The following is a 59,208-nucleotide window of genomic DNA, read 5'->3' on the forward strand; positions in this document are numbered from 1 at the left end:
ATTTCCGAGGTGCACCTTTAAGAGAGCCTGGGTCAAATCTATGGTCGACAAATATTTAAAAGGCTCTAGATGGCTCAAAATTCTGTTATGGTATGGAAAGAATATGCATCTCTTTTTGTACACTCGTTCAGCTTCCTAGCGTCTAAACATAATCGCATATCTTCACTATCTCGTTTTTTAACCGGCACTATTGGTAAAGCCCAATCTGAATTGGAGGGTTCAATAATGTTATCTCGTACCATATTGTCCAAAGCCTTATGAATCTTCCTCAGTATTTCAGGACTCCAAGGATAGGGATTCTTTCGAACCGAATCCGTTGTCTGAAACTCCTCCTTCAGTTCTATACGGTGTTCAATTAGATCCGTCTTTCCAAAGTTACCCGGACTGGCTACTAAGAACAACTTCTTGACTTCCTCTAATTGCTCGATTTGTTCCTCGCTTAACGTTTCTTCTTCTTCATCCAGTGAGTCACTGCATCCATCCTCGGTCGCGTCCACGAATTGGTGCTCAACTTAGGAGCAAACACCACTGGTATGATTTTGTTTTGTCATTGAATGTTATTGGAATGTCTACACACCCTTCTAATTCCTGCCCTGCAGCTGTCTTTAAATTCATCTCCCTGGGTCTAATTTTAAATTTTAAATCTTTAACTAGCTCTGTTTCCTCCTATCCCTAAACTCTTTTTGCTGCTCCGCTGTCTAGCAATCCTATTACTGAAATAACCAGCTTTTCGACCTTCGCAAATGGTCTAGGGTCATTACTGAGGGTTACGATCATTGTTGCCATCTCGGCATCCTCTTCCTCCTCTTCTATTTCTCCCCGTACCTGCGAATAGCCAAGCTGCATAAGTACTTCCGTTGGATCACCTCTGGTGTTTACGTAAGGCCTTGCGGAGTGTGATTCACGACTGACTCGCCTCACTGAGCAGTCTTGTGAGCGTTTTTTGATTCACAAAAGAGGCAATCTTTGTTGCATAACCGAGGAATCCGCATCGTTCGGAAAACTCGTTTTGTTTCTTGACACATTCCGTGTAACTATGTCCATATTCGTGACAATTGAAACAGACACTCCTTTTCACAGGAATGTATCCTCCAACAATCCGCTGTAAAGCACTAGTCCCACTAGGTCCTGGAACTGGCTCATTACAGGCACGCGAACTGTTCGCATTCGTTTCGCAGAGCTCTCTTTCTCTCTAGCTGGCTGCGCGGAGCATCGTGGGATTGCTGGCGAATATTCAGCTCATGGTCTAGCTCATCAACAGATAAATGGTACTGCGACATCAAATGGCTCATCTCCTTCTTGATAACAAAATCCAAGGAAAATTTCTCAACGATAATTTCAAAAGGAATGAAGTTTGTTCAAGCGAATCAAGAAAAAATCAAATTTTAAAAATACTATTCAAATTACGCTAAAATAAACCGAACGTTTCGCATGGTGTTTTCACTCAACTCTTCCGAAATGCACTTCACCGGTATTAAAAAATGTTTCGGAATTTTTAAAAAAAATACTCCGACTGAAAAAAAAACTTTAATCGATCTCTCTCGTTGTTGGTAGCTTTTCTTACTACCACTGACCTCCAAGATCCCTTCAAAAATACAGTTATCAATAAATTCCGTTCTTTTTAATGAATATCAGTGTGACTGAAGTCAAAATTTGCTTGAGATTTCTGGACGTTTTCCCAGAGACTTCTCCAAAGACGCGTTATCTACTCTTCAAGTGTTTTCTTGCTCAATTAGCCTAAACTATTTTAGTTGGGCGCCAAAGTGAAACTTGCGTATCGCTACTACCCAGCAAATATGAGACTCCCTCTCTCAACGCCTCAGGGTCAGCATATGCTCGTGGCCAATCGCGGTCAAGAAAACACCTGATGTTTATCCTCAAGCAAACACAACTTTTATTTCTCTTTTCGTCTACAATTTTATTCTTTTGCTCCCACTTTCTTACTGTCTATCTCCTACCTTAGCACTTCTCTCTTCTTCGGTTTTCTTCGGGGCCCCTTTTCTACTCCAGTCGTTGTCACTGCCACTCCACCACCGTACTCCACTGCTTTACTCCATTGATTCTGCGGTTCCACACGGTGTCCAACGGCTACGACACGTCGCTCGCTACCGGTCGTCTACGCGGACTCGAGTGTTTTATGATCTCGAGCTTCGACGAGGGGTTCTGTTCGTTGGCTATACCCGGTTTCTCGCGTAAGTATTCGACGTCGGACACGATAGGGCTTTCTGGGTTCACAAGGGTTTTTCAACAAACAGCACAGCTTCAAAGTAAAAACCACGGGGTCCTGCGAACACAATGGGGGATGTCAAAATGGCGGATTGACATTGGGGGACGGTCGATGCTTCACATTGGTTAATTTAGGGAACGGTCAATTGCCTGCAAGTCTGGATTCCCCGGTTAACTATCCACTTTCTTAATTCTGCTTTTCTACACACTTCACTCTTTTAATTTTCTACACTACTTCACTTCTCTTTACTTTTACTCTTCTGGCTTGATTTGATTTGACTCTCCTCTTCGATAGTTACCGGGCAATTGAACTCCGGTGTTGGCAGTTATTGACCTTATCCCCACGACCGTTGACCCTATGGTTCGCCAATGAATTCCGCCCAAATCCTCTATTATCGCCACCTCCAATGGCCGCCTGTTTGCTGACTCCGGCACCTGGTGGTGGTTGACGGAAATTGTGGCGAGTTTTCTTGGCTACGTTCTGGCCTTCTGGCGGTGATCAACTTTTGGACACTTCACAGATCCTTTCTTGACATACACAGATATAATAAACGCAAACTATACGCGACAATCTCACAAATTTTGGACGGACACAAATATACTGATTACAAGAGCACGAAAAATAGGCATATTTCGAAAAAAATTCTTGATTCAATAAAGAGGTGAATCTTGTTAAGTGGGATTTATAACATAAGTATCGAATCACATGAAATAATGTTTTGAAACAATTTCCTCACAAGATGGCGGCTGTGCAGTATTTTCTCCCATGCATTTTTTGGAAGGGGTCCACGGCCGGAAACCTATCTCCCGTAATTTTTTACCTAGAGCCAAAGACTGTTTCTAATTCATTATGTCAGTAGCAAGCGACATACGTAGGATTTTTTCGATATTTTGATTTTACGCGAAATGGCGCACTTTTGAGCGAAAAAAACGTCGAAAATGTCATAAAAATTGGCACAAAATTGCTAATTAAAAAAAAATTAAGCAAATTGAAAATAATATCCTACGTACGTCGCTGGAGAAATCAATTTGTATATACTGTGAAAATTTCACAGCGATCAAAAATCATTTGTTTGAGTTATATTTCTTGCTAGTTAAAAAAAGTGGTTTCGAGAAAATCGCGGTTTAAGTTTTCATACATAATACATAAGATACATATGCATTAGAGGCATTGCGGCAGAATTGAAAATTTGAACATTTATTTATTGTTTTCGTCTTCTATGTTTTGGGACAGGCCCGTTCGCACGGGGGGAAGGGGTTTGGGGGTTCAACACAATCCTTACTAAAGCAGTACTTAACGGTTGCCCCGGATGGATGAGGATTACGAGATACAAGCGGTTTAAGTTTAGTCGGTTGTTAAGCTACTACTACAAACCAATCCGAATCCGGACCATGGCGATAGTCCTTTCATGGTTTGACCCCAATTAAAACACTATCAAAACACCATGCAGTGGGGGTGAAATTAGACCATGACCATGGGGGTATTGTGGGCTTTCCGTTTGCTCGGGATTCAACGCACAGTGGTCGGAAATGCAAAAACGTCACTAGAGGCCAAATTATTGAATATATTCATAGGGTATCTTTGGAGGAATTGTTCGTAAGAATATTCCCCACAACCTGATAAAAATTAAATTGAGGCATGGTTTACTATGATTGAAACAGAAAAAATAACTTTTTTTACTGACGATGTAGAAAGTTGGTGTCTTCGACAAAGTTTTAGGAATGCTCATAATGAAGAATTTTGTTGAACAACTTGAGCTTGTAGGACTTAATGTTATCGATTTTCAAAGCGTTTTCTAAGGCAAACCCTTAAATTTAGCTATTTAATATAGCTTTTTACGCTGTGACATTTCATGCAAACGATGTTCCAGACAAATGTTGAGGTATAAATACCACATAATATAGTTGAAGACTGCATGTAAAAATTAAATTATTGTTGAAGACTGCATATAAAAATATTGTTGAACACTGCATATAAAAATTTTACCTGAAATCGGCGGCGCCGCACACACCTCTTGTAAAAATACTCATTCGTTTTTGAGTTATTGAAGAATTTTAATTTTTTGCCTTTCTCAATAGAAAGGTATTGCAATTGCTCTGAAAACCGACTTTTTAACGGAGGCCCGGAGGGCCGAGTGACATATACCATTCGATTCAGTTCGTCGAGTTCGGCAAATGTCTGTGTGTGTGTATGTATGTGTGTATGTATGTATGTGTGTGTATGTGCGTATGTGTGTGTGTGTGTATGACCAAAAATGTCACTCGTTTTTCTCAGAGATGGCTGAACCGATTTTGACAAACTTAGTCTCAAATGAAAGGTGCAACGTTCCCATAGGCTGCTATTGAATTTCTAATGGATCTGATTCCGGTTCCGGAATTACAGGGTGATGAGTACGAACACGCAGAAAATGTCGATTTTAATAAATTCTGCAATGAATGTATAAAGGTGAATTTTTTTCCAAAATATGACCACAACTGCTTCGATTTGTAGTATTAGGTCACTAACATCCATTCAAAGTCTATTTGGTCACATTGGCCACCATCATCGGTTCCGGAAGCCCCGGCGGAAGTATCTAAATTCAGAATAACAGTCACATAGGTTTCTCGGAGATGGCTAGACCGATTCGACTAAGCTTGGCCTCAAATGAAAGGTATTGCGTCCCCGTAAATGGCTATTTAATTTCATCCCGATCCGACTTCCGGTTCCGGAGTTACAGGTTGTGGCGTGCGATCACATAGCAAATTGTGATTCAAACCGATACTCCGATGGAAGCAAAAAAGGTAAAAATTTCGCTAAAATGTCTCTCAAACAACTTAAATTTGCTGTTCTAGGTCACCGACGGCCAACCAAACTTTCGTTGACTACATTGACCACCATAGACGGTTCCGGAAGTGCCCGGGAAAAGCGGCCATCTTTCAAAATTTACGAACTCACATCAGTTTCCCGAAAATGGATGGGCCGATTTTCACAAACTTAGTCCCAAATGATAGCTATAATAGATATAATCCCCATAGATGTCAATAAAATTTCGCACGGATCGCTTATATGGGTCCGGAAATATAGACTAAATCGTCCGGTCACATATGAAATTCCCATATAAGCCGGAACTCAAATTTTTTTTTCAAAGGGGGGACCTCATGAAATTTCAGAAATCGAATTCGTATTTTTGATGCCAAACATCTTTAAAATGCATGAAACGTCGAGATTTTATGTTATCAAGAATTTTTTTTTTTTTTTAAATCGACTTTTTGGGACTTTGCCGATTTTGCACCTTTTTGCCTTTCTCAATAGAAAGGTTTTGCAATTGCTCTGAAAACCGACTTTTTAACGGAGGCCCGGAGGGCCGAGTGACATATACCATTCGATTCAGTTCGTCGAGTTCGGCAAATGTCTGTGTGTGTATGTATGTGTGTGTATGTGCGTCTGTGTGTGTGTACGCGAACACAATCTCACTCACTTTTCTCAGAGATGGATGAACCTATTTTTACAAACTTAGTCCCAAATGAAAGGTGCAACGTTCCCATAGGCTGCTATTGAATTTCTAATGGATCCGACTTCCGGTTCCGGAATTACAGGGTGATGAGTACGATCACGCAGAAAATGCCGATTTTAAGAAATTCTGCAATGAATGTATAATGGTGAAAATTTTTCCAAAATGTGACCACAACTGCTTCGATTTGTAGTACTAGGTCATTAACAGCCATTCAAAGTCTCTTTGGTCACATTGGCCACCATCATCGGTTCCGGAAGCCCCGGCGGAAGTATCCAAATTCAGACTAACAGTCACATCGGTTTCTCGGAGATGGCTAGACCGAATCAACCAAACTTAGTCTCAAATGAAAGATGTTGCGTCCCCGTAAATGGCTATTAAATTTTATCCCCAACCGACTTCCGATTCCGGAGTTACTGGTTGTGGCGTGCGATCACATAGCAAATTGTGATTCAAACCGATACTCCGATGGAAGCAAAAAAGGTAAAAATTTCGCTAAAATGTCTCTCAAATAACTTAACTTTGCAGTTCTAGGTCACCGACGGCCAAATAAACTTTCGTTGACTACATTGACCACCATAGACGGTTCCGGAAGTGCCCGGGAAAAGCGGCCATCTTTCAAAATTTACGAACTCACATCAGTTTCCCTGAAATGGTTGGGCCGATTTTCACAAACTTAGTCCCAAATGATAGCTATAGTTTATAAAATTTCGTACGGATCGCTTATATGGGTCCGGAAATATAGACTAAATCGTCCGGTCACATATGAAATTCCCATATAAGCCGGAACTCAAATTTTTTTTCCAAAGGGGGGACCCCATGAAATTTCAGAAATCGAATTCGTATTTTTGATGCCAAACATCTTTAAAATGCATGAAACGTCGAGATTTTATGTTATCTCGAAAAAAAATTTACTTGGGTATTTTTACTTACAGTCTTCAACAATATTATGTGGTTTTAATGCCCCCATATTTGTCTAGAGCACGGTTTGCACGAAAAGTCACAGTGGAAAAAATATTTAAAAAAAACTAAATTTGAGGGTGTTGCCATAGAAAACGCTTTACAAATCGATAACATTAAATCCTACAAGTTCAACTAGTTCAACAAAATTATTTATTACGAGCATTTCAAAAACTTTGTCGAATACACCAACTTTCTACCTCGTCAGCATAAAAAGTTCATTTTTTTTTAATTTGATCGTAGTAAGCCATGCCTAATTTTAATTTTTATCAGGTTGTGGGGAATATTCTTACGTACAATTCGTCCAAAGATACCTTGTGAATATATTCGATGGTTTGGCCTCTAGTGAATTAAGTTCGCGGTTTTGGGGTTTCCGACCACTATGCAGCGGTGTCTTTTGATGACTTCTTCTCGATAACAAACATTTACCCAATTTGTTGAGCAGAGTGGTTTGGTTCACAAGACTAGCTCCATGCTTCTGAAAAAATCTTCAAAGTTTGAGGGTTTCTGTACGTTTCTTTCAAAAAAAAGGTTAAAAATCAAATACCCCCTTGAGAATTTTCTGCGCACTTGTGTGAATTAATTTCGCGTTTTTGGGGTTTCCGACCACTATTCAGCGGTGTCTTTTGATGACTTCTTCTCGATAATAAACATTTACCCAATTTGTTGCGCAGAGTCGTTTGGTTCACAGGACTAGGTCCAGGATTTTCTGCGCACTGGCCTGATATCATTTTTAATATCCTAAAGCACACTTTAGACTAATACAGAGAAAATCGATTCTGGTGACTCGTTGTGCTTTCGTCGTACGTCTTTCTTTTGTTCAAAAGTTGAAGTTTGAGCCTCACTTAATCCATGAAATGGTTCGACTTTTGAGCCATTCACATCTTCTCTTGCTTTTCGTCTCCATCTATTACGTAGCCATTTAGCTCTCGTCTTAAGGATCTGTTTAGCTGCTAATTTCATGATACTTCAGTGAGTCATTCAGTCCTTAGCCTTATCACGATCTACTCGGATAGTCTTCGGTGATGAACTCACCCTACTCCGACGGAGATTTTCCCGATGGAGGAATTTAACCCGACACCAATACCCGCTTTGTTGTGCTATTTTGCTCCAAACTTTATTGAGATCTACTCGGATATTATCCGACGGTGAAACTACCCTACTCCGACTGAGTTCCCCGGCAACGAAATTTCTCTCGATTCCGATGTATGTTTCGTGAGCCAGTTAGCTCCCAGTCAAATTGGAATCCACCCCACTATGTATTCCTCGGCGGTGGATTTATCCCGATCCTGATGCTTGTTTGAGTGAACCATTTAGCTCACCGCTTAGTCCTGATCTACTCAATCAAATCCCCGGCGGTGGACCTAGCCTATTCAACGGGCCAGCCAGTAGGTGCTGAGGTCCGTCCAGCGATTTCGGGTGGAGCGTAGCTTGCGGTTCCCTGGTGCCCCAATGACCCGCTGCAGGCTATTAGGGTTCGCAGTACCGACCCTTTTTGGCGAGAACCGGTACTACGGTACTGAAGCCCTCAGTACCGGTAGTACCGGTAAAGTGCCGGTACTCGAATATTTTTTAAAAAATTCGAAAAAAGCTTCAAACTGAAATTGAATGCTCAAACTGATGATCTTATTCTCAGATGATTGATTTGCGCTGATCAAAAAACATGTTTATTGTTTTTTATTGCTTCGGAATGGCAAGACTCATTTCACAGAAGATATTTTTCGTATAGGGCACCTTCTTTTATTTCGAAATCTGGGCCACTTTGAAATCAATAACTGCTAAGTGGTGCGACTTTCGTCGACTTGAACAGATGGTAAATGTATGAAACCCTATTAACAACAGTAATCGCATTTCCTCTCTTGCTTTTCTGAAAATTGGTTTTGACCTCTATGTCGTTTGCCTACTATTCTCTAATGCATATCAAGGCTCCTTGCTTTCCTGTAAACTATGGAGTTTTGCTGAATTTTCAGATCACCAATAATTAAAAATCGCCCCATTTGAAGCAGTTTACCAAGTCTAAAACTGTTAGCTACTAAATCGCTGTTCGTTCTTTTATAGATAAGTGAATAATGGAAACCAATCAGAATATCGCTAATAAAACTTTAACTTATAGAATAATTATGATGATGGCCCCACCTCATTCCCACACAATTATATTAATTTTCGTTCTAGATAAATCTCAACGATTTATCTAGAACGAAAATTAATATAATTAAACGTTATTTTGAACCAGATCCCCCTGCAGAGTTAACATATTTGTCATAAAAATTGTATAGTACCGAAAATACCGGTACTGGCTTTTGTTCAGTACCGGTATTGCGGTACCAGAATGGGTCGGTATTCCCGGGATTTTCGGTACCGGTATTACTGGTACCACAACTCTACAGGCTATTCGACGCGGTCTACTCGATCTAGTCCCTGGTAGTGGATCTAGCTTACTCATGAGCTACCCGATAGAATGTCGAGGTCGATCCAGTGATTCCGCTTGAACCTGGCGTCCAGTTCGCTAGAGCCCCGATGACCCGAGCCCGCTGCTGCGTTGCATACTACTCAACTGGTCCCCAGCGGTGGATTTAATCTGCCTCGGTGTAGAGTTTCCCAGCAACGGAATTTTTCTCGAACCCGATTTGTTGTTTCTGTTTGGCGGCGCTGCTTTGTTTGTCCCTACACCACTTCCTCTTCAGCTCGGAGAGTATACTCGACACTACTCTGTTGACCGAATCACAGATATGCTCATCGTGGCACATCTCTTCGACAATATTCTCTGCTGTCACGCCGTTCATACCCCTTCGCACTTCTTCGAACCTAGAGCATTCGAAGACCACGTGTTCTGGCGTCTGGTGTCGATGCAGGTACTTCCAGAAGCATCCGTACCCGGACAAAAACTGCGTCAAATGGAAGTTTATCTCGTCATGATTCGTATACAGACACCGACACATTTGTGATGAGTCGGTCGGTCTATCTACCTTTCTCCGCGTTGTCCCACTCTTGCTCCCACTTAGCCAACGAGTGCGCTCTGACCAGTCTCCTTGTATCTCGTGTACCGTCATTGGGGCTACTTTACGCCACGGGAGCTACTTTACGCCAAAATTAAAGAATAATACTTGAGCTTCTAGTTCAAATTTAACGTTATATTTTGACAAAAGCAAAACATAGTATTATTCGCTGGATCAACGCAAATATAAAAATTAAAAATACGCGCTCGTGACTCGAACAGCCATTAGGCGAAACGTGCTTGTCAACTTCGTGCGCTTTGAGTTCAACGCAGCAGCCTAGGACGGTACGGCATATCTCAGTGTTAAGGATGAGACATCCGCCAGGAAACATCTTGTGTTGCATCTTGCTCCTCCGATGTTAATTGTTCTCACAGCCTTTACGCATACATAGTCAACATGGCGGTTGTAATTTACCCGATCATCGACTTTCACACCCAGGTGTTTCAGCGCACGCATCGATGGAATTGAGTGTCCGCCGACGCTGATCACGACACCTTTTTCGGATACTGACGAGCACTATCTCCGTCTTGAAGTGAACCAACTGCAACTTAACATCAACCATGCAGGTTTCTACGATGCCTGTTGTGAGTGATCAAGCCCGCACGCGCCCTTTAGGAAAAGAGTAACATGACAACGACCTGACATTGGCAGAAGAAATCCGGGAGCTCTAACACACGCGTTTTGCTTAGTGCTAAATTCTATCTATTTTTTATCCTAAACCTAATTCTAATATATATGGCTACGCCTTAAACACGAATCGTACAACTAAAAAGCTTATTTGGGTAACTATGACGAGCTTAAATCTTCGTTTATAAATACTTATAATTAATTTATAAATTGGCTAACCTAAAAGTGTGAATCACAGATTCGTCAAGGAGAGGTTTTTGCTAACAGTATTAGTTATCTGTAAGACTAACTGCACCGGAGCGTGGGTAAAAGCGATTTGCTAACCGCCATCATAACACGACTCCGCACCGGCGGTTGGTAAACAGGTTGGGAAATGGAAACTTATCGTTTCGGTTAATAACGTGTGCGTAAATTTGGTAACTGCTTCCAACACACGCCAACGTTGCTATTCGCAGAAAGGAAGAAACACAAAGGAAAATGTAAAAAATAGGGTCCCGCTATAAATGTTACGTAGAAGTGTTCTGTGAGAATTTTGGTTCGACTCGTGGAAGATTTTCATTTTAACTAAAATTATGGATTGAGCTAATAAAATAAAATATAATTATTTGCTGTGAGACAAAAAATTAATTGATTGAATTAAATAACATTTATTTAAAGTTTACTGAAATTAAAACACAATTATTTAAATTAAAAGTTTATTGTTGTTTTAATGAAAATATATTTTCAAACCTCGATTCACACCAATTATTTTGTCGTTTGATGAAATGAACAGTATTTGTTTGAATTCAATAGCACTTGATTATGCTGTATATTTCCTGCGTGGAAGTAAAAATGAGTGTATCGAAGCAGCTTGGATTGCCTGGGAGATGTAGAATTATAATTTATTTATTTATTTATTTTCGTCAAGCATATGTAGACTACATAGAATGGTTTTACAATATTTACTTATATACTATACATTATTTCTACGGTTTAGTTTGGATTTGATTTGTTTTATAGACATGGAAAGGTCAATTATTACACAATTTTCATTATAATGACGCATCATTCTATTGATGGGGCTATTTTTAGCATAGTTTGTTCTAAAAGATTGTTCTTGGAATAAATTACGAGTTCTTAGTTGTCGGCTACGTACATAAAATGTTATTTGCGAAAGTAATGATGCGGATTGTACACGTTGAGAAATAATGTCGTTGATAAAGCAAAGCATGGCAAATTCGCGGCGTTCTTTGAGTGTTTGTATATTAATGAGCATGCAACGTGCTTTATACGATGGAAGAGGAAATGTCGTCCAGTTTAGTTTACGAAGTGCGTACAAAATAAATTGTTTTTGGACTGATTCGATGCGTTCTTCGTACAGGACAGTGTATGGGTTCCATACTATGCTGCAATATTCCAAAATTGGCCTGACATATGTATTGTATAATGATTTTATTGTGTAAGGGTCTTCAAAATTGTAGGTGCAACGATTAACAAAGCCCAGCATACTATTTGCTTTATTTATTATTGTATTATAATGTTCCACAAATGTGAGCTTGGAGTCTAAGATTACTCCTAAATCTCGTACAATTTTGCATTTTTCTACAAGTTGGTTGCCTAAGTGTATGTCTATGGGAACATTTGAAATTTTTCTGCTGAAGGTTATTGAGTTGCATTTCTTTACATTACGTTGGAGTAGACTTTTGCTACACCACATGTTTAATATATTGATTTGGCTTTGGAATGTTTCAGTGTCTTTGACATTTCTTATTTCCATGAAAAGTTTCATGTCATCTGCATATATAAGCACTTTAAGATGTTTGAGTATAAAGGTAATGTCATTTACGTACAAAATAAAAAGAAGAGGGCCTAAGTGGGAACCCTGGGGTACGCCAGAGGTCACAGAAATTGGTTCCGAGAGTATATTCTGAAAGCGAACTGTTTGTTGACGTTTCGTTAAATATGATTCGAACCATTTCAATAGTTTATTTTCTATGCCATATTTTTGCAGTTTGAAGAGTAATAAAGGTATGTCAATAGGGTCGAATGCTTCACTAAAGTCTGTGTAGAGTGTTTCCACATGGTTGCCATTGTCCATTGCATTTACAGTAAATGTTACAAATTCTAAAAGGTTTGATGTTGTTGAGCGGCCTTTATAAAAGCCATGCTGCTTGCTTGTTATTTGATTTTTGATTTGCTGAAATATTTTGTCATTTACTAGTTTTTCGAATAATTTTGGAATGCATGATATAATGGCAATCCCACGATGGTTTCGGATGTCCGATTTAGTGCCTGATTTAAAAATTGGCACTAAAAAGGATGATTTCCACATTTTTGGGAATGTTCCATTTTTCAGTGACATGTTGAAAATATGTAGTAATGGTAGAGTGACTTCTTCTGCTAGATTTTTTAAAAATATTGGTGCTATTCCGTCCGGTCCAGGTCCTTTTGATGCGTCTAAGTTTCTTAGTGCTGTGGTAATTTCGTGTTCAGATAGTTCGTGGACGGAAATGTCATTTGAAAATTCAGGTATAAATGTAAAGAAGTCGCGGTCGCGGTCTGTTTCGGAATATGAAGTATAGACTTCTTGAAAGAATTTTCCAAATAAATTGCAAATTTCAGTATTGTTATTTCCTACATGTCCGTCAAAATGCATTTGCGATGGAAAGTTACTACTTTTCAATTTCGTTTTCACGTAATTGAAGAAATTCTTTGGACAGGTCTTGAGTTCAGTCTCGATTTTACGATTATATTCTTCATGTGCAGTGTTAATGGTTATGTCGAGTTGGGAACAAATATCCAGATAGTTTTGCCGATTTGTAATGCTATGTTCTTACTTGTACATTTTATGTGCCTTTTGCTTTCTATTTATTAACTTTTTCAGATGTTGGTTGAACCATACAGGCTGCTGACCGCCATGAGTTTTTCTTCTTCTTTTTACTGGTACTGTTCCAGAGATTAAACTCGTTACAATTAAATAGAATTTAGTCACTGCTTCGTTGACATTTCCTTCTATACTCAATACAGTTTGACAATTTATTCTACATAGTCTACGTTTGACTTCTTCGAAGTCGGTTTTATGGTATTCCGGCACTTCCTCATACTCCAAGTCGTTCGGAGAAGAGTTTTGATGAAAGAAAATTGAATATTCGATTGCTGTGTGAATTTTTGTCAAAGAAGTATTGAAGTGTTTCATTTTCCCCTACGACTGGGAGTAGGATAGATTCGTTTTCAATGTCTACGATGAAGTTGGCGTTACGTTGATTAAAGTCGCCATAAATATGCAGTTTTACTTCAGGTTCCATGTTTGACATGATAGATTCTACAGTTTGAAAAAATAGTTCAAATGATTTTTTGTGAGCATTTTCAGGTGGAAAGTACACAGAGGAGAATATGTGCACTTCTCCTGATATTACTGCTTTTGCCCATATATGTTCAAATTCTATATGTTTCATGGTTTCTATTTCTTCTGAAGGAAAGTCTGCGTTTATGGCTATAATGACTCCTCCTCCAGACTTTTTATTACAAAGAGATAAATTACGATCATGCCGAAATACATTAAATTGATTTCCAAAAATTTCTTCACCTCTTACGCTTTCATCCCAGCTACTTTCTGCTCCAAGAATTATATTAAAAGAAGATGAAATTAGTTTTTGTTGGATTTCTTTCATTTTGGCTGGGCTTTTCATTCGATTAAAATTTTGGCAATAGACTAAAATTTCAGTCGAATTCTGTTGTGGATGTGTAAGGTGTCCCAGGATCCGATTGATGGATCAAATCAAAACACCAAAAATCTGCACGGAATGTATCAGGAAACGCGGCGTGATTTGTCGTTCAATAGATATGACCACAATTCATTCCACAATATTTTCAATTTGCAATAGTGAAGCTTGTATCGCTCTTAAACGAATGGAACTGGACATATTGTCGAACCAGCAGAATCTACCAATAATGAAACCATTCGTCCTAAGCGCAAAGATGCTGGCAAGAAAAAGGATTTTATTCGTTCTGAAGCTTGCCAATGCCGAAAGATTTTTAGCTGTGGAGGCCAATGCGAAGGCTAATGACGGTATCTAACGAAATCTCCAAGCTTTCGATTATTTCGATCGATTTTAGCAGATAAACTAATATTGCCAATAAATATTATGTTGATGATGACGGTCCCACCTCATACCCCCACAAAGGTGTGAGCTGAACGATTTATCTAAAAGATAATTAATAATTTGATCCATAACAAAACCAGTTAACAAAAAGAAACGGACTGGTTCAATTTGCAGACATAGCTTTCCTTCAAAAGAACGTAACCAGATACATTTCGAATATTCCGCCAACAACTAGGGTCCATCAAGAAAATTTCCATTCCGGGAAGATACTTGATAGAATCGGGAATTGAACCCAATAGCTTCCATTTCCGATAATTCTCTGTAAGACTCCTCCCGCCAGACCAAGACATCGGTACTACCACCTGGTAAGGTGAGCAGTGACGAGCCTAGTGGCAGTGCAGAGTCCGGTCGAGTTATATCATCCACATCAGACCCCTTTATTGAAAGTTTCCTACCATTAACCCAAGGCAATCAAGGGATACTCCTATCCGAGAACATCCTTGATTGATCAGGAATTGAACCCGATATCTAGTAGTTATCAGAAGGAGTCATCAAGCCCCATACTCAACGAGCTAACTCCGTTATTACCACTATCGCAGCAATAACCGAACTTAACTCTATTGTCGAGCAAAGTCAACACAACTCCATCATCAAATCAGACCCTGATCACAACAAAAGTCTAAAAGCTTCGATTCAACCCGATGAGCTTTTAGTGCTGGTCACCATGTTCGATTTCAAGTTAGTCTCTATCTGCTTGGCGCGCGCGTGGCTCAGACTTTTGTAGACATCTCATTATTTTTTAATAACTTTAATAAACAAGTAACAAAAATCCATCATCATCATAGCGAATATAATAACTTAGTGTGACTAAATGCAAATAATAGAAGAGAAAAAAAAATACAATCTTCGTGGTATTACATAGTTATTCAAATAACTCAAAAATATAAAAATTCAAAAAATCTGTCTACAAAGCAGATTTTACGTGTGAAATACATAGTGTTTTGAACTCCGCTAATGTTGCTGCACGTTTAATATGCCTAGGCATCGAATTGAAAAAACTTATTCCTTTGTACAACAAGGAGTTCTGTGATCTACTAAATAAAAAGTTTGGTGTTCTTGGATCCGACGCGTTTCTAGTGTTGTACCTATGCACATCACTTCCTCTTTCAATTCGATCACACAAATATCGAGGCAGCATTCCATTAATAATTTTAAAAATGAACACCATTGTTAAGTAATAAATTCTTTGCTTCACAGAGAGCCATTGTAATGCGCTTAGCATGAAACTAGAGGAAGTGTATCTGTTACATTTTAAAATTAATCGCATGATTCTATTTTGCAATCGCTGTAACCTCAATATTTGTGTTTGATTGGCAAGAAACAAAATGGATGGGCAGAAGTCAATATGTGGTGAAACAATAGATTTATATAATAAAATTTTACTATTAATTGTTAAATCATTTTTCAGACGACACAATATACCATACTTTTTAGCAATCTTTTTGATGACATTGTCGATGTAAGACTTAAAGGTTAACTTGTCATCAATGATTATTCCAAGATATTTTAATTCACTAACGCGATCAATAGTCTCACCATTTATTTCAACGTTAACGTCAGGCCTAGTATTAGCCGAAGAGATGATCATATATTTAGTTTTAGCAACATTTAACTTTAATTGTTTAAATTTTAACCAACGAGCAAGGGAATGCAAATCTTCGTTCAAATGCGCCACGGCTTCATCTATATCCTTAGCTGCAATGAACAGAACAGTGTCGTCAGCAAACAAATTTAAGTCACAAAATCGTAAAACTCGCCTCATGTCATTTATATACATAATAAATAAAATAGGACCTAAGACACTACCTTGCGGCACTCCAAGAGGATTGCCGAGAGGACTAGATACAAAATCGTTAAAACTAGTTTTCTGAGTTCTATCACATAAATAGTTTTCAAACCACTTATGCGCTATCCCTCCGATACCAAATCGCTCTAAAGTTTTCAAAAGTAATGGTCTCGAAATTGTCTCAAAAGCGCGTTTCAGATCCAAAAATACAGCAAAAATAGTCTCTTTAACCTCGATTTTCTCTTTCCATTTTGCTAACACTAGATTCAAAGCGGTTTCGCAAGAGTGTCCCTCTCGGTATCCCGATTGCTCCGGAATTAGCAAATTATTATTATTCAAATAACTCATCAGCTGGCCCTTAACAACAAGTTCTAAAATTTTCTCTAATGTGTGCAACATGTTAATGGGGCGGTACTCTTCGGCTTTATCCGTTCCAGTAACTTTGGGAATAGGAATCACAAGTGATTCCTTCCAAACTGTCGGCACGTGCCCAGTTTGTAGCGATTCATTTACAAGGTCCAGCAGATCGTGTCCGATGACATGAAAGCAATCCTGTATCACTTTTGCATTGACATTATCGATACCAGCCGATTTTCCCAAAGAAAAACAAATATCTTTCAATTGTTCAAAAGTGATTGGGTGAAATCCATCAAATCTACAGTTAATATTAATCGGCTGTGTTATTTCCGCAGGTTCACTGACCAGCTCAATACTTTGATTGATCAGTTGCACACTGTTAACGAAATAACTGTTCAATTTTTCAGCTATTATTTGCTCAGATTGTTCTTCTACCCCGTTAAAAGTTATGGACTGCGAGGAACTAGGTTTAGGTTTAATTAAATTCTTTAGGATTTTCCATAACTCTTTGCTGTTGTTTTGATGTTGATCGATCTTCCTTTGAATGTACTCACATTTGGTCTTTTTCAAAGCTCGTGAATAAATATTTCGCGCGTGTGTGTACCCATTCCAAAGACGTTCACTATTAGTTCTGCAAAATTTCTTGTACTTTTTATCCCTTTTACGTTTCAGGCGCAAAAGATCTAAAGAGTACCAGCTGTTCGAGTTATTTAAATTAATATACTTTTGAGAAACTAAACTATTTGTACACTCTTTTAACACATTAGTTAGAACAGCTGCCTTGTTATCCAAATTTCCATTCAATTCCGTAAAATCCAGGCTTCTCGAAACCAGTTGAGACATGGCTTGTTTCGAATATCTTTTCCAGCACTTAATTTTAACTTTATCCTCCTCACGGTTTGGTTCACTCTCCAGCAAAATTGAAATTGTCTCATGATCTGAAATTTTACAATCGGCCTCTACATACGAATGAACCCCATCAAAATTGGAATACACGTGATCTATCAATGTTCTACTGTGCCTGGAAATTCTTGTAAACTCACTAACCGTTTGCTTGAAATTGAAAAACTCAGCCAACTGCTTCAACTGATTCGAATTTTGATCGTTGAGCCAATCAATATTGAAATCGCCCGAAATTACATTAAGTTTGCTTAAATCAACGAAATTCTCCCACCAGTTTTCTAAAATTTCTAAAGATCGTCGATCGCTAGAACTAGGAGAATGGTATACTACTGCAAAGTTTCCCATCTGCATGCCTCTTTCAACTGATATACCCAAGAACCAATTATTATCAACTGCTTCGTTTAACCGAACGTTGAATTTAATCGATTCTTTGGCGTAAATAGCAACTCCACCGGTATGCCTGGAATGAGATAGGCAAAAAGCAACTTTATAACCCGGAATGCTATACTGATCAAATGCATCAGCATTAACAATATGTGTTTCTGATAGAAAAACCAACAATGGACGCTTGTTTTCTACAAGATGTCGCATTGCAACAAAGTTTGTAGACAACCCAGCTATATTTAAACATAATATTTCAGACAGCCTCCCGTTTGTTAGTTGCTATTCACTCAACAAAACGTTGCTTTTTTTCGATTCTAGCAGTCTCCGATATACTGAACACTGCTTACTAAATGCCGCATGGTTTACGTCCAAATTCATTTTGCGTTCACTATTCTTTTTTATACAATTTACACATTTAAAATCAGTTGACGAGCATTCAGATGTTCTATGTGCTCCATTACATCTGGAGCATGTTTCTTTATTAACGCATCCCGTACTCTTATGACCAAATTCTCCACAGTTGAAGCAGCGCAGCACGTTAAAGGCCTCTAAAACAGAACACCTATCCCAACCAATGTTCACCGTACGGGCTGACATCAGGCCGCTATAAGTGTTCTTATCAACTTCAATTATAACATTGTATTTGTTATACTTGAAGCGTGGATTTTCAAAATTGGCAACAACTTTAACATAATCGACCGGAATGCCCTCATTCTGATTCTTTAATAAGTCAACGAAAACTTCCTCAGAGTATCGATCACTCATCCCCATTATTTTCAACTTCGGTTTACCGGGTATCGGTATAACAGCATTATACTTTTCACCCAGATTGCTTACAATGTTTTCTTTCACCGATTCAATATTATCCCGAGTTGCACACTCCACAATAATCGAGCCATCTTTACCGTTTTTAAAGTTGCTAATTTTGTGCACCTTTGGATCTAATTTATTTTTTAATTCATTCCTCGTGTCGTCACTCGATTGCAACGGCTCGACTGGTTTAATCACAATGACCGGGCGAGCCTTACGTTTCGTTTGACTTCTAGTTCTAATTTTATTCGTCCCAGTAGCTCCCGACAAAACATTCGCGTAAGTAATTCTACTATTTTTATCAAAAACCTCGTCATTATTTCCATCATCGTCTATTTCAATTAACATCGGTTCATCTTCTTTATTCGTCAAAATTTTTCGTTTTCTACTGGGATTCCCGTCAGATTCAGAATGAACCTTCCTATTACTAAAATTCCTCTTTCTGTTCATTCCAACTAATTCAATTTCACGCTTAACATTTTCATTTAAACAACTTTTCAAATCTTCCAACTTTTTGGCAACACTGTTTTCCAAGCTAGCCAATTTACTCTCGAGAGAGTTGTTGAAAGACCTGATCAGTTTTTCTATTCCGTTTTCTACTGCGATGTTTATCTGTGCATCGATGTTTTTTCGGGCATCAGTGAGAGACTCAAAAATGGAAGCGAATTGTTCCATCTTCTTATTCAACTCAATGGATATCGAACTAACATCCTGCACACCAGAAGACTGATCTGATAAACACTTCGCACACTTGTAGCAAAGACTTGCATTATCAGCCACCCAATTTACCATGGCCTTTGTTAGCCCGGAACATTTTTGATGATATTTATCACCGCAAAAAAGACATACAACCAGGCCTTCGGCGAGACTCACCGTGCTCGTACACTTTGCACACAGGCCGCTCATTATAGACAAATTAAACTACAGCTGGAGAAGCGGGACAATACCAAAGAACAATATAACACTGCGTCTTCCACTGCGGGCAAGCTTATAAAGCCAGCCGCAGCGAAATGAAATCTGAAAATCACAGAGCAATAATAGTCTGTATGACTACACACTATACTTATCTGAATGATATTTCGATTAGCAATAGGCGCCCACAAAGTTTTCAACGAAAAGTAGAGTATTTCACACGATTTAACCGATTGATGTTTACGCACTCTTTCACACAAGTTACCATATTCACTTTCACAAAAGCATTATGAGTGGGAACACACCAAGAAATAGCGTTTGTTACTGTAGAATCAACGGATGCTATGTTTGTTTCTGTCGATGTTATCGAAGCAATATTATCATATTAGAATATTAGCAAACCAAAGGAATGCGATGAAAATATTCATGATGGCTATGGTTCCAGTGGATGTGGTAGCGATAAGGTGGCTTTTAAATTGATGTTCTGGTCTAGGCAAATGAATTGATTCCAGCCCGTGAAAATCGCTGTGAACAAATGGTGGTGATTGTGGGAACTGTGGAAACTAAGATTCAAGAAGAAAGACAACGCGTGAATTTTTCTCGCGCAAAAGTCATTAAATCAGGTCCAAAATTTTATTCAAACTGTGGATACATAGATGTGGATTTGATGACCAATTTGGTAAGCAGCAAACGTCACGTTCAAAAATGTTCGAACGTTCGACTGTTTAAGGCTCAAGAAACCTTTTTTTAAGCATGTGTAAAAATTGGGTAGTATGTGTCGATCAGTCGATTTATTGGATTATCATGATTCAAATTATGTAAAATAGTTGGTGGAAAAACAATCCTGGTGCTTTTGAAAAAGTGTTTTTCATTACGCAGTGTTGTGTGGCGTGTCCCAGCACAATGTGGTTGTGTGACAAAAAATCACAGCCACTTTTTCAAAAGCACCATACCGCTCCGTTAATTGTTTTTCCATCAACTATTTTGCACAATTTGAATCGCGATGATCTAAAGAATCGACTGATATTCTTCTTTCAGAGTTTTGAAAGTGTTTTGTATTGATAAACCGGTGACAAAGCTGAACGCAATTTCTCCTACGCATACTACCAAGCGTTCAATTCTTATATATGCTCAAAAAAGGTTTCTTGAATCTTAATCTACCTATGATTATGACCTGTGGCAGGCCATGGCACGCACCGGAGAATCCTTTGGCTCGGACTAAGCACGGGCAAACAGACCTAATCATTCGAAGACTGATTTGCGAAATACATCGAAGATATTCAAAAGAGCACATCTGAACATTACATTACATTACGCTATTGCGAATCTTTTCACCCATGTGCCACCGGACCGTGCATTAAATTACGCGCCCATCTAATTTGCATCCGTGAGAGTGAGAAAACGTTTCGACGTTTATTTTGTTTCGGTCGCACTCCAATGTTTCGCTATATCAACAACTCGACGAAATACTAGATTATCTCGAGATAGACAATACCTACTGTCGCTTCAGCTCATCGCATCGTAAAAAACGATGCTAATGCATTCGACAGACGAAGCTCTAATAGAATTGCTTGACTTAAAAGTTGGAGACACAAGAAATCACCATATGAAACTCTGGCTAGGAATTTTACACTACCCCGCAGAACCGTTATTTGAAAGCAAGATTCCGTGTTGTCATTTGCCATACTGATAAATTGGAATCACATTTATAATTTTAAACAATAAGTGATTATTTGATTCCATCTTTGGAATTACCATATCGATGACAAAATGTTGAATTCAGTTGATACACTATCAACTTGTCACAAATTCGTGTGTACCAATTTGATCCAGGGTACACACTTAATGTTTATTTCTTAAAGTAGATGTAGTTGTAGTTGTAATTATAGTATTCCAGCTTTAGTGATACAACCGATTCTAATTAGAATTGGTTGTGCTATTGGCGCCGGAATACTACATAGTTAAGCTAAGCCGGAATGTTGGCTGGTTCTAATTCGTATTACGGCTTCAGTGACACATTCTGGTTAGAATCGGTTGTATCACTGGAGCCGGAATATGGATTAAAACCAACCAGAATTCCGGCTCATTTCCAATTGAACTTTACGGGGTGTACGCAAAGTCCGTATACCGATTACTGGAAGTCTGTTGACCGATAATAGCGCCGGCTAGCGGCTAGTTGTTGCTTGCTGATGTCATTTGAAAATGATAGTTATATTTTTTACTCATGCTATGGATGACATTTTACTCATACAATGGATGTCATTCATTAATAGCAAAAGTACAATTACTTTTGGGATGGGTCAAAATACACTTTGAGTGGAAATTCCGGAAAAACTATTGTTGACTCAGCGCAGTTCACAGCATTCACGAAAGATAGTTGTCAATACTCTTTTTGTTCACGAGCACTAGATGTGTTGTTGTTGTGAATGTTGATAAATGCCTTTTATGCATAAAGCTCCGATCTACATGTGGACCGTGCCATTTGAGCCAACCGCTACTGATTCCTGATTCTAGTTTTAAGTCAGACGAGATGTAATGACTATATCAACGTGCTCCGTGTATCAACCTCGGAAAACAACGCAGTTTACTTCAGCAAATTAATATCATTATTGAAGCCACGCATCAAATGCTACAACTTCATTATTTTTGTTTAACTGTATATTGTTCTGTCCAAGTTGTACAGTAATGTTTCCATTTCGAGTGGGTACAGTCCAGCGTACCATGTATTCCTGAATAAGCCCACTATTCTGCGATTCAAAATCGCCTTTGAACATTCTTAAAACGCAGATATATTTACCCAACTATACTATCTGCAATATTACCATAGATGACAGACATTTGGGGTACAAAATTTATGTAAAAATCTGCCTGTAAACATCTATTATCTGGGGTATGGAAGTATTCTCACATAGATTAACGCGCAAATTTTCTCCCATCCGAATATATTTGACTGTAGCGTCCGAAGGACGTATGCTAGATGGCTTCCGCATAATTTAGTAAAACCCAGCTTTCTCTGGCTTTTTAATATAGTATTATCTCCTCTTCAAAGGTTTCGAAATACATAAAATACGAAAGGGTCTTCGAAACCGATCGTTCGTATAAACTGGTTCCGCAAAACAATCGTTGAATGGCCGAAAAACTCCTTCCACCGCAAGTCTGTTTGTAATATCTAGGATGAGATCCTTTTCATTGCACTCCTGATTCGTATCCGTCGTAGTATGTGCTTCAGACAATAACTGGCGGACAAACATTAGTTCATAGGAATCGTCGTCCGTCCCGAACCCATCAAATTTCTCAGAATTGTTATTACACAGAAAATTTTAGCATATTTGTACAAAAAATGTCTTATTGAATTCAATTATACAATGTTTATTGTTTCAAACGGAAAATTAATGGTACGAACATTTTTTGCATTGAAACAATAATTAACTATTAATCTCAATAAACACAGTTTGAATAATTTTGCTATAAAATATTTTTTGAAAAAGAGAACGATATTTGTTACTGAAACGATTTTATTAAATTCAATAAATAAATGTACCTCTATCAATATTTTTTACGGAATTAAATCCATATAATTAAAAAAAAAAAAAACGAATTTTTATTGCATGATTGCAAAAAATGTAACGTAACTATAATAACAACTACCGGTGTGAAAACAGATTATTATTTTGGCAACCTATTTACGACCGGTGCGAAAACGGGTGTCTAAATATATTATCGTTTAGCGTAATCAAAATATACACGCATTTGCTTACGCACCGGTGCTGATAGTCTAAAGGTACGAATAATGAACTCAATTAACTATTAACTTTTGTGCGGAACTTATTATATAAATTATATACAGAAATCGGAATATCATCCTACCGCTCGTTTGGGGAAAGCACTAAATGCAAGTTACAAATTAGTTTCGTCTGGACCTAACTTCTCGATACGATTTTATAGCTCACCGTTGAATAAAAAAGAGTTAATGAAACAGAACCGTCTTCTGAAAATCGCAGCGCAACACCTGTCTTTGCCGTCAACATTTCTTCTTACTCGAGAGTCTCGCCCGTTACAATAAGGTGCAATGAAGAGAAGTACAATGGATTTATAACCTGATGCACAAGCCTGTTAACAATAGCGGAACATGAAATTAGATTCATAAATACAGACGCGGCGAATTTTCAGTACGTATTGACCAGTGATTATAGATACTAAAGTTTTATTGGGCGGATCTCCGATTAAGGGGAGCATCTGGTGTAAAGTGCTCAAAACGAAAGTTATTTTGTTTTACGATTTTGAAGGCAAGGCAACAATGGATCTTTTGTGTAATGCTAGGATCGTTTTATACATGCATTGTGTAGGGAAAACAAATATTTTCAGTCGCACAGAGTCACACATACGAGCGTTCCAAAAGTAGACGTCCAACCATTTCCAAGTTGAGGAGTGCCGTGGCGAACACGATAACTCTTGATAAAATTGTCCGATACGGGACATTCAATAAGTTTTGAAAAGCTTAGACTTGCAGTTAGTCGATGAACCACAAAAGATAGAAAAAAAGAGTTTTGGAAAATGGCTTCATGAAAACCGAATAATCGCATATTTTAATGTAAAGATCGCTCATTTTTCTTCAAAATAATAGGGAGAATTTTTTTTCAGTTGTCTATGGTTCATCGACAGGCTACACATTATAGGCATCCTCATAAAAAATCAAGTCAATTCGTTGATTAGTTTTTGAGTTATCGTGTACGCTAATTTAAAAAACGCGGTTTCGAGAAAAACACTATTAAATGGTGTCCCACATCAAATTGCATCACGGAAAAAACGCTGTAAAAATGACCCATTGGGTATTTTGTTTTGAAAATTTGGGAAGAAGTAGTTTAGAGTGTATCTTTTACACTGTATTTTTATTGCAGTCAGTGTTTCGAAATTTGTTGCCGATAGAATGGAATCTGCGCGTGTCATAGCAAATTCGCGCTTGGAATGCATGGCTGTTTAAATCAAAAGAAGTTCAACGTGGCCACCGAGATTGCAAGAGACCTTTCTAGAGGTTCCATACTAACAATTAAGCGGATAAAAAAGAAATCGATTATTTTTGTCCTCTACTCCAGACGCCCCCTTAACTATTCATTTTTACGATAGTGTTTACACAACTAGATCCGTTTGTATCCTCTCTTTCTGCTACTATTGGCCGAAGGCTGATAGCACCCAGACGCCGTCGATCTAAGTACCAAATGTCATCAATAGATTTAGACTCGTGTGGAGGCAAGATATAGGAACTACTGAGAACTATGTTATGTCATCGTTTGACGACCCCTCCATCAAGGGGTTCCCCTAGTCAAATTAAATAAGTTGAATAATTTGAAATAATTGATTACTTATTCCTGAAATTGCATAACAATATATTTTCAAGTTCATGTTTTGGTTTAGCCGCACTGGTGATTCTTTTCTGTATGATGTATGCAAAAAGTTTGGTTTGATTGTGGAAGTGTATCGGCAAAACATGGCAATAATGTGAACCCTTGTATTTAATATTATCCTATTATAACATTAGGCCTATCCTAGTGTTTGACGAGTGATTTTAAAGTGAAATAATCGTAAAATGGTTCTCCAGTTAAAATAAAGGTATGTATCAGTGCAATGTTTAATATATTTGTGCCGGAATAACGAGATATGAGGCCGTAAATTCTGGCTCGTAAGTGTTTATTTTGCTAAGCACCGTTGCATCCTGTATCGATTCACTACGTGAGTGAGGCGGATTAGCAGATATTTCAATAAGGTGATTTTGTTTTAATCAAAAGTTGGATTTAGAGGATAGTTCTAGATACATATGTGCTCAACAAATAAAGAATATAACTGTTGAAAAGCTGAACTGGTGAAAGGTGAAACCGGGAAGATTTTAACTAAAGGCTGGATTTTTCGGGAACTATGACTAAAACGAACTACTCGCGTTACTAGTTGTAAAAGGAATGACACCTTCAGTGCCATCAATGTTTTCTACTTACATTTTTAGGTTGGTATTGCGCAGTTGAGTTTCGATTTGAAATATTTATACAAATTAGAACTATTTACATTCAATCTAGTTGTAATTTACAAAGTTCTTACATATTATCTAGTTCAATTTCAATAATTCGAAATAAACATATAAGTTTAATCAATGTACATTTCAGAACTGATCAACCAATCAAAATATTAAATTCATTTATCCATATTTATATAATGGGTCTTCAACCCGTTTTCGAGGACGCTTTGAGCGCCTTGGATAGCCTCCCGGCAAGTTCGCCGTTGAAGCATCTCTTTTTCTTTTCCTGACCTTTGCCAGTTCGTGCCGAATCCCCGAAACATCTCCTTTTCCGAGCCGCTTCCAGCTCCCAATAAATCGTTTTCTTCGAAGTCGTTATCACGCCTTCCTTCGCTTAAGCCCGGCATCATGAAGACATTTGGTCTGACTTCCAGACTTCGTTCGTTGTATCTCCTAATCTGATCCCGGTGAGCTTTTATTTCCGCGTTCCCAAGTAGCACCTGGAAGGTATTTAACGAAATTTGTTTTAAAAAGGTTGTTTTTATCCATCTGTTTGGTATATTATTATGGTGATTTTTATGCGTTAATTAACGTAAAAATTGTAAAATAAAATATATTGTCATCTGTCACATATGCAATTACACCACTCAGATCATAACCTGAAGCATAGGTCATAACCATCAATTCTTTTCTCGGCTCATATTGGCTATTTGTGAAACCTTTGCTATATTGTTTATTCCAAATAACGTTTCCATCATTTTTCAATAAATTGTATAAGCAATACAATTTGGAAGAAGTATTAGACACAATTTTGTTATAATTTATGTTTTGTTAAATAGAATTTCAACTCATTCAAACTTTTGGGCATTTTTGCTCTTTGTATTGATAATATTTTGCCTTGGGTAAGAATTAGCCCTTCAGTTTTAAAAAGGTATCCAAAATCATTAAATTCTGATACAAAAATTATGTCTCTATCTAAATAAGCCTTCTTATTTGTATTTGCAATTTATTCCCTAGTCAATTTTTTCTCAAATTTCTTGTTGAACGTCAGAAAATTGTTCTTAGAAACATCTGAAAATTTACCCTTGACATTTCCAATGAAATTATCACCATTTGGTGTAATTGCTTGCTCATTAATCATCCTTGCATTAGAAAAGTTTGCCTCCACTGAGGAAAGAAAATATCCATCCAGTTTCTTCCAAATAATGGTAGAAAATCGTAATCAGGGTCCAAAATTAAAATTTTCTGATCTTGTTTATAACCATTTAGCTGTACAAAAATATTTGTTTCACCCATTATTTTTAGTTTGGACCCATTAACTACTAAAAGTTGTTCATCGCATTTGCTCAATGATTTGTCAAAACGCTTTTAATCCACCTAACAGTGTGATGAGACATTTCTTATAACTCTTATCACTCTCTTCGGATATTATATCGTTTGAGAAGATTTAGAACTTCATGCTTCGCGATGTTTTTGATAACACATACTACATGGGATAGTGGCAGGACTCAGAGAATTGCTCAAATCAGCATAGGACAACATCAGTGCTAGAAATCTCAAACCAAATCAATGGGAAAGCGAAAAAATGGCCCTAAAAATAGACATACCAACGAATTATCGTTAATGCTCTGTTAATAAAATATCTAAATTGTGGTGGGAAAACTGAATTTTCCTAAAGGGGTTATATATTGTACTGAGCCAAAAAAATCTATTTTTTTTTAATCGATTTGAAATTTATATTTCACTCAAATTTCCAACGCGACTGAGAACTAAGAAATCAACGCTTTTTCTTGAAAAGGGCGATACTAGCAGGGACACCATTCAAAGAAAATCAACAGTGAATATTTCCAGACTTGGTTTTATTTCCTATTTAAGAACTATTGTGTTTTTTACATTCTAGATTGCATGATTCAGTGATCGAAACCCAAAACTTCATAAAGTATTTGAAATTATTAAATTAAAATTTGTTTTTGCTATTGAAATTGACAAAATGATAGTATCTAGGGTGACCATATGGGGCGAGTAAAAAACCAGGACAGTCGAAAGAGGACTCCCTCCCTCCGTTACCTATCAATCGACTGTGCCTTCTCCACAGGTTTTCGGCAGTTACAAAGATCTTGGGTCGGGCAGGCAGAGCTTCGGCAGTAAAAAAGTTCTGTGGGTCTGAGAGGAACAGCTCTACCAGACAGTTTTTCGTGGGAATTCGATCGGCGTGCTTTTTAGGATTTACACACACACGCGAAGTTCTTGCTACCCCTCCACCAGCGAAAGTTTTATGCTGTTGTTGGAGAAATCGGAAAATTCTGAATTGAGCAAATGAGACGAATTATTATGAGATCGTCTGTGCAGGAACAGGCGAGGAGTTTTCAGCACTTAATACACGTCATTGAAGCAAAGCAGAAACATCAACGGTCCCAAGTAGCCATGCCCATGCGCGAAGCCATGTAAATCACTTAGTCTGCTTTCACTCGGTTTATCGTTTTCGTCGATGCTGTCCTCTTGATGTTGTATGGGTTTTCACGATTACCAAACGATTCAATCGTTTGTGGGACCAACGGGTCACGATCGTGTATCCGCATTTTTTGTCGTTTACTTTATTGTCGGTGGTGCTGGCTGTTGATTGGTAAGAAGCATCACACTGATCGGACACGCTGTGTGTAGATTCTGTTGTTCCAGCATTCGTTGGTGGCTGAGTTGCAACTCCGGTTGTTGGTGATTTAGTTAATGTTGTTGGGTTTGCTCGCAGATGATGCTGTTTCATTAGAGGCTTTCGCACATGGCTTGGCACGTAGGGATCTGTCCTTCATATGTGCTCAGCGTGATTTGAGATGTGCTTGCACTTTTTATTTCGTATTGAATGTTCAGGTATGAACTAATAGGTTACGTAACTCGCATTCTCATGATACGAACACCATTGGATATACATGGAAAAAAGTTTCTCCAGGTTTCAAACTTTCACCGTTACGTACTTCGACATCAATAGTGAATTTATTAGTTTACGCGGGGATAGATCGTGCAGACGCACACCGGTCTTATCATCGTCAATCTAAACGGGTATCTTGATTCTAACATTGTCATGTGCAACGACGTGTTGCATGTTGTGTTTCATAGCCAAACTTTTCGCCATGGCCAAAGTTTTAAATGCTATCAGTACCGCATTACGAGTATGCGCCTTTATTAATTGTTCCACTTCCCGAACACAAGGGCGGATTGGACAAACGATCACTGTATTGTATCGAAGATTGTTCAAATTTTACTGCTGAGTTTCAATCATTTTCAAATAAACGATCGATATCGCATCAATGAAAGTAACGGTGCATTATTTTCCACACTGGCTTGGGACAACTGTTATTTTTCGATTGCTTTGCTGGTGCGGTACATATAGACATCAGACTGTATGTAGAAACGTTCGTTTGATTCACTGTCTTCTTAACAAGCAGCGCACAATAAGGTTATTCCACGACAGTTATTGTTGTTTTGCCATTTTCCTTTTTATGAAATGGATTTCCAGTAAAACGAAAAACTGCCACTTGCAAGAGAGCTCTAAAAGAAGCAGAATCGCCAAAACTTCGATGTGTCTTCTTAGAGCTAGGTACTAAATGAAATTGTTCGGATCCCGGAATCATTATTTCATCGACATTGACAGCGGCCACAATTTGGTCCACAACTGGAATCGGTTCGATGGCCAAATGTTGCAAACAGACTACAGCTCATTCATATGGTACGTACATACGAAAGCCTCTTTCTCTTTTCGATTTCCACGTAAAAAAGTAAGTTGGAAAAAGAAATAACGAGATATTATGGAGAGATTAAAAAAGGCATCGGATGGTACAATTGAGAGATTCGAGTGTTTTAAGTTTTGTTTGTCGTACTCTGGAGCAGAGTGAATAAAGCGAAAACTCAATAATTTGAAATATAACGGGTGCTCAATAAAAAATGAGAATGATTTCAATACCTTTCTGTAATTAAAGAAAAGAGCGTACATTCTTTTCTCTTCAAGAGAATTGCTCTCTGCACTCCCTATAAATGGGAGACATGTTTCTTTTCGCTCGGGTGCTGTCAGTTCAATCGAAGATGGCGTCGAAACAGCAAGTACTCCGCGAGTGTGTTGTGCGGTTTTACGAAACACTTGGCCATCTTGGAAAAAAGTTTACGGTACACCACTTTCGAGACGAAAACGTGCCCGTGAGTACAGTTTACCAGATCCTGGCATCCCTGGGCGTGGAGCGGAAGGCCGGTAGCGGCAGCCCGCGAAGATAATGACGAAGAAGAAGGAAGCGTTGAAGAAGCTGTTCGACAACAAGGACGAAACGAGTTTGCGTGATGCCGGCCTTGATTCACCGAGCTCTCAAGATGGAGGACATCATCTGTCGGAAGAAGACTCTGTCACCGATGACACGGGCGAGCAGATAGCGATCGTGAAATCGCAGTGCCGGTGGATGACGAACAACTACCGCGAGACGTCGTTCGTGCTGCTCTCGAACACCCACATTCCAGGAAATGACAGCTACTATTCCAGTGACAAGTCATATACCCTTAAGTAAAATACAAGTTTAAGCATAAATTTAAAAGAAATGTAATGCTGTATGTAATGTATGGCGATATCGGACAGAAGGATTTCAAAACCGTGGTTCAAGCCGAGCGGTCTGGCCATTAATCAACAGGTGTACCAGAAGGGGTGTCTTGAGAAAATTCTTCTGCTGTTCTTAAATGAGCATCATACAGTTGGGAAGTACGTCTTCTGGCCGGACAAGACGTCTTCCCATTACGCCAAGAAGACGCTGAGCAGAAAAAGATATCTTACGTGCCGAAAGAGAGAAACCCGACTAACTTGCCCCAGTGCCGTCCCATTGGGGTTTTTTTCGGCTCTCTCAGTGCTTTAGTGTATAAAAATAATTGGCGAGTCAAGGATACGAAGCAGTTGACCACCAGGATCCGGAATTGTATCAATGAAGGAGGATGTCAGGTCCGTCCAGTGCTCTTGTGATTGCATCGCGACTAAGTTACGTCGTACTGCTGACCAGGGCCCCTTCTCCAATATTCATTCACGTTTTTTGAAGAATAAACATTATGTTTTTAATAAAAAAATCTGAATTCGTTAAAGATTTTTGTTTTTGTTTTTCAACTACATGACTCTTATTTTTATTGAACACCTGTTATTAGGCTTACAGGAGAAAAACCAGGACAAGTCAAGCTTTTGCCTCGACCTCCCAGGACACCAGGACAGTCAGTGAAAAACCAGGACATGTCCTGGGAAACCAGGACGTATGGTCACCCTATAGTATCGCCCCTTTGGCGATTGTTTACTTTTTCGGTCCCACCTATCAGCATTGAAGTATCGCCCTTACGGTTTTTTACAATAACTACCGTTCTACACCACCGATTTCGTCCGTGTTTTTTCAATAGCGGTCATTGTTACTATTTACAGCTGGTATCAGCTTGATAATCCTAAAAAAATACGAAAATAACAGTTTCGCCTCTAAACTGCTAGCAAAAAAGTATCGCCCTGTTTGTTTGCATGGAGCGTGGAGTGCGAAACTTTAAATAAACAAACAAAAATACAGTTTCGCCCGTTGTATTTTTGCTGTAGTTTAAGAAAGCAATATCGTAGAATCAAAATTTTTAGGTTAATTTGTTGCGTTTCAAAGCCCTCATTCGCATGTATGAAAAAAGCCTTATATTTACATTTGTAAGTATCGCCCTTTTCAAAAAAAAAGCGTTGAAATGAAATCGCTGCTCCTGATATCACGCTATTTCCGAAGTGCATGCGTGCATAGTTCCAAATTTTACTTCGACATCGACTTTTTCTAAAGGTGACTTCCCAGTAGTATCCTTGATTTAAATTATTATCGCTAATCCTAATGCCAAAGAATAAATAAAAACCTCTAGAAAACGAACCGTTTGGGAAAATCATCATCATTACTGGAATTTTCATTTTCACGAATCTTTTCGATAACCTTCCGTCACTTGCGTTAATGCACTGGGTGCACAGTGCTCTGAAAATCTAGCAAAATCGTCTTAGGGCACCAGCGGGTCTAATTCAGAGCTATCTGCGCGGCGAGTTAAATCTGTAAAGAATACTAAAAATTAATTTCCATTCCATAATTTTCAGTTCAGCAATTCGAGAGATCGTGCTCACCGCAAGCCATGAAAAATAGACTACGTTGTGGTCACTATTTATTAAAAAATCACGGTTAAATAAAAAATTAAACTATTAAAAAATTTCAAATAGTTTATAATTTTCACAAACTTATTAGGAAAAATTGTTTAATAAGCTTTCGTAATATTGTGTAGGAAAAAAGCTGAAAATTTCAATATTTTCTCCATCTGCAACATATAAACCCTTAAGTATACCAATTAATCATAATGTCCAAACTGCATCATTCGGAAACCGTAATTTTTGAAGTTTTTTAAATTATGCAGAATTAATTTTTCAGAAAATAGTAACAGAGTTCGTGTCTTTAGCGAATTTGTGGAGACTTTATTGTAGTCGTGCATATTAACCTGAGAAAATTCACCATAAATACTTCTTGGACGATATACCGTCAAAATTATTTTATCAAATGATGCGCTGTTTAACGTTTGTAAAACTCATCGAAGATACTAAACCTCCGAAATTGGCGGTTTCAAAATGATGCTATCTTGACCTTAAATTACTGTTTTTAAATATTTGACCTATACATATAATTGGTCACACAACAAAAATCAAATGCTCATCAAAATCGATCTAAACCTGCTAGAGTCGAATGGAAATCGTCATTTTTCATAAATTTCTCTCTACATTCGGAAAGTGTTATCCTCGTTATTAATCATATTACGTTTTCGTCTCAATTCGACGCATTCCCAAAATAAAAACCTGTTTTAATCCACCTAGTGGTGCAATTGTGCTTGTCTCATTTGTCCAGACTACGATTCCATGGCTGGTTATGTTCAATACAATGGTGGAAATGAATATTACATGTTCATGTGATACTGAAACATCGCTTGAAACCAGCGGCGAATCATGGAGAAAGATCCGGGAGGTCCAGGTCCTGCCGAAAATTTTCAACTTGTTAAGAAATTTTAAACTAGTTTTAATTTTAAAGTAGCAACCCCTCACTGCATACTCCCTCCGGGCCGGTATGATTGACGATTTTTAGAGTGATTGCATAACCTTTCTACTTCAACCGGACGCGGAATGCTATAAAAGCGAAAATGTTGTCAATTTTTAAATGTAATTAGTTTAAGCAACCACCATTGGGGCCAAGGGGCTTGTTGGTGAAGGTAATAAACATAAACATATGAGAAAGGCAAAAATGTACCAAAGTCCAAAAAAGTCAATTTTTGTCAAACATCTCAATGTTTCAAGCATTTTAAAGTCATTTGGCATCAAAAATACAAATTTGATTTTAAAATTTTCATTTCAGTTTATATGGGAATTTGCTGTGTGATTGCACTCTTCAACTCGTAACTCCGGAACCGAAAGTTCAATAAATAGAAAATTCAATAGCAGCCGATAAGAAGGTTGTACCTTTCATTTGAGACTAACTTTGTGCAAATCGGTCCAGCCATCTCTGAGAAACAGAGGTCACATTTTTTCCACATACACATATACATACACACAGACATTTTCCGATCTCGACGAACTCAGTCGATTGGTATATGACACTTGGCCCTCCGGGTCGGGATTAGATTGACGAATTTTAGAGTGAATGATAAAGGCAAAAACATTTTTAGCAAATGTTGAAAGTTATGCATTTTTTTGGTGAGCAGTTCTATGTTTCATAGACATTAAAGTTATTTTGTTTTACAATTTTGAAGGCAAGGCAACAATAGATGTTTTGTGTTATGCTAGGATCGTTTTATACATGCATTGTGTAGGGAAAACAAATATTTTCAGTCGCACAGAGTCACACATACGAGCGTTCCAAAAGTAGACGTCCAACCATTTCCAAGTCGAGGAGTGCCGTGGCGAACACGATAACTCTTGATAAAATTGTCCGATACGGGACATTCAATAAGTTTTGTAAAGCTTAGACTTGCAGTTAGTCGATGAACCACAAATGATAGAAAAAAAGAGTTTTGGAAAATGGCTTCATGAAAACCGAATAATCGCATATTTTAATGTAAAGATCGCTCATTTTTCTTCAAAATAATAGGGAGAATTTTTTTTTCAGTTGTCTATGGTTCATCGACAGGCTACACATTATAGGCATCCTCATAAAAAATCAAGTCAATTCGTTGATTAGTTTTTGAGTTATCGTGTACGCTAATTTAAAAAACGCGGTTTCGAGAAAAACACTATTAAATGGTGTCCCACATCAAATTGCATCACGGAAAAAACGCTGTAAAAATGACCCATTGGGTATTTTGTTTTGAAAATTTGGGAAGAAGTAGTTTAGAGTGTATCTTTTGCACTGTATTTTTATTGCAGTCAGTGTTTCGAAATTTGTTGCCGATAGAATGGAATCTGCGCGTGTCATAGCAAATTCGCGCTTGGAATGCATGGCTGTTTAAATCAAAAGAAGTTCAACGTGGCTACCGAGATTGCAAGAGACCTTTCTAGAGGTTCTATACTAACAATTAAGCGGATAAAAAAGAAATCGATTATTTTTGTCCTCTACTCCAGACGCCCCCTTAATTATTCATTTTTACGATAGTGTTTACACAACTAGATCCGTTTGTATCCTCTCTTTCTGCTACTATTGGCCGAAGGCTGATAGCACCCAGACGCCGTCGATCTAAGTACCAAATGTCATCAATAGATTTAGACTCGTGTGGAGGCAAGATATAGGAACTACTGAGAACTATGTTATGTCATCGTTTGACGACCCCTCCAACAAGGGGTTCCCTTAGTAAAATTAAAATAAGTTGAATAACTTGAAATAATTGATTACTTATTCCTGAAATTGCATAACAATATATTTTCAAGTTCATGTTTTGGTTTAGCCGCACTGGTGATTCTTTTCTGTATAATGTATGCAAAAAGTTTGGTTTGATTGAGGAAGTGTATCGGCAACACATGGCAATAATGTGAACCCTTGTATTTAATATTATCCTATTATAACATTAGGCCTATCCTAGTGTTTGACGAGTGATTTTAAAGTGAAATAATCGTAAAATGGTTCTCCAGTTAAAATAAAGGTATGTATCAGTGCAATGTTTAATATATTTGTGCCGGAATAACGAGATATGAGGCCGTAAATTCTGGCTCGTAAGTGTTTATTTTGCTAAGCACCGTTGCATCCTGTTTCGGTTCACTACGTGAGTGAGGCGGCTTAGCAGATATTTCAATAAGGTGATTTTGTTTTAATCAAAAGTTGGATTTAGATGATAGTTCTAGATACATATGCGCTCAACAAATAAAGAATATAACTGTTGAAAAGCTGAACTGGTGAAAGGTGGAACCGGGAAAATTTTAACTAAAGGCTGGATTTTTCGGGAACTATGACTAAAACGAACTACTCGCGTTACTAGTTGTAAAAGGAATGACACCTTCAGTGCCATCAATGTTTTCTATTTACATTTTTAGGTTGGTATTGCGCAGTTGAGTTTCGATTTCAAATATTTATACAAATTAGAACTATTTACATTCAATCTAGTTGTAATTTACAAAGTTCTTACATATTATCTAGTTTAATTTCAATAATTCGAAATAAACATATAAGTTTAATCAACGTACATTTCAGAACTGATCAACCAATCAAAATATTAAATTCATTTATCCATATTTAAATAATGGGTCTTCAACCCGTTTTCGAGGTCGCTTTGAGCGCCTTGGATAGCCTCCCGGCAAGTTCGCCGTTGAAGCATCTCTTTTTCTTTTCCTGACCTTTGCCAGTTCGTGCCGAATCCCCGAAACATCTCCTTTTCCGAGCCGCTTCCAGCTCCCAATAAATCGTTTTCTTCGAAGTCGTTATCACGCCTTCCTTCGCTTAAGTCCGGCATCATGAAGACATTTGGTCTGACTTCCAGACTTCGTTCGTTGTATCTCCTAATCTGATCTCGGCGGGCTTTTATTTTCGCGTTTCCAAGTAGCACCTGGAAGGTATTTAACGAAATTTGTTTTAAAAAGGTTATTTTTATCCATCTGTTCGGTATATTATTATGGTGATTTTTGTGCGTTAATTAACGTAAAAATTGTAAAATAAAATATATTGTCATCTGTCACATATGCAATTACACCACTCAGATCATAACTTGAAACATAGGTCATAACCATCAATTCTTTTCTCGGCTCATGTTGGCTATTTGTGAAACCTTTGCTATATTGTTTATTCCAAATAACGTTTCCATCATTTTTCAATAAATTGTATTAGCAATACAATTTGGAAGAAGTATTAGACACAATTTTGTTATAATTTATGTTTTGTTAAATAGAATTTCAACTCATTCAAACTTTTGGGCTTTTTCGCTCTTTGTATTGATAAGATTTTGTCTTGGGTAAGAATTAGCCCTTCAGTTTTAAAAAGGTATCCAAAATCATTTCTGATACAAAAATGATGTCTTTATCTAAATAAGCCTTCTTATTTGCATTTGCAATTTATTCCATAGTCATTTTTTTCTCAAATTTCTTGTTGAACGTCAGAAAATTGTTCTTAGAAACATCTGAAAATTTACCCTTGACATTTCCAATTAAATTATCACCATTTGGTGTAATTACTTGCTCATTAATCATCCTTGCAGTAGAAAAAGTTTGCCTCCACTGAGGAAAGAAAATATCCATCCAGTTTCTTCCAAATAATGGTAGAAAATCGTAATCAGGGTCCAAAATTAAAATTTTCTGATCTTGTTTATAACCATTTAGCTGTACAAAAACATTTGTTTCACCCATTATTTTTAGTTTGGACCCATTAACTACTAAAAGTTGTTCATCGCATTTGCTCAATGATTTGTCAAAACGCTTTTAATCCACCTAACAGTGTGATGAGACATTTATTATAACTTTTATCACTCTCTTCGGATATTATATCGTTTGAGAACATTTAGAAGTTGATGCTTCGCGATGTTTTTGGTAACACATACTACATGGGATAGTGACAGGACTCAGAGAATCGCTCAAATCAGCATAGGACAACATCAGTGCTAGAAATCTCAAACCAAATCAATGGGAAAGCGAAAAAATGGCCCTAAAAATAGACATACCAACGAATTATTCTTAATGCTCTGTTAATAAAATATCTAAATTGTGGTGGGAAAATTGAATTTTCCTAAAGGGGTTATATATTGTACTGAGCCAAAAAAATCGAAATTTTTTTTTTGAATCGATTTGAAATTTATACTTTACTCAAATTTCCAACGCAACTGAGAACTAAGAAATCAACGCTTTTTCTTGAAAAGGGCGATACTAGCAGGGACACCATTCAAAGAAAATCAACAGTGAATATTTCCAGACTTGGTTTTATTTCCTATTTAAGAACTATTGTGTTTTTTACATTCTAGATTGCATGATTCAGTGATCGAAACCCAAAACTTCATAAAGTATTTGAAATTATTAAATTAAAATTTGTTTTTGCTATTGAAATTGACAAAATGATAGTATCGCCCCTTTGGCGATTGTTTACTTTTTCGGTCCCATCTATCAGAATTGAAGTATCGCCCTTACGTTTTTTACAATAACTACCGTTCTACACCACCGATTTCGTCCGTGTTTTTTCAATAGCGATCATTGTTACTATTTACAGCTGGTATCAGCTTGATAATCCTAAAAAAATACGAAAATAACAGTTTCGCCTCTAAACTGCTAGCAAAAAAAGTATCGCCCTGTTTGTTTGCATGGAGCGTGGAGTGCGAAACTTTAAATAAACAAACAAAAATACAGTTTCGCCCGTTGTATTTTTGCTGTAGTTTAAGAAAGCAATATCGTAGAATCAAAATTTTTAGGTTAATTTGTTTTGTTCCAAAGCCCTCATTCGCATGTATGGAAAAAGCCTTATATTTACATTTGTAAGTATAGCCCTTTTCAAAAAAAACGCTGAAATGAAATCGTTGCTCCTGATATCACGCTATTTCCGAAGTGCATGCGTGCATAGTTCCAAATTTTACTTCGACATCGACTTTTTCTAAAGGTGACTTCCCAGTAGTATCCTTGATTTAAATTATTATCGCTAATCCTAATGCCAAAGAACAAATAAAAACCTCTAGAAAACGAACCGTTTGGAGAAATCATCATCATTACTGGAATTTTCATTTTCGCGAATCTTTTCGATAACCTTCCGTCACTTGCGTTAATGCACTGGGTGCACAGTGCTCTGAAAATCTAGCGAAATCGTCTTAGGGCACCAGCGGGTCTAATTCAGAGCTATCTGCGCAGCGAGTTAAATCTGTAAAGAATACTAAAAATTAATTTCCATTCCATAATTTTCAGTTCAGCAATTCGAGAGATCGTGCTCACCGCAAGCCATGAAAAATAGACTACGTTGTGGTCACTATTTATTAAAAAATCACGGTTAAATAAAAAATTAAACTATTAAAAAAATTCAAATAGTTTATAATTTTCACAAACTTATTAGGAAAAATTGTTTAATAAGCTTTCGTTATATTGTGTAGGAAAAAAGCTGAAAATTTCAATATTTTCTCTATCTTCAACATATAAACCCTTAAGTATACCAATCAATCATAATGTCCAAACTGCATCATTCGGAAACCGTAATTTTTGAAGTTTTTTAAATTATGCAGAATTAATTTTTCAGAAAATAGTAACAGAGTTCGTGTCTTTAGCGAATCTGTTGAGACTTTATTGTAGTCATGAATATTAACCTGAGAAAATTCACCATAAATACTTCTTGGACGATATACCGTCAAAATTATTTTATCAAATGATGCGCTGCTTAACGTTTGTGGCCGCCGGTGGCCACTGGTTTTGTATGACGGGAGCAGGGTGGATATTTTTTACAGATTTGCCTTACCGGACTCGGTCAAACGTAAGCTATTTCGTTTTCTTTCGCACAAATATCGCACAGAAAAGACACTAAGTTTCACTACCTTTATTTGTTTTGCGTTACACCTTCAGGCACATACCTACATGTTCACATACGGTCGAATTTTCCACTTAATTTTAATCACTAATTTTTTTTGATAGGAATAGACTTCTGACTGAATTTTCTCGGCCGCCGAACCCGGTCAGGTGGTTCTCAACTATCGACTAACTTTTCTCAAGACTGCACGACGCACCCGCGTTCCGCGTGCTAACCACAATTGACTTAACACGACTGACCGACACGCGCACGCCTGCTATCCGTGCGGTCACTAACTGGCCTCATCACGACTGACCTCTTAACTCGGGTTTAAAAGACTTTTTAACAACGCGGGTTTAGATCACTTTCGCGCATCTCTGAGAGAAATGCACGAAGTTTTTTGAAAGCATTTCTAAAGCTCTCTCTAGAACTGTCGGTCGCTGGCCGATTCAATTAAAAACAATGGACTGCTCCATAAGGTGATGCCATGCCCCTGCTGCAGTAGGGTCGCGGCGTAAGCAAACAATTTTGTTGTTATTAAACATTGCCTTCGCGTATACAAGGCGCAGCGTTAATGAAACTTACTTAGCTTAAGGCTAATTCTTTATGATGCAACTTAACTCATGGAATCGAGCATCCAAGAGATTGGCAAATGATGATTGAATATTACCGGGATTGAAACCGGAGGAAATTAGGGACTCTGCATGCCCCCTTACTTATTGAGCTTGATGTTGCCTCGGAGAGACGCATCATCAAGACAATTGCGCGGGTTACCTTTAAATGAGGTAAAAAGTCTTTTGTACCTTAATTCCTAAGATTGCCAATACAAAAATTATATTTGTTGTTACTTTTGTTAAAACCAAATATTTGCAATTTTCTATCATTATTTGACATTTTCTTAACATCCTAACTTTACGGTGGTCCCAGTGTGCACATCTTCCTGCTTCCAAACGTTACATCCACTCTCGGCTCCTCGACTCGGTTGCGTAGTGGTTCTCGGAATTCAGATTTCGGGCCCCTCGTGCGGCAGGATATTTCCAATTGGTTGAGAAGTGACATCCTTCTTTGTCCGCAGATTGTTGTCTTCTTGGGCCATGGTTGCTTGCTCATACATATTGTTTCGATTCTGTCTTCTCCGTTCACGTTGTTAATTTTTGTTATCGATTCCTCGCTCCTCGATTCTGGTTAGAATTTATTTGTTGTACCACCCCTCGATCGATTACATTGATATCGACGTCCTTTACGTATTTGTCTACATTGGTTTCTCCCTCAACGTTTGGCTTATCTGGGAGATTTGTCTGCTTGCTTGCTACCTTCAGGCCATATTGGTTGTGGGCTACTGAGGCGCTATTTTCAATCACACAGACCGGGTTTGACTGTTCCGACTGTGGCTTTAATCTTTGGTTTAGGCTGATCCAGGTTTAGCCTTCGTTGCCAATACTCCACTCTCAGCTTCATTGAATTTCTCGTTAATAATGGGCTGTCCTGCGTGTTTCGTATTTTGACCATTCTTCCACCTCCGAGATCCCCTCCATCTTCTTCCCGTCACCACCTGCAACCGTCCTTTCCAAATCCATCCTTGTCGAACGCGTTGGGTAGTGCTCGTGACTACCATCTCCATGGGGCACACACTACTCTGGACTTCTGCTTCCACTTCATGCAAAATCTCCTATGTTTAATATTTTTTTTTTTCATTATATGTTATTTGCTTCTTTGTTGTACGGTTTTGATAATTTGACTGCTATAGATTATTATTGTATTAAAAATATAAACAAACTAATTTTTTTGTGTTATCTTCATTCTCAACCTGTAATTTACTATATCTATTTAATTATTTCAATTTGTGTTTGTTTTCAATCATTTGCTTTAATCTTTAAAATTTGTCATATGTGAAATTACTTTTGTTTATAGTTTATTTTAAAATGAAAACCGACTCGATTGGCAATCTTCCTAATCTTCTAATTTTTTTTTGTCGGTGATTCTTTGCAAAAGAAAAAGAGTGTTAGTGGTTAGTATGTTTCCCCCAATTCCTTCTTTTTCCCCAGATGTGTTTTTTTTGTTCGAGATCTTTTGCTACTTTGCTCGTTTTAATAATTACGAGTTCTTTTGCCTGTTGTGCTCGGTTTTTAGTATTTTTTTTTGTAATATTGTTTTAGGCTCGAGATGGATAATATATTTTTTGTGTGTTCCTCGAGTTGTGTTTTTTTTTGTAATTGTGTTTTTTTCATAATAATTTTTTTTCATAATGCATTTTTTTTCTTTAAATTTTTTTTCCAAAAATGTTTTGTGTCGACAACATTTGTCGACGCGAGGTAAGTATTTTTGCGGGAATACTTCGTTATCTTCCTTCCTGTCTATTGTGGCTATTGTGTATGTTGCTTCGACATCTCCCCCTATCCAATTGAGGTTGACCCAGAAGGGTACCTGTAAATAAAGACTTAAATTCCCGAAAGGATACATGGTATTTGTAACCATGCGGTTATGAACGAAAAGTATACTGAAATCTTACTTACCATGATCAACTACATCCATCCTAGAGAGTACCTGAAAATTACAATTGCCAAGGTGGACTGATGCGCAACTTGTGAAACCAACTCAAAATTCTCCTAATAATATTTAGAAAGATAGAAAAAAATAACGCACTTTGGCAGATTTGCAACTCTTGTGAAATTTAAAATGAAATTCTTCTGCAGTGTCTGTCTCTACTGCAACTTGTTGATAACTTTCTTGTTTTGGCATGTTTGCCCTTTTCATAAAATATTTCCCATTATGTTTGTCATTTATTTCTAGTGTCATTTAAATGAAACAAGTATATTTATATGTATTTGCAACTATTGTATAAATACTTAGATAATATAAATATGTACACACGTTTGTCCAACTATGTACATTTTGCTTAACGGGATTGAATTTCCATAAGGTGTGGGCTATTGGGGAATTTTTCACTTTCCATCGGTGGAAAAGCCCTTTTTCTAGATGGCTCGAGTATGTAGCCTCTGATGATTTCACAGTTCGGTCATTACCCCGTAACTGATTACTTTCGCTTTCGCCCTCAGCTAAGCTATACTGGTTGTCGTTATCGTTTTCTCCGGTTTGCTCCTTAAAACCGGAGTCTACGGAATTTTCGTCATTGACATAATTCCCATAATTATACCCAAAGTAGTTATTTTCCCTCAACGGGCTTTTATCAATGCCATTGACATGTTGAACTTCCGTAATATTTTCTGATCCGCATTGTGGGATCACACTATTTATGCATCTTTCTTCGTTGTGTTCTTGATCATCCTCAGAATTTTTTCCCGTACATGTAACATAATTATTGTCGTTCTCCTCTTCTAAGTCAACAATATTTTTCGTTTTACTACTTTTCTCATCATCATGAGTTTCAACATTACTATTCGTGATCGCTTGCTCTGTTTGGCACGCTTCCTCAACTATAATTGTACTTTCATGCGTTATCATTGTGGGCGTTTTATTATCCCTTACTTCCATTTGACCTTCCTTATCTGTCAAATTTATTTCTTCTAATTCGTCATTATGCACTTTCTCCAAATCTGTGGTAGTGCAAACTTTTTCTTGCTGATGCAATAACTCATTTTCATCCGGTAACATCGGAACTGGATTATTACCGTTTTCCGTCATGGTGAAAGACCGTTCGAGGTCGTAATATCTTCTATCATGATGTATTAAATTATTATTTGCGCTTTCTTTATTGTTTATAACGCAATTCACACTTACTTCGTTACTTTGGTCTCCATAATGACCCACTTGTTCGTAGTTAACATATGGTTCTTGTTTGTTAGTGTCAATATTCCGATCATAATCGGACCAGTTCGTTCTCGCATGCATTTGCGGTGAATGATCATATTCAATTTTTTGCGTATAATATTGTTCCGGAAGATTTCCTTTCAAGTTTTCGAAGTCTCCCATTATCGAATTGCTACAATTGCTAACGTTTTCCTCATTCTGGAAAATTTCGAAATTTTTGTCATTGTAATTTATTGCGCTGAGGTCATCTTCAACGTCTTGGTTAATCGGACCATTTGAGTTGACATACCGGTCGTTATTATTGTTATAAAAATCCCGCTGACAAGACTGTTCAGCGTAGCAATCATATTCATTGAAGCTGGTGCAATAGTTTTCCGGTTGTTGCTTATTAGCCCAACGCCACGACTGCAACCGTTTTTCAATATTTTTAAGATGGTACATACGAACACTATCCTCTTCTAAAAGTTCTACCAGCTCTTTAAACGAAGCTGTTCGGTAGCCTCTCGCTGAATTCTTGAGGTTTACATCTTTCAGACCAGCTATAAAATGAATTCTCAAATTTTTCTCTGCATAAGGGTCCGGTTGCTGGCCCTGTTGGTTGTAAAATTCATCAATTTGATCCATGATACAGAGTGCTCTAACGGCATACTCCTTAAAAGATTCATTAAAACTTTGCTCTAAATCTTCAATTTGCAGTGCGATTGCTTCTGCAGATATTTTCATACCAAATTGCTCTTTTAAATTTCGAGCCATTTCATTCCAGGTCTCGGCTTTTATTCGTCTTATAAATTTAGCCGCCTCACCTTTCATTTTTATCAACACTACATTCAGTAGGTACTTCTGGCTTTCTCCTTCTGGAATTTCATTGGCAAAAAGCTGTATTTGCCCTAAAAATGGCACCAACTCATAGGCTGAGCCGTAAAATTCTGGGATGCATCGTATTGCCTCCAGCATAGGAAATCGGTAAGCATTTCTGCCACCATTACCATTCCTTCCAATATTCATAGTGGCAAATTCGAATTTTAATTCCACTCATATAACTTTGATGGGCTTAAAAATTAAAAAGAATTTCATCATTGCTGCACGTGATTCATGAATTAATACGTCACTTTGCGCAAAGCAACGGGTGACATAATATAGTCAGCATATAACAGTGTTTTTACCCACAGGTAAACACCGTATTCCAATGGCCTACATGGTTTTACGTTATTATTTTCGCGGTCAAGTTATTGAAACCTGACCTTCAATTTTCGACGCTTGCATTTGCTCGAACCTGACATTTAATTCGTTCTTCCAACTGTTTTGCGCTATGTAGTTAGTTCTGCCGTTGTTTATTCAAACAGTTGTGCTGCATAGCGGAGCGAAGAATTCATGGGTTCATGGGTTTGTTTTTAATTTTTTTGTTTCTTTTTATGGCAACCTATAGCATGCCACCAATGGCTCTTCACAGTCGTGCTTTTTATGAAGCTTGCTCTCCTGGTAGGAGATTGGTAAGAATCGCTCGAAAGTGTTAAAAAAAACAGCTGCAATGCAACTTTGGAATGTGAACTGTACCTAACAGTACCCAGATTGGGACCAAATCTATATTGACAATGTGAAACTCAGTCGAAGCTCGTACGCTTCTGTTTATTTATTAATTTGATAAAAGCAAACACGAACAAATATCGTGCTGTGTGCTTTCCAATTTTTAAATTGATTCGTCAGAGGCTTGTTCTGAGCGATACTAACACTGTATGTTTCCCTGGTATTGGGTGATGATTAATTCTTATTAATTTTCGAACTTTCTGTGTTTTCGAATGACCGACTTAGTACCCTCCGGCTTTATGCCAGGAGGTCGGGTTGCATTATATGCTTTTTTTTGTGCGAGACGGTTTTCATATTGAATGAAACGTTGGACAGCTACTTTTGCGTGTCACTTACAATGTGCTGCTCCGGGTCATGATACCCTGGTAGCGCTTTCAGTGGATCTTTAATCAGTGATCCTTATATCCTTAAGGAGGGTCGGTATTAATAAAACAAACTGACCTGATAGCTTGGACTCGCCATTTCTAACGGTCTGTTAGTGTTAGTATAACAAATTTGTCATCGAGTTAGTTTTGTCATCAATCTGAAAGTTAGTGATTATTTGCTCGAATAATTACTTTAAACCCCGTATAGCACCCCTATCCTATTTGGATTGAACTGACACAAGTCAACATCTCGGCGGGCGCACAATTCATGAGCCCCACTGACAGTTCAAACTGTTCCGCTTGTCTCGCTCAAAGCCCGATTTTTGCTAGCCAGATTCCGAGCGGTATGACTCAATTTTATTAGATATTTGGTAAAAAGCGAGAATATTGGATACACACCTAGAAAAAATAGTGTAAATTTGAGTCTCCTGACCCTGACATACACGAGCATCAAAAATGACTTAGTCCCACGTTTGATTCCAATTTTACATGACGCTTAGCTTCGCAAATCATGTAATTCTACTCCACATACAGCGTTTGTTCTGAATGGTAGGAAGTGTAACCCTATGTCATTGCGCATGTAAAGCATATGTTTCATGCAAAATTAAACGGAACACGGCAATGTTCCATCATTTCGTCAATTACGGTTCGCTTTTTTTGGTGTGTAGCTAATTGAAGAAATAAAGTAAAAATGGTTCACTTACCTGAATTGCATTGTTGCTCTGCCCGTTCTTGCCGAGATGATGTAGACCACTATTTCTACAGCACATGGAGCGCCGCTAGTTCCACAGCACAACTTTACGTGATGCCAAATCTGTTGGAAACACTTTCCAAACTCTTATCAAGCGCAAAACGATGTATTTGTGTGGGACCGTTGACGCACTCTGTCAAAGTTTTGCGAACAAAGAAACTTGCACTGAATCGATTAGATCTGCTGAGTGTTTGCCTTTTACCACATTTAAGCTATCGCATTTTTCGTGACTGGTTTGCGATTTTTCTACAGTTTTCAACATCAATATTACGCAGACGATTTACGCTTTTATTTTCATCACATTCAATATTAACACGATCAGAAATCGTCGAATTTCTGCTTTTCTCGAATCTAGTCGAGGTGACTACACTTATGGTTAAGGTTTCCTCGCGACGGGACTTATTTCAGGCATTAAAACTGGTTACCAACAACAAGCAAACTTTCCAAGATATGTCCAAATCCACAATTTTCACTCACTGCCTACTCCAATCTGTCTCCACTACAACTGGACGAGGGAAGCCTCACGGGCCGTTTTTGGCGTTTCCTAGCCTTTCACTTTTGCGGCTTTAAGTTTCCGCTGTCACCAGAATGTGGCCGCCGGTGGCCACTGGTTTTGTATGGCGGGAGCAGGGTGGATATTTTTTACAGATTTGCCTTACCGGACTCGGTCAAACGTAAGCTATTTCGTTTTCTTTCGCACAAATATCGCACAGAAAAGACACTAAGTTTCACTACCTTTATTTGTTTTGCGTTACACCTTCAGGCACATACCTACATGTTCACATACGGTCGAATTTTCCACTTAATTTTAATCACTAATTTTTTTTGATAGGAATAGACTTCTGACTGAATTTTCTCGGCCGCCGAACCCGGTCAGGTGGTTCTCAACTATCGACTAACTTTTCTCAAGACTGCACGACGCACCCGCGTTCCGCGTGCTAACCACAATTGACTTAACACGACTGACCGACACGCGCACGCCTGCTATCCGTGCGGTCACTAACTGGCCTCATCACGACTGACCTCTTAACTCGGGTTTAAAAGACTTTTTAACAACGCGGGTTTAGATCACTTTCGCGCATCTCTGAGAGAAATGCACGAAGTTTTTTGAAAGCATTTCTAAAGCTTTCTCTAGAACTGTCGGTCGCTGGCCGATTCAATTAAAAACAATGGACTGCTCCATAAGGTGATGCCATGCCCCTGCTGCAGTAGGGTCGCGGCGTAAGCAAACAATTTTGTTGTTATTAAACATTGCCTTCGCGTATACAAGGCGCAGCGTTAATGAAACTTACTTAGCTTAAGGCTAATTCTTTATGATGCAACTTAACTCATGGAATCGAGCATCCAAGAGATTGGCAAATGATGATTGAATATTACCGGGATTGAAACCGGAGGAAATTAGGGACTCTGCACGTTTGTAAAACTCATAGAAGATACTAAACCTCCGAAATTGGCGGTTTCAAAATGATGCTATCTTGACCTTAAATTACTGTTTTTAAACATTTGACCTATACATATAATTGGTCATACAACAAAAATCAAATGCTCATCAAAATCGATCAAAACCTGCTAGAGTCGAATGGAAATCGTCATTTTTCATAAATTTCTCTCTTCATTCGGAAAGTGTTATCCTCGTTATTAATCATATTACGTATTCGTCCCAACTCGACGCATTCCCAAAATAAAAACCTGTTTTAATCCACCTAGTGGTGCAATTGTGCTTGTCTCATTTGTCCAGACTACGATTTCATGGCTGGTTATGTTCAATACAATGGTGGAAATGAATATTACATGTTCATGTGATACTGAAATATCGCTTGAAACCAGCAGCGGATCATGGAGAAAAATCCGGGAGGTCCAGGTCCTGCCGAAAATTTTCAACTTGTTAAGAAATTTTAAACTAGTTTTAATTTTAAAGTAGCAACCCGTAGCAAATCGGTCCAGCCATCTCTGAGAAACAGAGGTCACATTTTTTCCACATACACACATACATACACACAGACATTTTCCGATCTCGACGAACTCAGTCGATTGGTATATGACACTCGGCTCTCCAGGTCGGGATTAGATTGACGAATTTTAGAGTGAATGATAAAGGCAAAAACATTTTTAGCAAATTTTGAAAGTTATGCATTTTTTTGGTGAGCAGTTCTATGTTTCATAGACATTAAAGTTATTTTGTTTTACGATTTTGAAGGCAAGGCAACAATGGATCTTTTGTGTAATGCTAGGGATCGTTTTATACATGCATTGTGTAGGGAAAACAAATATTTTCAGTCGCACAGAGTCACACATACGAGCGTTCCAAAAGTAGACGTCCAACTATTTCCAAGTCGAGGAGTGCCGTGGCGAACACGATAACTCTTGATAAAATTGTCCGATACGGGACATTCAATAAGTTTTGAAAAGCTTAGACTTGCAGTTAGTCAATGAACCACAAAAGATAGATAAAAAGAGTTTTGGAAAATGGCTTCATGAAAACCGAATAATCGCATATTTTAATGTAAAGATCGCTCATTTTTCTTCAAAATAATAGGGAGAATTTTTTTTTCAGTTGTCTATGGTTCATCGACAGGCTACACATTATAAGCATCCTCATAAAAAATCAAGTCAATTCGTTGATTAGTTTTTGAGTTATCGTGTACGCTAATTTAAAAAACACGGTTTCGAGAAAAACACTATTAAATGGTGTCCCACATCAAATTGCATCACGGAAAAAACGCTGTAAAAATGACCCATTGGGTATTTTGTTTTGAAAATTTGGGAAGAAGTAGTTTAGAGTGTATCTTTTGCACTGTATTTTTATTGCAGTCAGTGTTTCGAAATTTGTTGCCGATAGAATGGAATCTGCGCGTGTCATAGCAAATTCGCGCTTGGAATGCATGGCTGTTTAAACCAAAAGAAGTTCAACCTGGCCACCGAGATTGCAAGAGACCTTTCTAGAGGTTCCATACTAACAATTAAGCGAATAAAAAAGAAATCGATTATTTTTGTCCTCTACTCCAGACGCCCCCTTAACTATTCATTTTTACGATAGTGTTTACACAACTAGATCTGTTTGTATCCTCTCTTTCTGCTACTATTGGCCGAAGGCTGATAGCACCCAGACGCCGTCGATCTAAGTACCAAATGTCATCAATAGATTTAGACTCGTGTGGAGGCAAGATATAGGAACTACTGAGAACTATGTTATGTCATCGTTTGACGACCCCTCCATCAAGGGGTTCCCCTAGTCAAATTAAATAAGTTGAATAATTTGAAATAATTGATTACTTATTCCTGAAATTGCATAACAATATATTTTCAAGTTCATGTTTTGGTTTAGCCGCACTGGTGATTCTTTTCTGTATGATGTATGCAAAAAGTTTGGTTTGATTGTGGAAGTGTATCGGCAAAACATGGCAATAATGTGAACCCTTGTATTTAATATTATCCTATTATAACATTAGGCCTATCCTAGTGTTTGACGAGTGATTTTAAAGTGAAATAATCGTAAAATGGTTCTCCAGTTAAAATAAAGGTATGTATCAGTGCAATGTTTAATATATTTGTGCCGGAATAACGAGATATGAGGCCGTAAATTCTGGCTCGTAAGTGTTTATTTTGCTAAGCACCGTTGCATCCTGTTTCGGTTCACTACGTGAGTGAGGCGGCTTAGCAGATATTTCAATAAGGTGATTTTGTTTTAATCAAAAGTTGGATTTAGAGGATAGTTCTAGATACATATGTGCTCAACAAATAAAGAATATAACTGTTGAAAAGCTGAACTGGTGAAAGGTGAAACCGGGAAGATTTTAACTAAAGGCTGGATTTTTCGGGAACTATGACTAAAACGAACTACTCGCGTTACTAGTTGTAAAAGGAATGACACCTTCAGTGCCATCAATGTTTTCTACTTACATTTTTAGGTTGGTATTGCGCAGTTGAGTTTCGATTTCAAATATTTATACAAATTAGAACTATTTACATTCAATCTAGTTGTAATTTACAAAGTTCTTACATATTATCTAGTTTAATTTCAATAATTCGAAATAAACATATAAGTTTAATCAACGTACATTTCAGAACTGATCAACCAATCAAAATATTAAATTCATTTATCCATATTTAAATAATGGGTCTTCAACCCGTTTTCGAGGACGCTTTGAGCGCCTTGGATAGCCTCCCGGCAAGTTCGCCGTTGAAGCATCTCTTTTTCTTTTCCTGACCTTTGCCAGTTCGTGCCGAATCCCCGAAACATCTCCTCTTCGAAGTCGTTATCACGCCTTCCTTCGCTTAAGCCCGGCATCATGAAGACATTTGGTCTGACTTCCAGACTTCGTTCGTTGTATCTCCTAATCTGATCTCGGTGGGCTTTTATTTCCGCGTTCCTAAGTAGCACTCGGAAGGTATTTAACGAAATTTGTTTTAAAAAGGTTGTTTTTATCCATCTGTTTGGTATATTATTATGGTGATTTTTGTGCGTTAATTAACGTAAAAATTGTAAAATAAAATATATTGTCATCTGTCACATATGCAATTACACCACTCAGATCATAACCTGAAGCATAGGTCATAACCATCAATTCTTTTCTCGGCTCATGTTGGCTATTTGTGAAACCTTTGCTATATTGTTTATTCCAAATAACGTTTCCATCATTTTTCAATAAATTGTATAAGCAATACAATTTGGAAGAAGTATTAGACACAATTTTGTTATAATTTATGTTTTGTTAAATAGAATTTCAACTCATTCAAACTTTTGGGCTTTTTTGCTCTTTGTATTGATAATATTTTGTCTTGGGTAAGAATTAGCCCTTCAGTTTTAAAAAGGTATCCAAAATCATTAAATTCTAATACAAAAATGATGTCTTTATCTAAATAAGCCTTCTTATTTGCATTTGCAATGTATTCCATATTCAATTTTTTCTCAAATTTCTTGTTGAACGTCAGAAAATTGTTCTTAGAAACATCTGAAAATTTACCCTTGACATTTCCAATTAAATTATCACCATTTGGTGTAATTACTTGCTCATTAATCATCCTTGCATTAGAAAAGTTTGCCTCCACTGATGAAAGAAAATATCCATCCAGTTTCTTCCAAATAATGGTAGAAAATCGTAATCAGGGTCCAAAATTAAAATTTTCTGATCTTGTTTATAACCATTTAGCTGTACAAAAACATTTGTTTCACCCATTATTTTTAGTTTGGACCCATTAACTACTAAAAGTTGTTCATCGCATTTGCTCAATGATTTGGGAAAACGCTTTTAATCCACCTAACAGTGTGATGAGACATTTCTTATAACTCTTATCACTCTCTTCGGATATTATATCGTTTGAGAACATTTAGAACTTGATGCTTCGCGATGTTTTTGATAACACATACTACATGGGATAGTGGCAGGACTCAGAGAATCGCTCAAATCAGCATAGGACAACATCAGTGCTAGAAATCTCAAACCAAATCAATGGGAAAGCGAAAAAATGGCCCTAAAAATAGACATACCAACGAATTATTGTTAATGCTCTGTTAATAAAATATCTAAATTGTGGTGGGAAAAAATTTTCCTGAAGGGGTTATATATTGTACTGAGCCAAAAAAATCGATTTTTTTTTTTTAATCGATTTGAAATTTATACTTTACTCAAATTTCCAACGCGACTGAGAACTAAGAAATCAACGCTTTTTCTTGAAAAGGGCGATACTAGCAGGGACACCATTCAAAGAAAATTAACAGTGAATATTTCCAGACTTGGTTTTATTTCCTATTTAAGAACTATTGTGTTTTTTACATTCTAGATTGCATGATTCAGTGATCGAAACCCAAAACTTCATAAAGTATTTGAAATTATTAAATTAAAATTTGTTTTTGCTATTGAAATTGACAAAATGATAGTATCGCCCCTTTGGCGATTGTTTACTTTTTCGGTCCCACCTATCAGCATTGAAGTATCGCCCTTACGGTTTTTTACAATAACTACCGTTCTACACCACCGATTTCGTCCGTGTTTTTTCAATAGCGATCATTGTTACTATTTACAGCTGGTATCAGCTTGATAATCCCAAAAAAAATACGAAAATAACAGTTTCGCCTCTAAACTGCTAGCAAAAAAAGTATCGCCCTGTTTGTTTGCATGGAGCGTGGAGTGCGAAACTTTAAATAAACAAACAAAAATACAGTTTCGCCCGTTGTATTTTTGCTGTAGTTTAAGAAAGCAATATCGTAGAATCAAAATTTTTAGGTTAATTTGTTTTGTTCCAAAGCCCTCATTCGCATGTATGGAAAAAGCCTTATATTTACATTTGTAAGTATAGCCCTTTTCAAAAAAAACGCTGAAATGAAATCGTTGCTCCTGATATCACGCTATTTCCGAAGTGCATGCGTGCATAGTTCCAAATTTTACTTCGACATCGACTTTTTCTAAAGGTGACTTCCCAGTAGTATCCTTGATTTAAATTATTATCGCTAATCCTAATGCCAAAGAACAAATAAAAACCTCTAGAAAACGAACCGTTTGGAGAAATCATCATCATTACTGGAATTTTCATTTTCACGAATCTTTTCGATAACCTTCCGTCACTTGCGTTAATGCACTGGGTGCACAGTGCTCTGAAAATCTAGCAAAATCGTCTTAGGGCACCAGCGGGTCTAATTCAGAGCTATCTGCTCGGCGAGTTAAATCTGTAAAGAATACTAAAAATTAATTTCCATTCCATAATTTTCAGTTCAGCAATTCGAGAGATCGTGCTCACCACAAGCCATGAAAAATAGACTACGTTGTGGTCACTATTTATTAAAAAATCACGGTTAAATAAAAAATTAAACTATTAAAAAATTTCAAATAGTTTATAATTTTCACAAACTTATTAGGAAAAGTTGTTTAATAAGCTTTCGTAATAGTGTGTAGGAAAAAAGCTGAAAATTTCAATATTTTCTCTATCTGCAACATATAAACCCTTAAGTATACCAATTAATCATAATGTCCAAACTGCATCATTCGGAAACCGTAATTTTTGAAGTTTTTTAAATTATGCAGAATTAATTTTTCAGAAAATAGTAACAGAGTTCGTGTCTTTAGCGAATTTGTTGAGACTTTATTGTAGTCATGAATATTAACCTGAGAAAATTCACCATAAATACTTCTTGGACGATATACCGTCAAAATTATTTTATCAAATGATGCGCTGTTTAACGTTTGTAAAACTCATAGAAGATACTAAACCTCCGAAATTGGCGGTTTCAAAATGATGCTATCTTGACCTTAAATTACTGTTTTTAAACATTTGACCTATACATATAATTGGTCATACAACAAAAATCAAATGCTCATCAAAATCGATCAAAACCTGCTAGAGTCGAATGGAAATCGTCATTTTTCATAAATTTCTCTCTTCATTCGGAAAGTGTTATCCTCGTGATTAATCGTTTTACGTTTTCGTCTCAACTCGACGCATTCCCAAAATAAAAACCTGTTTTAATCTACCTAGTGGTGCAATTGTGCTTGTCTCATTTGTCCAGACTACGATTCCATGGCTGGTTATGTTCAATACAATGGTGGAAATGAATATTACATGTTCATGTGATACTGAAACATCGCTTGAAACCAGCGGCGGATCTTGGAGAAAGATCCGGGAGGTCCAGGTCCTGCCGAAAATTTTCAACTTGTTAAGAAATTTTAAACTAGTTTTAATTTTAAAGTAGCAACCCCTCACTGTATACTCCCTCCGGGCCGGTATGATTGACGATTTTTAGAGTGATTGCATAACCTTTCTATATGAGAAAGGAAAAAATGTACCAAAGTCCAAAAAAGTCAATTTTTGTCAAACATCTCAATGTTTCATGCATTTTGAAGTCATTTGGCATCAAAAATACAAATTTGATTTTGAAAAAATTTCATTTCAGTTTATATGGGAATTTGCTGTGTGATTGCACTCTTCAACTCGTAACTCCGGAACCGGAAGTCCAATAAATAAAAAATTCAATAGCAGCCGATGGGAAGGTTGTACCTTTCATTTGAGACTAACATTGTGCATAGGGTTCGTCGCGGTGCGGATGTGGGCGGTAAAAGGATAGTCCGCACCGCAACTGCAAAAAAATAATAAAACCGCACCGCTTGCCGCAACCGCATTGCATTTACCGCACCGCATTGCGCGGTAATGCGGTAAATGCGGTAAAAATCATGCATTATAAAAATTGTGTTGAAAAATTAATCATTTGTTTTGTGTAGCCATATATAGTAAAATGTTATCACAGACAAACAGACGTAACACGAGATGAATTTTCATCGCCCACAGAAAAAACGGTCGATTTGAATTATGAAAAATGCGCCACCTCACCGAGCGTGGCGCTTGTGAAGCGATTTTGACACATAGCCATAATGCGTCACTTCGTTACCGCAAGCACCCGAAAACCAAGATGAAGGGAAAGAAAGGTGGGAGCATTCGTCACTTTTGAATGTATTAGCACAGAGAACAGACATCCATGATCGAACAAAAATATTTAAAACACGTGTGTAAACATTTGAATTAATATACGAAAAACACTAGCGCCGCCACACCAACCTATCCCAACTATCCGTCAAATCGATTCCGGAACAACCGGTTCGAAATCCTGGATGAATTCAGCATGGAATCTAGCTCAAAGAAAACAACCGATAACGACTCTATCGGTTGACGCATTTGAGCTGGAATTCATGCTGGAAGTCCGAATCGGTTCCGGACTAGTTTGACTGGGTAGAGAAATAACCGCTGTCAATACTGTCGCAAATAAATAAACATAAAGATCTGAACAAGCATCCTGATTCTTTTGCGCACGTTGAAAAGAAAGAATAGACTGAACTTCACCACGGATCTTCCGATTCGAACACTTAGTGATACTTTTTTATCTCTTTTATCTACCGATAAAAATAATTATGACTGAACCGAATCAAAACCTCTGGCCACAGAAAAGCCCACCACGTTATTTGTTTATGTTTTTCTTCTTCAATTTCGTTTGTTTTATCGGAGAAAAATGACAACAATTATCCAGAAATGTGAAATGTATTCCTGTCGAAGTGTCCAATGCAAGAATTGTTCAAAAACATCTCGTAGTTTCCTGCACGATGTCGATCGGTGAGCAGATACATTTTAAGATCTTGCAAATTCAACTGGTTCGGTGAGTAGATACAGAACACTAGATTAGGATTGTCGCTGGCATCAGTAGTAGGAACATCATTGTTTTGATTCCGGGATATACCTGTCAAATGGGCCAAATAAGAAAAACAAAAAAATAATCCTCTATCGTCGTTTCATAGCGACTAATCATTTTTGTTTCTTTTAGCCAGCAAATCAATGGCCATTCTTGGCTAATGTATTTTCACTAATTAGAATACACAAATTGTCTAAACTTGTACTGAATTTTGATAAATTTTAATTTCCTTGTGCGGTATATACAAACTCTTTCATTTCATATCAATAACAGTCGAAAATTTACACCGAGAAAATTCGTTATATTGAATATATTGATTTCATACATATTTTTTGCAATTTGTAGTAGCAGATAAAAATTACCTGTCACGCATAGATATCATGGGAAAAGTAATGAAATTATAATAGTATGCCACATAGAAATTTGTTACATAGCACATATCACATCATTTTTCTGTTTGCCTCTCATTTATTCTGTTGCATTGGACGTTTCGGTCTTGAATGCATAAACATCACAGCAGAATAAACGAGACTGAAATGAAAAATAGGCAAACTCAATTTGAAGTTCAACTAAACGGTTTGTGGTTAAAGGCAGGCCATATTTTTCTGCGTGTACCAAAAGCGCGGACCAAAGACTTTTACTAGAGAGACTTTCGATACCTTGACAGATATATATATATATATATATATATATATATATATATATATATATATATATATATATATATATATATATATATATATATATATATATATATATATATATATATATATATATATATATATATATATATATATATATATATATATATATATATATATATATATATATATATATATATATATATATATATATATATATATATATATATATATATATATATATATATATATATATATATATATATATATATATATATATATATATATATATATATATATATATATATATATATATATATATATATATATATATATATATATATATCGAAAGCAAAACAAACATGTTCCGAGACGAAAACAATGGGAACACCAGCGACAATCCTAATCTAGTGTTCTGTATCTACTGTTCGGTGTAACGAAACTACCCGGATGTATGCAAAATATTCGAATTTGTCGGTCCCCGGAACTAACGGAGAATTTCAACGTTGGCGGGGTGCAGGAGCTATGGAAACTAATGATACGCTGAGACCATATTCAATCTAGATATATTTAATGATCAGTCGCAACCCAACAAGTGATAAAACATCAAGTCAAGACCAACACATCGAGCATAGTTTGCACTTAATAGAAAGATCAAAGATTTCGTTGAAAGGGAATGTAGTGTCACGCAGAGTTAAAAATATTCAAATTCATTGAATGAAAATTGATCATATTCAGCCGCATTCATTTTCAATATTCAGTGACGCAGCTGAAAACGTCAAACGAACAAACCGCCCATTCATCCATGCACATTTTCATTCGTCTCCGATTATTACACGAAGCAACCGTGCAGCAACGAATCAAACGCATCAAAGTAGGCCCTGGCACAATGTAAGCGATGATGATTGTTGTTTCATATGTTTTACCGGCATTTGAAAACATTTTTCAAGATAATTAGCGAAATGAATATATTGTACGATATTCAACTGAATGAATAAGATGGATAGTTGAATGAATATTTTTTCTATTCACCGCGAGTCGCAACAGGTTCATTTTCAGTCGTCAACAAAGGGCTTCGATTATTTTTAACTCTGGTGTCACGTACTCATATGCAGAATCATCGTGGCGAACCATCAGTTTAGAATTTTATAAAATTAAAATAACTCCCATAGCCTACATAGTGAGTTTTCATTTATGGAAAACTAAAAATGAAATCGTTGATGCGAATTGATCTTGATATTGGCAAGGAAAGTTTAGGGATTGTGTTTGCGATCTTGATCCAATGACCTCGATAACATAGTTTTTAAAAATAGGCTACATAGCCTTGCTTTTATAGTAAAAGTAAACGCCAGTTTGAAAAATAAAATAAAGAGTTCCTTATGTCTCCGGGATTCCAAAAGAGCGACGGCAAAGAAAAGTAAATAGAGACAAAAATCAATCATACGACTAATTAACGGTAAGAATTGATTTCTTCATACGAAAAGAAAAACAATTTTGGTGTTGCCCAATTTCCCGTAACAATAAATGGTTGAGTTGGATTTTAAAAATGCAGACGTAGCTCTGCATTATTTAAATTTGTCAATTGTAATTAATATGCTATGGAAATTAAGTACGTGACATAGGCGATTTGTCTCTTTCGCTCTTCAAATTTAACAACTGCAACAATGTTCCTACCATTCATCTACTATCTTGCAGTTGACAAGCGGTGTAAGCATTGTTGCCAGGACTTCGGTTGAAAAAAATTATTTCCCATGGTTGCCAGAATCACATTTTGTGCAATGTGTTCAACAGATGTCGCTAGTATAACGTGGGCGATGATTTTTTTTAGAATTTTCTTCGAGCTGTTACGTCTGTTTGTCTGTGATGTTATTCTTTTTACACGAAAATTACCTTTGACGGACTCCTCAAAATGTAACATTTATGAAAATATTCAACTTTGCAAGTTTTATTAAGAGTGATAAGGGTTTTGGCGTGAAAAAAAATTACTTTTTCTCGATTTTTTTTAAACTTTGCGTGAAGCGAACTGATCAAAACTTTTGTACATTATAGTGTATCATTTCAATAACAATCTGTAATTTTTCCATGCAAAAATATCGACAAACGACTCGAAGACGAAGCTTTTTGTAGAACGTATCTGGAAAAACATAATTTGCGGTGTTACCTTCCATCCAAAAACTACTTAACCGATTTCTTTCAAACTTTGTATACAGATTCTATGTAAAAATACCTAACCCCTAGGTTAAAGTTTCGAGATAAATTTTCAATTAAGGCAAAAACTGTCCAAACCATGCAAAATTTGGCATCTGGGATAACTTTGACATTTGTCAGCAGACCTTGAGGCAGACTGAGAAACACAACAAAAATCGCAATGCCCTACACTAACTTCGAAAGCTTTACTTTCAAAAAGTTACAAAATACTCCTAACTGAAAAAAAATATTCGTTAATTTGGTAGAGAATATTCCCAGTCGGACGAACGATGGACGCACGCGAAAAAAAAATTCCTCCAAATTCGTTTGGTTTGATGATGATAATTACATTCTTTGGATTGTTTTTAAGTCATAGTATCATTAGTTCATCTCTAAGTTCTCCAAATTAATCAAAATTCACTGTCGAGAAAATGCCATTGAAAAGGATTCATAATTCCACGATTACCAAGAGGAATCAGGAGAAATGATGCATTTTGTAATTGGATTTGACAGAAAAATTCAATTGTTTTTCAATGATTGGATTTTGCGTTTTATGTATTTGAAAAGGTTCGTTTGTAAATTTTTTCATTGAAGTATAAAACAAATAGTTTTCAAAATATGTCGTAAAAATAATGGTGCCAAATTATATTGGACACAGCTTATAGATTTTATTTCTTAGTAACAGTATGTTTTATCATATTTGAATGACCAAAATGTAAAAAATCAAGTAGCGATAGGTCGAATAGAGATTATATTCGGATTTCTTTTCAAATCATTGTCAAGTCATTGCTCCAATAATCTCACTGATAAAAATGCCAAACCATATTGCCACAAAAACTAAATGACCCCCCTAATCTTACGAAAATAATATTATCCCCTTGTGTAGATATATAAGATAGCTATAAAATCGCATTAGTTTCATTTAAAAAAATCAATATGTAATCCTCTAGTTTTAAGCAATTTAAAATGTAAAACATAACAAAATTGGCACCTTTAAGCTAACGCAACGCGCCTTATCAAATAAACGATTTGAATAAATTGTCAAGTCTATGGAAATTAGAGCAATTAAATGTTTATCATGTTTCTCTATTGTAGGGTAATAAATAAAAATCGAACGTTCTGAGAGAGAGAGAGAGAGAGAGAGAGAGAGAGAGAGAGAGAGAGAGAGAGATGTTTCTAATAATGACATTGCTAAGCATTCGTTCAGAAAATAAATCTAGTTGCGTCCTTCTCAAATGGTAAAAGTCATAGTTTTAATTCACTTTTTAATGCAGACTGCATACTTTATCAATTATTTTTTGAAGCGCGGTTGCGGTAATACCGCGCGGTAAATGCTCATTTCCCGCACCGCATCCGCGGGAAAAAGTGTCTCACCGTACCGCAGTTTTTGCGGTGCGGGTGCGGTAAATACCGCGCGGTTGCGGTAATTACCGCAACCGCGACGAACCCTAATTGTGCAAATCGGTCCAGCCATCTCTGAGAAGCAGAGGTCACATTTTTTCCACATACACACATACATACACACAGACATTTTCCGATCTCGACGAACTCAGTCGATTGACATATGACACTCGGCCCCCCGGGTCGGGATTAGATTGGCGAATTTTAGAGTGAATGATAAAGCAAAAACATTTTTAGCAAATGTTGAAAGTTATGCATTTTTTTTTGTGAGCAGTTCTATGTTTCATAGACATTAAATCAATTTTAACTTCGCTTTCTATTAAATAAAGACCCTTATTACAGTACATCTCTACAAAAACGAGCTCAATTTGAAAATAAATCTGAGGATTATGATTGATTACAGAAATCTGGAATTTTCTATTGGAATGTTTTCAGGCAGGAATTTGATATTGATGCAATTAGACAACTGTGAAATCAAGACCAATAGATCAGTTACATATCAGGACCCCATTCCGACAATTTATCAAAAGTCCTCATGATGTTTACAACAACAGGTTATCAATTTACGGATCAGATAATTGATCTGATATTGAATTAAATCAGTCTGCATCAATAAATTTTCAACGTCAATCCAATTTTTTTTTGGATGTGGGGGGGGGGCGGGGTTGTATGGTGTAAATCCCAAAACCTTCTCTTGGTTACGCCGTTGCTTGGAGTTATTTATTTCGCTTTTAATTTTCCGATATGTTTCAGATCGATCCGATGGTCATAAGTTAGAAAAATTGCAGTCAGAGGGTTCGCACAAATGA

General features: G+C 37.1%; 1 protein-coding gene across 1 annotated transcript; it reads right to left on the reverse strand.

The window, feature by feature from the left end:
* Positions 1-2,088: 2,088 nt before the first annotated feature.
* Positions 2,089-45,020, reverse strand: LOC131680283 (suppressor of Mek1-like). Its single transcript, XM_058961004.1, has 3 exons — positions 44,955-45,020; positions 41,557-42,892; positions 2,089-2,225 (listed from the first exon to the last, which is right to left on the reverse strand). Exons 1-3 carry the CDS (start codon positions 45,018-45,020, stop codon positions 2,089-2,091), a joined length of 1,539 nt encoding a protein of 512 aa, XP_058816987.1.
* Between the last annotated feature and the right edge of the window lie 14,188 nt (positions 45,021-59,208).

Source organism: Topomyia yanbarensis, chromosome 2 (assembly GCF_030247195.1).
Source record: "Topomyia yanbarensis strain Yona2022 chromosome 2, ASM3024719v1, whole genome shotgun sequence".
Classification (NCBI taxonomy): Eukaryota; Metazoa; Arthropoda; class Insecta; order Diptera; family Culicidae; genus Topomyia; species Topomyia yanbarensis.

Bases quoted from the DNA above. Each gene is read 5' to 3' on its own strand.
- LOC131680283 (XM_058961004.1), bottom strand. From the start codon at position 45,020: ATGTGCTGTAGAAATAGTGGTCTACATCATCTCGGCAAGAACGGGCAG. The intron at 42,893-44,954 runs GTAAGTGAACCA...TACAACCAACAG, and splicing joins AGAGCAACAATGCAATTCAG to GGCCAGCAACCGGACCCTTA. The intron at 2,226-41,556 runs GTAATGACCGAA...TTGTGAACCCAG, and splicing joins CGAAAGTAATCAGTTACGGG to AAAGCCCTATCGTGTCCGAC.